The sequence below is a fragment of the Mytilus edulis genome, chromosome 12, assembly GCF_963676685.1.
Source record: "Mytilus edulis chromosome 12, xbMytEdul2.2, whole genome shotgun sequence".
NCBI lineage: Eukaryota > Metazoa > Mollusca > Bivalvia > Mytilida > Mytilidae > Mytilus > Mytilus edulis.
The window spans coordinates 25,562,544-25,634,632 of record NC_092355.1 but is presented as its reverse complement, the minus strand read 5'-3'; the positions used below and the strand labels follow the sequence as shown (position 1 = coordinate 25,634,632).

The 72,089-nt window shown below is 32.1% G+C and overlaps 4 protein-coding genes across 4 annotated transcripts; 3 read left to right on the top strand and 1 right to left on the bottom strand.

Annotated features, from left to right (window-relative positions):
- The first annotated feature begins 2,348 nt into the window (after nt 1-2,348).
- On the top strand, nt 2,349-4,047 carry LOC139497536 (E3 SUMO-protein ligase ZBED1-like). The gene is made up of 2 exons (XM_071285764.1): nt 2,349-3,037; nt 3,418-4,047. The coding sequence occupies exons 1-2, from the start codon at nt 2,861-2,863 to the stop codon at nt 4,045-4,047; spliced, it is 807 nt and encodes a 268-aa protein (XP_071141865.1). The 5' UTR covers nt 2,349-2,860.
- Nucleotides 4,048-41,843: 37,796 nt separating this feature from the next.
- Nucleotides 41,844-46,087, bottom strand: LOC139498118 (uncharacterized). The gene is made up of 2 exons (XM_071286455.1): nt 45,698-46,087; nt 41,844-42,828 (listed from the first exon to the last, which is right to left on the bottom strand). Exons 1-2 carry the CDS (start codon nt 45,986-45,988, stop codon nt 42,241-42,243), a joined length of 879 nt encoding a protein of 292 aa, XP_071142556.1. The 5' UTR covers nt 45,989-46,087; the 3' UTR covers nt 41,844-42,240.
- Nucleotides 46,088-49,613: 3,526 nt separating this feature from the next.
- On the top strand, nt 49,614-54,555 carry LOC139498117 (uncharacterized). Its single transcript, XM_071286454.1, has 3 exons — nt 49,614-49,775; nt 52,020-52,104; nt 53,156-54,555. Exons 2-3 carry the CDS (start codon nt 52,028-52,030, stop codon nt 54,423-54,425), a joined length of 1,347 nt encoding a protein of 448 aa, XP_071142555.1. The 5' UTR covers nt 49,614-49,775; nt 52,020-52,027; the 3' UTR covers nt 54,426-54,555.
- Nucleotides 54,556-58,262: 3,707 nt separating this feature from the next.
- Nucleotides 58,263-71,553, top strand: LOC139498116 (calmodulin-like). The gene is made up of 5 exons (XM_071286453.1): nt 58,263-58,691; nt 64,437-64,464; nt 64,802-64,945; nt 66,013-66,267; nt 69,813-71,553. The coding sequence occupies exons 1-5, from the start codon at nt 58,689-58,691 to the stop codon at nt 69,899-69,901; spliced, it is 519 nt and encodes a 172-aa protein (XP_071142554.1). The 5' UTR covers nt 58,263-58,688; the 3' UTR covers nt 69,902-71,553.
- Nucleotides 71,554-72,089: the final 536 nt, after the last annotated feature.

Below are 72,089 nucleotides of genomic sequence, written 5' to 3'. Positions count from 1 at the left end.
CGACTTTATAAGATGACAGTACGAATACTAAAAATCAAGACTTAAAATAAGGCGTTTAGGTACAGTTTCCAATTTGTTAGCCGGTATGACGTAAACAGAGAACCAAATAATTCAACTTTATTTATAAATTATATAGGACAATGCTATTGATTAAAAATTACTCCATTCCAGGCCCTCTTGTTTTTCAAAGATTTCATATTACCAATAATTGATAAATTCCATGTCGACAGAAAACTGTACATCCATATTATAATCAGCACGACTTTATCAGATGACAATACCAATACTAAAATTCCAGGCTAAAATAAGGCTTACACATAGTTATATACTTTAATTCATCCGCAATATCACGGTTGTGTTCTTGTATATACATATATAAACAAGTTTAAATTGAAAACAACGTTCGAACATATGATTGCGTTAGATAAAAATCGCAATTTGTATACGTGTGCATGCAAAACAAATTTCTTGGTAGAGGGGACTAAATCATAACAAACAACATTTTAAACGACCAAAAACGTGAAAAATTATATTTTGAAAAAATGCATTTAACTAACATATATGTATAAATTATAAAACCTCCATTGAATTTGAAAGAAATTAAGAACATAATCATAAAACAGCTAAATTTCTGTTACAGTTTCTAATTTCATAACCTTTCCCCATGTATTAAAAATTCCGACCTTAAAAGTGTATCAAAATGTGTTTGTAATAATGAAATGGAGCCTAGAAACAATTGGCTTGGTTTAAAAGAGGGGCACATAAACCAATTTCCACTCTGATTCAAACAACAAATTCGCTATAATGTATATTATCAAGATGATTGAATTCTGGATTGAAAACATATTTGTTATATTTCCGACATTCCTACTGTATCCAATTGCAACAGTCCCTCTCGTCTTGCCGAATTGTTCCTTTATCTATTTGAGGTATTCTTTATAAATAATCGTATTAGGAAGAGTGAAGAAAAGCTAGAATTCAGGTATATTAACTGTATACCTCCATCTTGGATTGTAAAATATAAGTTTTCAATAGGACGATTGATGGAATCTGATTTTTTTTTTAAACTTTTGTTATCGTATTTTATTTTAGATTCTATCTCTTAGATTTTTTCTCACACAAAAACTGTTCATGAACAATCTAGAAATTCTCGTTATTTTGTAAACTTCTTGCTTAAAAAAATATCACAGTGACCCATAGTTATAATTTCAGTTTTGATAAAAGCATTTATTTTGGTAAATCAACATTTTAGCGAAGTTTCTGAAAATTCAATCTGAAGAAATGTGTGCAAATGATCCAGTTTAGCTTTCCGCTATATACATGATGTCATCTCAATTAATAATTCATAGATTTATATAATGATTATGCTAAGCGCATCTAAACCATCAAACTTGAAATAAAGGATAACGCTGTCTTACACACATCGATGGACAAAGAGCGTCAGTTTATAACAAAACTTGATGATTTCATCTTCCCAATTCCTATGTTCCACAATTCTAGAAGCACCTTAATATAGAGAGTATATTTCCCATTTACCATGGTATTCCTTAACCTGTCTTACTTACCATGAATTTGTTCCGAGTTACTGTTGATGCTTAACGGAAAGCTTTTTAATCGAGGGATCCCTTTATGTTTATTTTTACTGCATTTTATGTAAATATCACGTACATGATTTAAGAAAAAGTATGCTTAAACTAAGGTATCAAAGTAGTAAAATTGAAGTCATGACTTCGACAATTTTACGGACACCATCCCGATATGACAGTTGTGTTTCAATGATAAAAAAAGATATGTTTCGGTTGTTAAGACAAGAATTCCGTCCTTTTCCTTGAATGTGACATCCATGATTTGAAGTGTATACATGATTTTAGACCGACACCTATAGTATGTTGCGTGGTAAAGAATGTGCGTGAGTATACTACCTTCACCTTACATAAAACAACTATGTGACAACAAAATGTCACAGCAAACTGTACAAATGAGTTATATATGGCTGGATTAATAAGATAGTCATGATGCACACAAATAACTAACATAAGGACAAATGACACAAATTACTATTAAAATTGTAATGGTACTCTCAGTAACTAGAGGCTAGATAAATCAAACATTCACTAACAATTAAATATATATCTTTAAGTGTGTCTACATCCATGTAACAATCAGTACATATACAACAGATCAGACATGGGGTAATTGAAATATGTAATTGTAATTGACTGTAATTAATTACAATTTATCATGTAATTGAATGTAATGTGTAATTGAGCATTTTTTCAATTACATGTAATTGAATGTAATTAATTACATAGCCAAAATTGCCTGTAATTGACAATTACTGTTCAATTACAAGTCAATTACATTTGAAATTTTGGATCAAAAGATTAAATCTTGTGTTTTCTCAAAAAATTATTAAAAGCAATAATCTTAACAAATGTTGTAAGCTGACAAAGAAAAGCCTTCACAGTATACTTTCTGTATTAACACAACCATGGTAGATTCTTCATTTTGTATTGAATGATAAAAAAAATGTAGACACATGCCATAATTTTAAAAGAAACCACTAGGAAGTCACTGTCTTGACCTTAATTAGTAGATTTAGATAGATATTTTAAGACATTGATTTAACATAATTAACTTTATTCAAGGACTTAAATAACCAATAAATATAACCTCTGGCTATTTGTTTTATTACAAACTATATAATGACTGTTTTTATAACAGTTATGTTAAACAGATATAAGGCTAATTAGAGAGAGATAAATATACCCCTAGGGCCTATAGGTACATGTTTAAATTCTTGAAGGGATAATGCATATGACAAAATCTCACTTGCAAAATTTGTTCACTATATATATGAATGTTGAAAGAAAACATTTTATCAGATTTAAAAATGAGCTCCAAGAGTGTACTGGAACATTTTACTGTTCCTGATGACTTCCAAAATGGAAATACTTTCAAAGGAAAATGTATGCATTGTGGCACCCTCATTAGTGGAAGTTATAAAGTTACATCCAACTTTGTTACACATATGAAGGTAATACTATATAAGAATTTTAAAAATTAATAAATTCATAATGCTTCTTTTTCATTTCTAATCAGATTTCATTTATCTTATATCCTCTAATAGCTTACATTTAAATTTGGAAAATATTTTGTTTATTAAATTAATTAGTTGTGATTAAAACTAAAGTTTATTTTTGTTTTAAGAAGTCAGATTTCTAAATCACTTATTTAAGATAAATAATTTGAATAAGCTGGGATAAAAATGAAAATCATTTCAAAAAATAAAAAATAGTGCTCTTTTTTTGTATCATTTACAATCAAATAAATTTAAATAAATGTAAAATTTCAATAGGTAAATTAAAACAATTTAATATTTTCAAGATATTAAATAAGGCCTTTTGTAATTTTCAGAGAAAACACAGAGATTTGTACATTCTGCATTCTGAGAATAAAGAAATTCAACCAACATTGACACAATGCATAAAAAAAAGTGTAAAATATTCACCGTCTGATCCAAAACAGTTAGAAATGACAAATGCTCTTATAATGTTCATAGCTGGGGATCTTTTACCACTCTCTATTGTCGAAAGTGAAGAATTTAAAAACTTGATGGAAAAAGCTGACACTAAGTATCAAGTGCCTAGCAGAAAGCATTTATCTTCGAAACTTCTACATGAAAAATCGGTTGAAATAAAAAATAACCTTGTAAATACTCTTAAAAGAGCTGAAAGTGTGTGTTTAACCATTGATCTCTGGTCTAGTAGACAAATGAGAGGATTTTTGGGAATCACAGGCCACTTTATTTTGGACTGGGCTATGAAGTCTGTCATGATATGCTGTAAACGATTCAAAGGTAGACACACAGCAGAATCCATCAGGAGTGAATATGAAGAAGTTGTTACTTCATTTGAAATAGGTTTTAAAATTGCTGCAATAGTCAGTGACAATGCTAGTAATATGGTCAAAGCATTTTCAATTCCTGGCTTTGATGACTTTAAGGTAGATCTAACGTTTGCATATGTGTATGTGAAAGACGATTAAATTACGAAAGAACAGTTTGAATTTAAAAGTATTTACTGTACAAAAATACTATTTAATTTATCTCAATAAACTCATCACTGCACTTTACTGTTGATTTGCATAATGTCGTCATGAAATGGTATAAAATTGAAAGGGAAATAAGGAATGTGCCAAAGAGACAACAACTCCACCATAGAGCAGACAACAGCAGAAGGTCACCAACAGGTCTTCAATGCAACGAGAAATTCCCGCACCCGGAGGCGTCCTTCAGTTGGCCCCTGAACAAATATATACTATTTCAGTGATAATGAACGCCAAACTTAACTCCAAGTCATACACAAGAAACTAAAAGTTAAAATAATACAAGACTAACAAAGGCCAGAGGCTCCTGACTTGGGACAGGCGCAAAAATGAGGCGGGATTAAACATGTTTGTGAGATCTCAACCCTCCTCCTATACCTCTAGCCAATGCAGAAAAGTAAACGCATAACAATACGCACATTAAAATTCAGTTCAAGAGAAGTTCGAGTCTGATTTCAGAAGATGTAACCAAAGAAAATAAACAAAATGACAATAATACATAAATAACATCAGACTACTAGCATTTAACTGACATGCCAGTTCCAGACTTCAATTAAACTGATTGAAAAATTATGTCTTCATCATATGAATATCATGCACAATCCTCCCCGTGAGGGTTGATTTAGTAAGAGCTGGGTAAGTTGTTGATGTGCACATTCACACCGTAAACATCCCAATATGCTTGAACATGTTGAGGGAGGGTTGGAATGTTCTTTACTATTTACGAGGGTTGAACAAACACAAAACTTTTTAAACACCACCACATAGAGTTGAAATTCTAATATCCAATTTTAGGTTGTTTTTATTTTTTTTTTTTTTTTTTTTTGTTATATCTTTATACCGATAAACTCGTCAGCATGTTTGCATCGATGTTAATATTATAGAAAAGAAGATTATAGGCCTTTTTCACATTTTGCGTTTGCTCGTCTACCAGAAATATAATCTGATAATTCTTGACAGAAGTTCACTCAGGACTTGTAAGTGAATGTTAGCGTAGTTACTGGATGTTGTTAGAATGCCATATATTTGTTTCATTCTCTAGATGTATTTTCTGTCGTTGAAAAAGCATACGGTCTAGATAAATTTTGTTATGGTAGAAAAACAAACGTCAATGCCTATCTGTTTGTCTTTATGTTAATGTAACTCAAGTCAACAATATAATTTTCAAGGCATTATTTTTTTACTCTTCGGTTTTAAAACTATCCAATTCTTCCATTTTCTTCTTTCAGTTTGACACAATTAAAAAAAAAGAAGATGTGGTATGATTGCCAATGAGACAACTCTCCACAAGAAACAAAAAGACACAGAAATTAATAACCATAGGTCACTGAATGGCCTTCAAAAATGAGCAAAGCCCATATCGCATAGACAAATGTATGCTTTCATTTAACAAATTTATCATTATAGGTTCAAGATGTGTTTTATCTTTAAACGCTGATGGATTATTCTATTTTCTTTGGAATATTGACTTCATACTTAAACAAACCCTATAAACGATTATTTGTTAATTATCATTTCAAAAATACTATTATACCTTCAAACTTTTCATCTTTTATGCAATCTACTAGTTTTGATTGTCTTTGGTTAACTTTCAATTTTGATAAAAAAAAACAACAACAAAAAACAATTCATTTAATGATTCAAAATACGGTGTTTCTGTAATGTTTGACTACTCTATACTAATATCGTAATAATTTGAATCTACTTTATTCTAATAAAGTAATAATCTGAATCTGTTCAAATCGTGTTGGTAGAATTGTAGGGATGTGTATTTTATAAAATGTCAGTACTCAAGGTAGACATCAACAAGATTTACTTTGTTTGCAGAAGAGGGACGAAAGATACCAAAGGGACAGTCAAACTCATAAATCTAAAACAAACTAACAACGCCATGGCTAAAAATGAAAAAGACAAACAGAAAAACAATAGTACACATGACACAACATAGAAAACTAAAGAATAAAGAACACGAACCCCACCAAAAACTAGGGGTGATCTCGGGTGCTCCGGAAGGGTAAGCAGATCCTGCTCCACAGGTGGCACCCATCGTGTTGCTTATGTGATTACAAATCCGGTAAATAGTCTTAATTCGGTAGGTCGCATTCATGAAAGGGAAGGGGATTGTAGTTACGACGTAAGGAACATATCCGATATTATTTGTGAAACGGTTATTCCATAACGGTCAACCAACTCGTGATGGCGTCCGTAAAATTTACGAAGGGATGATTTCAACTTCACCATTTGGAACTCTTGGTTTAATAGCTTCCTTGTGAGCAGTAACCCTCTATCAAGAAAATCATGATAGGAAATGCAAGCACGGGAATATCGTATCAATTGGGAGATATATACCCCGTATGCAGGTGCTGCTGGAATGTTGCTACTTAGAAATGGAAAGTTCACAATTGGAAAGCTGAAATCATCTCTTTAGTCGTAAAGTTTTGTTTTCAACCGACCCTCATTGTCAATTTCTAGATGTAAGTCAAGATATGAAGCCGACTTAACTGTATCTGTAGTATCCTTTATCTCCAATTCGATGGGATAGATGCGTTCCACATAGTCATCAAATTTTGAATTGTTTAGTAAAAGAACGTCATCTATATAGCAGAAAGTAGAGTTAAAGGATATTGCTAACTTCTTATCTTTCTTCCTAAGAAGTTCCTGCATGGGTATTTTTATTACGTTTCAAATTGCTTATTGTCAGATGGCGTTTCATAATCCAGAGTTGTATTGTTAAGAGGATACACATTTCTTTTCTCCAGATACACTTCTTATCTGATGTTACGAACATTAAACATTTTATTGAAATAACTGCTGTCAAACATTCGTTTAAGTCTTATGTATACTTTATCAAACAGCGTATATAGAAATGAATTCTTCAGAGTTTGTTTGAACATCACAGAATACGGAGGTGAAATACAATGACAATATTAATATATTCACATGATATTAAGCTCAGAACTTGAAATAAATAGTTTCCTGTTTGGACATTTGTTTTATTGCTATATTAAGAATGACTTTAGTTGTAAATCTTTCAGTATTACACACACCTTTTGGTGGTCTTGTAGTAGTGTGTTCGTCCCGCTTGCTGGAGGTCGTTTGTTCGAACCCCTACTGGGTCAAACTATAGAATTAAAATGCATTAGATGCTTCTCCGCTTAGCACCGAACAATTTTGAGTAAGAACAAAGACTGGTCGGCTCCGAGTCAGAATAATGTGTCCAAGTAAGCTGCTATGTCTTCCTGATAACTGTTACCTTGTTAACTAGGACGTTAACAAACTGGGTCATCTTGTCAACTGTAGTGCGGAGCGGGATGCACAAGTACATACACATGTCCGATCATGGGTCGTTAATTCCGATGGTCGCTCATTAAAAGTGCCAAGTGATGAAAAAATCAGGGGGAATTGGACTGCCCTTGTAACAATCCTTTAAGGGGCCCGTAGGTGACCCTCTGCAAGTTACACTTTTTATTCCTATCCAATATACCTTTATTATTTCCAACGGCTTTCCAAAATTCCTCGATTTTCATCTCGAATGGCTTCTAGTTACAGTAATTTAACAGTAACAGTTGAAGACACCCAATATGAAAAAAGATGAAAAGGAAACCTATAAAATGATTACTTAGTGTAGTAATCATTGATATAAAATATAACAACTCTTTTATATTAGCTCAAAGGGGCCCGAAGGGCCCCATGTGAGATTATGCCATCACTTTGCGCCCGTCGTCTGTCGTCGTCAGTCGTCGTCTTAAACTATTTCAAAAATCTTCTCCTCTGAAACTACTGGGCAAAATACCTTCAAACTTCTACTGAATATTGCTTTGGGTATTTAGTTTATAATGTGTATCCGAAGTTTTGATCCGTGGACAGCATGGCCCCCATGGCTAAAAATATAACACAGGGGTCAAATGTAGTTTTAGGCTTATATCTCAAAAACTAACGCTTTTGGAGCAAATCTGACTGGGATAAAATTGTTTCATTGGCCAAGATATTTCAGCCTTTAAATTTTCAGACAAATCGAACAATCCATTGTTTGGTTACTGCCACTTAATTGGTAGTTTTTAGGAAATTTTTAAGTTTTTGGTTATTATCTTGAATATTAATATAGATAGATATAAACTGCAAATATCAATAATGTTCAGCAAAGTCAGATCTACATAGAAAGTTAATAACCAAAAATGTCAATTGACCCCTTAAGGAGTTATAGCCATCTAAAGACAATTTTACAAAATTTGTTCATCAAGTTTGCTAACATTTAAAAATCTTCTCCTCTGAAACTACTGGGCCAAATACCTTCAAACGTACAATGAATGTTCCTTAGGGTATTTAGTTCATAAATTGTATCCGAAGTAATGATCCATCGACAAACATGGCCGCCATGGCTAATAATAGAACATAGGGGTCAAATGCAGTTTTTTGCTTACATCTCAAAACCTAAAGCTTTTAGAGCAAATCTCACATGGACTAAAATTGTTCAATTGGTCAAGATCTATCAGCCATGAAGTTTTCTGACGAACCGAACAACACATTGTTAGGTTGCTGCCACTTAATTGGTAGTTTTTAGGAAATTTTGCAGTTTTTGGTTATTATCTTGAAATTATTATTATAGATAGATATAAACTGTAAATAACAATAATGTTCAGCAAAGTCAGATCTACAAAAAAAAGAAATGACCAAAATTGTTAATTGACTCTTTTAGGAGTTATTGCCATTTAAAGACAATTTTACAAAATTTGTTCATCAAATTTGCTAACATTTTAAAATCTTCTCCTCTGAAACTACTGGGCCAAATACATTCAAACTTAACCTGAATGTTCCTTAAGGATCTAGTTTATAAATTGTATCCGAAGTTATGATCCATCGACAAACATGGCCGCCATGGCTGAAAATTGAACAGAGGGGTTAAATGCATTTTTTTGGCTTATATCTCAAAAACTAAAACTTTTACAGCAAATCTGATGTGGGGTAAAATTGTTCAATTGGTCAAAATATATCAGCCCTTTCATACGAATCGAACAACCTATTGTTGGGTGGCTGTCACTAAATTGGTTATTTTAAGGAAATTTTGCAGTTTTTGGATATTATCTTGAATATCATTATAGATAGATATTAACTGTAAACAGCAAAAATGTTCATCAAAGTAAGATCTACCAAACCGTTTCAATGACCAAAATTGTCAATTGACCCCAGGCCTTATGGATATAATGCACATTAAGGACAATTTTGCATAAGTTGTTTATGTTTTTTAACTTTGAAAATCTTCTCAAATGAATCTAGTATACAGTTTTTATTTTATTTCCTTGTACGTCAAGAAACATAGACATTATTGCTAAAATGGAACATATAGGTAAAATGCATTTATTTGTTTTTGAAGAAAATATGACAGATACAATGAACATTTAAATGGCACTCATTAATATATATCTAAAAGCAAAAATAATCATTGATGAAAGATTTAAGCCAAAAAGTAAGAAGTGAGCGATGCAGGCTCTTGAGTGCTTCTTGTGTTTATTCATATAGCAATAAATGTATTGTTTTAATTGTAAAAAAAACTGTATTTAACATCCATCTATGTACATGGGCATTTTTAATTCCTTTGATTTCTTCTATTATATGTTTTTTGTACAAAATCACTTATTTCTATAAATTTGTATGTGTCAGATAAATCTGTTAGGATAAAGTGAGTTTAGACACAATCACTTTGTTCAAACAAACTGTGTATTTAGTGACAGAGAGGCCAGAGATATTAAGGTACAATTCTATACTATTTTCTCTTTTATCAATCATAAACTTTATTTTGATATCTTTTTTATTATAATGTGCAAAATCACAGTTTCAACGTTAGTATTGCACGCTAAATTTAGAGAATTTATAAAGATAATACTGGTAAATAGAATTACAAATATTTCGGTTTATTATTCGACTCATATTTGTAGGCCTGTGTTAAAGTGACTTATAACAACTGAAGAAAATTATTAATATCTATTTGTCATATTCAATTTAATCAATGATCAAAAACCTAGTATCTTAATAGTGAGATTTTACAACCAACTTCACATTAAGAAAAAAAAGAATATTTTGAATGTATATTACACATGATACAAATCATTTTTTTTTTTTAATTACGTTTTTTACTAGCTAATATTGCTGTGTATCTTAAAATATTTTTTTTAAATGCCAGCAACTGGTCCAAACTCTATACAGCATAAAAAAAAACAGAAAAAAAATCCTCTTGGTCAAGAGCATGTGATTTGAATTTCCGACTGCCACTATGTTTACAATGTGATAAAAATTTTACGAAGATAATTTATATAAAAACTCATCATAGATACCAGGATTAAATTTAATACTTACGACAGACGCGAGTGTCGTCTACAAAAGACTAATCAGTGACGCTCGAGTCCAAAAAACTTTAAAAGGCCAAATAAAATACGAAGTTGTAGAGCATTGAGGACCAAAATTACTACAAGTTTTGCCAAATACAGCTAAGGTAATATATTCCTGAGATAGAAACATCTTAGTATTTCGAAAATTCAAAACTTTTGTAAACAGTTAATTTATAAATATGACCAGATCAATGATAATTCATTTGATCGGATCTTCTACACATCATAAACGTCAGCTTATAGTGAAAGCGACCCTTTGCGTTTAGAGAAGGGTATGACAATATGGAATATTTACCGCTAAAGGACCCTATTGAATAAACAGGATTAAGCAGCTAGCTCAGGTTAGTGAACGAAACATGAAAAAGGAAGATTTAAAGTAACATTAAACGTGTAGAGAAAATTGAGAACAACTTCTAAAAGAAGAAGTTGTACAATGTATGTGAGCAAATAATATCCATAACATTTGTGTCTTCTTTTCACATATTAAATAGCAGTCCCGCAGTTCATTATTGTTATGCATATACAATGTTTGTAGTTATTTAAAATCATTCTAGTTTGCAATGATATACTTTTTTGGGGGATTTTTCCTAATCTGTATTGCTTATTCTAGTTTATTTTCCTTTATTAAGCAATCTGTCGTAAATGAATGAGAGAATATGTTTGTAAGATTAGATCTACATTTTAGATATTAAGATATTTAAGTATGGGCAACGTGTTTTTTAAATTGAAGTAGTTTGTTCCTATTTAAAGGTTAAGATTGGAAAAAATTTGTGACTGTTAGTACTTTTAAAAAACATCTTCAAATTTTACTGCGTAAATGCGAAAAGTTATGCATGGCTTGAGTGTTTGTTGTTTTAGTGATTAAGGAAATAACAACGTTGACTGCTGTACCACTTTTTCCCATTTTTTAAATCTATTATAGTTTTTTTTTTGTTTTGTTCACAAGTTGTTGTAAATATGATTGAATTTTATGCGATTGTCATACAAGTGAGAGGTTTCGTTTGATATAAAACCGACTAATTTCTCAGTGATCATAGATTGAAAAAAGAGGGGCGAAAGATACCAGAGGAACAGTCAAACTCATAAATCGAAAATAAACTGACAACTTGAATGTATTCATATGTATTCATATGCATTCGGCTGTTGTCTGCTCTATGGTCGGGTTGTTGTCGCTTTGACAAATTCCCCATTTCCTTTCTCAATTTTATATGGAAACGTCTTCTTGTCATTTTATTTTTTTAGTTACATGACCCCGGGGAGGGGTACTTCCTATATTTTCAGTGGTACGTGTGTGCCGCAAAAAAAGGGTCCCTTTTCCATGTCCTGTTGGTTAGAACCAGGTCGCTTTTTCATGCCCTACTGGTGATAACAGGGTCTTTTTTCAAACGAAGTATTTGTCTAGAACAGGATCGCTTATTTAACTGTGTACGAAACAGTCTAGAACCCGGGTCCTGAACAGCATATTTTCTATACGGTCTAGAACAGGATACATTTTCTGAGCGTGTCTACACCAGGGTATATTTCGCAACATTTCTGTTTATAACAGGATATGTTTTTCACTGTTTCTGGTTAGAACAGTGTATGATTTGGCAAGTGCAGTCGACACAGTTATACCCGAAAGGATAGTCAGTAACATTCCCCTCCCTGAGAACATGACTCGTTATGCGTATATATATAATTGCAAAGAGAGTAACTGTCTTGTTTTGTCTAGGGTTTTTTTTTCTCATTGAAAAAGTTAAATCATGGTTCATCAAATATTTTGTTTAAACATTTCAGTTAGTGAACCAAGGTACTTTACATTGGATTTTTTTTCAAACAGCATTGTTATTTTATTGATGTATTATATATATAACATTATCCTCGTGATTTCTTTTTATCAAACAATAAGCTATAAATAAAGGTTTTTAACTGAACTGAGACAATAGACATTTTACTGCTTTTATATAGCTCTCCAACAAAAGGAGTGCGATTTTTTTCATTTTTCATTTCTATAAAGGGACTGAATAATATTGACATACACTTTCCTTATGCAAATTTGTTTGTTCGTGAAGTTTTTAAGTGATGTTAGCTTACTCATTCGTTCGACAGAGATATTGTTCCATCAAGAAAAATCAAATATGTATTGGTTTTGCCATTTTTTAGTCAAATAAGTTTCTAAAAGGATATTCAAATAAGAAAACAGAAGCAGTCATTATAACCATTGTTCAAAGATATTCAAATAAGATTACAGAAGCAATCGTTATATCCATTTTCAAGGATATTTAAATACGAATACAGAAGCAGTAATTATAACCATTTTCAAACTGTCATATATTCATTGTTCTGATACTTCAAAAGTAGAAACTTACGATTTCAACGACTTAGTTTCTAGAAAACTGTTTCAGTGTTTCATGTGAAATGTGGAATCTACAAAGAATTGTCCTCTGTTGTTATTTATTACGTTTTTCTGATGCAATTTTACAGCAGCATGCTTTAAATGACCCTAGCTATAATGGGCACTATCATATTGCAAATACAGTGGAACAGACAATAGTTGAATCCCTGTTGGAGTGCGCGAGTCGGTGTTTATATTCTACGCGTTGTGTGTCGTACTTTTATAATACACAATCAAACGAATGTATTTTACACGCGATAGCGTTCGGAAATACTCTGCCAACTCATGCAGACACAGGATGGAATAAAATTGAGAAAGGAAATGGTGAATATGTCAAAGCGACAACCACCCGACCATAGAGCAAACAACAGCCGAAGGCAACCAATGGGTCTTCAATGTAGCGAGAATTCCCGCACCCGTAGGTGTCCTTCAGCTGGCCCCTAAAATATGCATAATAGTACAGTGATAATGGACGTCATACTAAACTCCGAATTATACACAAGAAACTAAAATTTAAAATCATACAAGACTAACAAAGGCCAGAGGCTCCTGACTTGGGACAGGCGCAAAATTGCGGCGGGGTTAAACATGTTTATGAGATCTCAACCCTCCCCCTATACCTCTAGCCAATGTAGAAAAGTAAAAGAATAACAATACGCACATTAAAATTCAGTTCAAGAGAAGTCCGAGTCTGATGTCAAAAGATGTAACAAAAGAAAATAAATAAAATGACAATAATACATAAATAACAACAGACTACTAGCAGTTAACTGACATGCCAGCTCCAGACCTCAATTAAACTGATTGAAAGATTATGTCTTCATCATATGAATATCAGGTACAATCCCTCCCGTTAGGGGTTTAGTATCATACTATCATAAAATATATGAGAAGAACATAACCCGTGTCATGCCAACAACTGTTTTTTTAGAAATAAATGTGTTTAGTTCCGATGCAAAGACCCTATCAGTGAATCAATGTTAAAGCCAAAATATGCAATCTTTAATGACCTGACAACAGTATCGTAACTATATCCCCTTTTAATAAGTCTATTTAAAGGTTTTGTTAGTTTCTGAGGAGAATACTGACATTTTTGTGCTTTATAAAGAATATTTCCATAAAATTTTGGATGTGAAATACCTGAACGTATAAGATGTCTGCATGTTGAGTTATATTTACGAATTATTTCCTTATACCGGTGATAAAATTTAGTAAATGTTTTGACCAGTTTGTGATATCGAAAACCCTGGTGTAATAATTTTTCAGTAATACATAAATTTCTCTCGCTGAAATCTAATACATTGTTACATACACGAGCGAATCGTACAAGTTGAGATATATAAACACCATAAGATGGTGACAAGGGAACGTCACCATCTAAAAATGGATAATTAACAATAGGAAATGAAAAATCATCTCTTTTATCATAAATTTTTGTATTAAGCTTCCCGTTTATGATATAGATATCAAGATCGAGGAAAGGGCAGTGGTCATTGTTATCATTAGCTTTATTTAAAGTAAGTTCTACAGGATAAATTTCTTTAGTATACATACTGAAGTCGTCATTATTTAGAGCCAATATATCATCCAAATATCTAAAAGTATTGTTAAATTTTTGTATCAAATGTTGTTTTGATGGGTCTTTGCTAATTTTAGTCATAAATTGTAACTCATAACAATACAAAAACAGGTCCGCAATAAGTGGTGCACAGTTAGTCCCCATTGGAATTCCAATAACTTGACGATATACGGAATCTCCAAAGTGAACAAAAAAAGTATTACTTAACAGAGGATCGTGAGTAGCAATTTTCTAATTTGAATTGTTTTACCTTAATTTTGTCATTTCGGGGCCTTTCAAACCTGACTATGCGGTGAGGTGTTGCTCATTGTTGAAGGCCGTACGGTGACCCATAAATGTTAATGTCTGTGTCATTTGGTCTCTTGTGGAGATTGTCTCATTGGCAATTATACCCCATCCAGAGTCTCCTGACTTGGAACATGCGCAAAAATGCCGTTGGGTTTTGTGAGATCTCAATTCTCCCTTAATTAACACATTCCAATACGCACGGTAAATCTTTAAAGTCTGATTTCGATGTCAGTATCTATTCTGTGTATAGCAAAAGACTGTTTATGCCTGTGTGTTTTGTTCTCACATCGTTGTCAATATAATTTAAATGTATGCGACTCCAATACAAGTGAGAGGTTCATCTAGCTATAAAATCAGGTCTAATCTACCATTTTATTCATATGAAGAAAATGTCTGTACTAATTCAGGAATATGGCAGTTTTTATCCATTTGATTGAGCTATAGATTTTGTCATTTGAATTTTCCGCGGAGTTCGGTAGATTTGTTATTTTACTTTTCTCACTTCCTTTGAAGTCCATATCATAGGCAAACTTAAGATTTACACAAGAGAATAAAATCTTCTTTAGTTTCTTTCTCGTTGAAGATACTCAGGTTCAAAAATTGCTTCATCAGTTAATTAGTTTTGTTTAAATAACTACAGTTGTTTTCCTATCATTTGATTTGATTGAAATTTTGATTTTACCATTTGAATCTTCCTCAGAGTTCGATATTTTTATTATTCAATTTGTTTCTTTTCCTTTGAGTTCCGTATATTTTGATTGGTTCTGATCAATCTTCATCACAAATACAAGGATATTCTTATTTTTAGGAAGTGGTCGTTGTTCAGCGGTAGAAGGATTTATTCTCTATAGAGATTTTTGTTACAAAATCTACGATGCATTGCCCACAGACTTCAACAAATTTAATGAGGTGTGTCGTAATGTCAATTCTGAGTTGTTCAAAGTCGATACTGAACAAAAGCAGAAGTATGTGGAACTTATATCAGGTAGTATACGAATTCTATACTTGTGTTTCTCCTTTAAAATATATATAACTGGGAATACTTAATATTATATCTTGAATAATAACAGTTACGAGGTCCAATTTGTTATCCGGCAAGAAGTACAACCGACAAATCAAAGAATTAAACTTTACACATACCTAATATTATAAAATAGGATAATGGTGTTGATTAAAAAGTTACATCATTTCAGGTCCTTTTGTTTTCTGCGTATTTAATATTACGAATAAATTAACAAGTTTGGGTCAAATCCGATACTAATACCAAAAGTATATGTCACGTGTAGTTAACGGTTTAAGTTCTTTTTTACTTTTCACTAACTGCAATACTACTACTGTTTTGCCGTGAGTAAGTTGGACTGGTTCAACGAGAGATATGTTGTGCACCTCCTAATTAGCATGACGTAACAATGCTGATAATAAAAATCCATGATAAAATAAGGCGGAAACACTTAAATTCAGTCACGAAACCGCGATGTCGTGGTGTTTTTAGTAGTTACTGGTGTTTTGTAAAGATAAATGGGCACAGTGAAATAACACTCATTCTTCTTTTCTATAACAGTTAGATAAACTCAATATTGTATTATTTCCTATATGTTTAGCTTCGTAAGAACAACATAATTCATGTTCCTGTCAGATAATTCATTTATTATCTCTTTCATTATTTAATTTTTTGAATATATAGCATGTTAACATACTTAAAAGTTCAATAGCATTGCAATTTGGTAATCATATATTAATCGTCAAAACACTCGATTGATAGTATTCAAAATTTCCAAGACATATATCCTGATTTTATCTCCCAAATTGTGCAATATTTGTTTGGAGAAAAACCAAAACCCCTGTTAGGTGAAATGTCATAAAATTAACGGTACACTTGCACATAACATAAGTTGTAAATTTGGGTTTTTTTCAGCAAATCTTTCAGTTACACAGCTTTGCATGCAAGGAACAGACACTATTTTACCCAATAAGTGGACTTTTGACGATGGTACACCAATGACTTATTTCAACTGGAACAAAGAAAACAATCAACCAAATGGTAACGATGGACATGTTGGTATTCAGATAGCACACAACTTTACGTGGTTTGACATTCCTGTTGTTAGGCCAGATTGGCTATGTGCATTCATATGCGAGAAATAAAAAAGCATCAATTCTGTATAGATGGCTTTTCATCTAATTTGACATTTCATTTTGATTATAAAGTATAAAACTGGAATTTGGATATTATGAATTACTTTGCATATTTATAATTCTAAAATCAATATGAAAAAGAAACGACTACTCGACGCTAATAGTGCCAGATACTGGTTACCTAATTCATAGACCACTTCGATTTATGTCTTTCACTGGAAAGGTCGTCAATTATGCGCGGTATTTCAATGTCATTTACCATAAAGAGAAGACCGCCTGTATTCATGCAATATTAAAGTTCTGCAAGCGTCGTCATCGTACCAGATAAACAGGAAATAATGTTTGCTCCGTAGCTACTCAAAGGCAGTACCCTAATGAAGACAGTGCAGATTTTCAAGTATAAGAATTTAATTTGTCGAATAATTCGTGCAATATAGCATCATTTTTGTTCAACCCCTCACTCAAACTATGAAGAAGTGACAATGCCCTTTAACACAGAAAAGAAATGATTTCAATTAAATTTTGCCGGAAATGTAACAAACTTGAAAGAGGTCTAGTATGTTAATACAATACTTTAATCCACCATTTTCTACATTTGAAAATGCCTGTACCAAGTCAGGAATATGACAGATCTTGTCCATTCGTTTTTGATACGTTTTGTTAATTCAGATACTGAACCAAAGTTCTTGACATTGGTTTTTTTTTTAAACTGCATTGTTATTTTATTGATGTATTCTATATATAACATTATCCTCGTGATTTGCTTTTTATCAAACAATAAGATACACATTAAGATTTTTAACTGAAATGAGACAATAGACATTATAATGCTTTTATATAGCTCGCCAACAAAAGGAGTGCGTTATATTTCATTTTTCATTTCTATAAGGGGATTGAATAATATTGACATTACACTTTCCTTATGCAATTTTGTTTGTTCGTGAAGTTTTTAAATGATGTTAGCTTACTCATTCGTTCGACAGAGATATTGTTTCAGCAAGAAAAATCAAATATTTATTGGTCTTGCCATTTCTAAGTCAAACAAGTTCTTAAAGGATATTGAAGGACGAATACAGAAGCATTCATTATAACCCTTTGTCAAAGATATTCAAATAAGAATATAGAACCAGTCATTATATCAATTTTCAAAGATATTCAGATAAGAATACAGAAGCAGTCATTATAACCATTTTCAAACTCATATATTCATTGTTCTGATACTTCAAAAGTAGAAACTTACGATGTCAACGACTTAGTTTCTAGAAAACTGTCAGTGTTTCATGTGAAATGTGGAATCTACAAAGAATTGTCCTCTGTTGTTATTTATTACGTTTTTCTGATGAAATTTTACAGCAGCATGCGTTAAATGACCCTAGCTTTAATGGGCACTATCATATTGCAAATACAGTGGAGCAGACAATAGTTGAATCCCTGTTGGGTTGCGCGAATCGGTGTTTGCATTCTTCGCGTTGTGTGTCGTACTTTTATAATACACAATCAAACGAATGTATTTTACACGCGATAGCGTTCGGAAATACTCGACCAACTCATGCAGACACAGGATGGAAGTATTATTTAACAGAGGATCGTGAGTAGTTATATTCTAATTTGAATTGTTTTACCTTAATTTTGTCATTTTGGGGCTTTTCAAACCTGACTATGCGGTGAGGGTGTTACTCATTGTTGAAGGCCGTATGGTGACCCATAAATGTAAATGTCTGTGTCATTTGGTCTCTTGTGGGGAGTTGCCTCATTGGCATTTTTACCCAATCAAGTCTTTTATAAGAAAGGCCAGAGTCTCCTGACTTGGAACATGCGCAAAAATGCCGTGGGGTTTTTGTGAGATCTCAATCCTCCCTTAATTAACACACTCCAATACGCACGGTAAATCTTTAAAGTCTGAGTCCGATGTCAGAATAGGTACATGATAGCAAAAGACTGTTTATGCCTGTGTGTTTTGTTATCACATCGTTGTCAGTATAATTAAAATGTATGCGACTCCAATACAAGTGAGAGGTTTATCTAGCTATAAAGTCAGGTCTAATCTACCATTTTATTCATATGAAGAAAATGTCTGTACTAATTCAGGAATATGGCAGTTTTTATCCATTTGATTGAGCTATAGATTTTGCCATTTGAATTTTCCGCGGTGTTCGGTATATTTGTTATTTTACTTTTCTCACTTCCTTTGAAGTCCATATCATAGGCAAACTTAAGATTTACACAAGAGAATAAAATCTTCTTTATTAATCGATAGTTCATCAGTCGTGTATTACTTAATGTTTTGTTTATATAAAAAATTAAGAAAAACGATCTGTCTTGTTTGGTCGGGTTTCTTTCTCATTGAAGATACTCAGGTTCAATCATTGCTTCATCAGTTATTAAGTTTTGTTTAAATAACTACAGTTGTTTTCCTGTCATTTGATTTGATTGAAATTTTGATTTTACCATTTGAATCTTCCTCAGAGTTCGATATTTTTATTATTAAATTTGTTTCTTTTCCTTTGAGTTCCGTATATTTTGGTTGGTTCTGCTCAATCTTCATCACAAATACAAGGATATTCTTATTTATAGGAAGTGGTCGTTGTTCAGCTGGAGAAGGATTTATTCTCTATAGAGAGTTAGATTTTTGTTACAAAATCTACGATGCATTGCCCACAGACTTCAACAAATTTAATGAGGTGTGTCATAATGCCAATTCTGAGTTGTTCCGAGTCGATACTGAACAAAAGCAGAAATATGTGGAACTTATATCAGGTAATATACGAATTAAGTACATGTATTTTTTCCTTTAAAATATAACTGGGAATACTTTTATATATATTGAATAATACGCGTTACGAGGTTCAATTTGTTATCCGGCAAGAAGTACAACCGACAAATCAAAGAATTAAACTTTACATATATCTAATATTATAATATAGGATAATGATGTCGATTAAAAATTACACTATTTCAAACCCTTTTGTTTTACACATATTTAATATTACCAATGAATAGATAAACAAGTGTGGTTCGAATCTGGTACTGATACTATTAGTTACATAGTGTGCTAGTGACATAATACGGTATATATGGGTACCATTACTTTATTGTAGTGAGAAAATTGGCACTGGTTCAACGACGGAGATTTTGTGTACCTAATAATTAGCATGACGTGACAATACTGATAATAAAATTTCAGTCACGGAACTGCAATGTCGCGGGTGTGTTTTAGTAGTATATGTTAAGCTTGTACAACGTAGCTCATGTTTCTATAAGATAATTCATTTATTATCTTTTTGTAATTTCTTATTTTCACCTTTCGAATAGATACAGTACTTGCAACCTTATGCGTTACTGTTTTAGAGATCAATCAGCGGTCACCGATCAGTCACCGATCAGTGAAGTTCGCGTCAAATTACGGAATCGTAGTTTCGTTTTATTAAATTAAAATGACGGCATATAAAGTCAAATACAACTGACCAACAACATCTGGTCAAACCTCAAATCAAAAAAAATAATGCATAGGATTTTTTATAACTCAATGGATAGTTTCCATTATAAAACTTATGTACATATACTTTTTTTCTGAAGAAAATTCTTTAATTTATTCATATTTAGAAGAAGTTTACTTTATTTTAATTGCTTCCAGGAAGCAATTTCCCCGACATATTTTCCGTATGCAAAGTGACCTCAGTGTGACCCATCTCGTAAAAATCCGGTGATCACAATACGCATGGATGTCCTTAAAATAAACTATTATCTGAATTTACATGTTAAACACGTGCTCAATTTCCATGCTTTGTTGTTGATTTTTTGTCGATTGTTGACTAGCAGGTGACAATCGTTTAACTTCGACTTCAAAACACGAACTTTAATTACCTGCCATATTTACACAACAACACTGACCGATTGAAAAATAAATGACGATTATACCAAATTAACACGAAAAAAATGATAAATTCGTGCACAGAAGACTAAGTTTATGATGTTTGTATGCATTGGTTCAAGAATTGGAAGAACATTATTTTTCACCGGTCACTCGTTTCTTATGACTTTAAAATATTCAGCAAAGTTTAAAGAATTTAAATGAAAAGAAATATACAGATTAAACATAAATTTGAATATTATCATAACAGAATGGTCATTTTCGCTTTTATTTATGTTATATATGTTCAAACCTGGACAGATCTAGAAAGGGTGTTTATATTGTGATTTCGATTTTTACGTAAAATAGATTGAAAAATGAATAAATGAGCAGTTCTTAAAACTGTTGGTGTATTTTTTTTTTATTTTTTTTTTTTACATTTTAAAGTTTTGTATCCTTGTAATCTTGAAATCCTTAAAAAAATAAATGTATCTCAATCGAGGCCATTAAAATAACATACAAATAAAATTGCTGCATCATCTTTCAAAAGATAAAAAATATTGGTAATTTAAACAATCCGATGAACATTATAGCATATTTTTTTTTATATATTCTTTTGCTGTAATGAAAAATAACAAATCATAAACTATAAAAAGTACAAAAATCCTATGGCGGTCTATAATTTCCATTCAAATAAACAAAAAAATGTATTCTTATTTAACAAAAAGAAAAGATTATGCATATTAATCACATTTGATACAATATAACATTTTTAATGATTGGTTGCAATTGTAATTGCATTATGTCAAATATGAGAAGAAATATTTGCATTTAAGGCAACACATACAATTTTTTTGTATCTTTTCCTCTAAAATCTAGCATATATTGTGAATAACAACAAATCCTGATGTACAGAAAGTATTGAAATCCTATGGCGGTTTATAACTTGTATCAAGTATTTTTATTCTGATTTCATCTAAATTTTAAATAACGACTTATCTTCAGGCCTTTAAGATAAAAATTACAAATAATATTGCTGCATAATCTTTCAAAAGATAAGAAATTTTGGTAATTTTAAGCAATGCCAAGAACATTATAGTATATTTTTTTCTGATATTCTTTTCCCGTAATGAAAAATAACACGTCTTAAACTATAAAAAGAACAAACATCCAATGGCGGTTAATAATTTTTTATTCAAATAAGGAAAACATGCATTTTCATTAACAAAACATATTTTTTTTTACATATTTATCCTTCAAGTATTCACTATTGATACAAAATAACTCATCAAAGGCATTTTTTGTGACTGATTGCAATTGATGTTGCATTATGTCAAATATGAGAAGAAATATTTGTATTTTAGGCAACGCGTACATAGATTTACTATCTTTTCCCTAAAATCTAGCATATTTTGTGAATAACAACTAATTCTGATGTACAAAAAGTACTGAAATCTTATGGCGGTTTATAATTTGTACTTAAATATGGCAATAATTGCAATCTAATTAAAAAAAAAACAATAATAGTTTATAATAACAGACTTTAGACTTATCTTGAGGCCTCTAAAATAACAAATTACAAAAACAAATTGTATTACTTTTTATCAAAAGCAGAAATTAAGGTAATCTAAAACAATAATTTAAACAACATTTTTAATAATCAAAAATAAAGATCAAAGCATCTTAAATGTTATACTATTTTTACTTTTATTATCTAGTGACATGAAATTGCTAAATAGAGTACTTATTTTAAACGACAACATTTTACCTCAGATAAGTGTTACATTAATCCTCTCAGTATAACATTATTCTGCACTTATGTAATTTATTTCGCTAAAAGGAGTAAGTTCGGAAAGGGCCATATTTGGCCCCAATTATAAAGTTCATAGTTATAAGACAATAACCTTTTTAAGTTGCCTTAAAGACATGTGAGAAAGTTAAACAGGACTATTTTTGTCAAATTTACATTCTAACACGTTGATTTTTACATCCCAAAAAGGTCAAGATAAGGGATTTTGGTGAAATGTGATAAAATCAGCTGGATTTCAACCAAATCAAGGACCAGGAAACATAGAGCGCAGGCGTCGACAAACTTAATTTTCAAATGAGACATGTGAAATGTCTTCGCAAACACTATTTTAAAAGATCTTTGTTGTCGACGTATGCGCTCTATGTTTCCTGTCCAATAATCTATGGAAAATTAACCATTTTCATTGATTTGTTCGTGAAAAATCAATATGAGTACAACTTGTGACGTCATAATGAAACGCAGAAACGTAAAATTTTCAACAAAATGGCTTATTTCCTATCTAGTCATTGTATTAGCTATAATTTATTGTGATATTGGTCAATAAATCCGAATTTGAAATTTACGCTCAAAAAGGGGGCCATTTTAGGACCTTACTCCTTTTAATAAAAGAATATGAAGTAATACATAATATTAGTAGTGAAAAGTTATTTATATGTTTATATATGTTTAGGTATTTCAACCTTTCGGATGAAAGACCTATTGCTTTTGTTCTGATTATAATTAGGTATTTCCACCTTTCCGTGGAAAGACCTATTGGATTTCTTCTGACTATTATTAGGTCTTTCCACTTTTCCGTGGAAAGACCTATTGGTTTTCTTCTGATTATTAGGTCTTTCCACTTTTCGTGGAAAGACCTTTTGTTTTTCTTCTGATTATTAAGTCTTTCCACTTTTCTGTGGAAAGACTTATTGTTTTTCTTCTGATTATTTGTTTTTCTTCCGCCAAATTTTGTTCTTGCGATAAATTGTTTCGCAATATGTCGCTTAGATATTTCTCATATGGTATCGTATAGTTTATGCGCTTTTAAATTTCACCCTGCTAAGGCAAACCATTTCCTTTGTAAGGGTTATCTCCCTATTCACTGTTTATCATGTGTGTACATCTCCTTCGTAACAAAAAAGATAGCGACAAAATTCCTTTTTCAAATTGTTTGTTACATCCTCAGGAATTTTTGGCTAATTTGGATAGAAGCGATTCGATGATATTTTATAGGAGTTATCTACCCCTACACAATAAATTTGTCGATATGTGTTTTCAACTCATCAACCAATAACCGTATAAGCCTGGGATATTTTTATTTGAGGCCACTATGTCCTAACTTGGAAAATGAGGTCAAGGTCAAAGGTCAAGGTCAAGTTCTCAATTGTGACTTTTGCTTGTTTTTGCATTTTCTCAAACACTTCGAAAGATACATATAAAAGAACATGTGCAAAATGTCTGCTTTATTGTAATGAAGATATGCTACATTTAGTCTTATACAATTTAAACGCATCTTATAGGACTTAGTGCCCCTGAAATGTCTTGATATGAGGTTATTTGAATATAACTTCAACTAACTTCATTATAAATCCATTTGACCTTGTACAAAGGTTAGGTGACATATGACCTTGAAGAATGACTACCGGAAGTGACCTTGAGAAAACCGGAAATAGCCTTTTTTGCAAATTGTTCATATAAAAGTACTCAGAATCAATATATTTTGTCATATAGATACAAAAACTGATTACTGAAGACTAAAAATGACTTCTAACAAACTGGAAGTGGCCAATTATCTCCCATTCTACATACAAAAGTATATAGAAACTATATATTTTTGGAATCAGTGTAAAAGAAGCTATCATATGCGATATAACTTCAACTAACTTCATTATAAAGCCATTTGACCCTGTACAAAGGTTAGGTGACTATGACCTTGAAAAATGACTACCGGAAGTGACCTTGAGAAAACCAGAAATAGCCTTTTTTGCAAATTTTTCATATAGAAGTACTCAGAATCCATATATTTTGTCATATAGATACAAAAACTGATTACTGAAGACTAAAAATGACTTCCAACAAACCGGAAGTGGTCAATTATCTCCCATTCTACATACAAAAGTATATAGAAACTATATATTTTTGGAATCAGTGTAAAAGAAGCTATCATATGAGACCGGAAGTGACATTCATTTCACCGGAAGTAGCATATTATCTCCTTTTTATCACTCATCAATAAAATTAAACCATTATTTATCGCATCAGTATGAAGAAACTATCTTATCAAAATTTTGATGTGGAAAGACTTTCAATTGTTCTCTGAACAATTAGTTTGGTTTTTTTTTCTTCTGCCGTCTGAGATGCTTTTTTGTCTTACAACATATCGAATGTTTTTTTTGGCCAATGATGCTGTACAGTAATGGGGGTTTCAAACCTCACCCTGTGTGACCGAACACTTTTTCTTATAGGAGTATCTCCCCGTGTCCCCTTTTTCTTGTTATCGCTATATCTCTGAAACCGTAAAAGATTTTAGCAAACTGTTTTCACCAAATTGTTTGTCTACTCTTGAGAATGTTTTGGTTTATTTGACTTGAGTGATTGAAAGACATCTAATGGGAGTTATTTCACTTTGAAAATTTAAGATAGGCGATTTGTTGGATAAATTCATACGTTATAAGTCGTACAGGTCTACAGTCTTTTGATATGAAGTCCTTGGTCCATTTGAAAGAAATTTAGGTCAAGGTCAAAGGTCAAGGTCATGTTCTAAATTTTTATTTTGGCTTATATTCACTTATTTTCAAAACTTATATAAATTATCGACAAATCATTTTTACTAAATTGTTAGTTGCGACATGTCGCAACACGTAAATTTCAGTCAAAAGAGTATGTAGACATTTGATGCCAGTTTGGCCCCCTTTTATATCTAATATTAGTTAAGGTAAAACAACTCATTAACAATATATAGTAGATTTCTTAAATTTTGCTTGTTATCGTTATTCAAAAGAAACTGTTAACGTTAATGATATGGTTTGTTTGCCAAATTACTGTTTATAAAAAGGCGCAACTTCAACCTATTTCAGTCAAAGTGTTTTGGTTAACCCTTATAGGAGTTCTCTCCCCTGATGTATTTAAATCAGTATTTCTCCACAACCATACAAATGATTGACCTGGGGTCTTTTGATTTGAGATCACTGAACTATCATCTTGAAATTGAGGTAAAGGTCAAAGGTCAATTTGATGTTCTAGATTTTGACCTTTGCTAAAAATTATTTTCTGTTCATAATAAAACAATTTAGTCTGCTGCATATACCTATTAATCTTATTTTTTATATCAATTTGAAGAACCAAATTACATCAATAAGGAGTGACATTTTTTAACATCGTTTTTTAAATTTCATTCTTATTATCGAGGTGGAAAGACCTTCAATTGTTCTCTGAAGAATTGGTTTTTAATTATTATTAGGTATGTCCACTTTTCCGTGGAAAGACCTATTGGATTTCTTCTGATAATTATTTTATTTTTTTTCTTCCGACTAATTTTTTTCCTTAGCTGTTTTTTTTTTGTTTTTTTTGTTTCGCAAGATGTCGCTTAGATTTTTGGAATATGATATCGAACAGTTTATACGCTTTTGAAACCAACTCTGCTTAACCGAATACATTTTCCAAATAAGAGTTATCTCCCCAAACACTGTTTTTCTTGTTATCTCTAAGGCTTCGCAACCGTATAAGAAACCGACAAATTTATTTTTCCAAATTGCTCCTTATATCCTCAGGATGTTCTGTTTTATTTTGACCGAAGCCATATCGAGATTCCATATGAGAGTTATTTCCCTTTTTGTATTCAAAATTTTGAAATGTATTTTTAACTGGAAAACCATAAGTGATAGAGGCATAGGGTCTTTTGATTTGAGGTCCTTGGTCCAAAAAATGAAAATTAGGTCAAGGTCAAAGGTCTAGGTCATATTATAAATTTTTATTTTGGCTTATTTTCACTTATTTTCAAAAGTTATATAAATTATCGACAAATCATTTTTACTAAATTGTTAGTTGCGACATGTCGTAACACGTAAATTTTAGTCGAAAGAGTATGTAGACATTTGATGCCAGTTTGGCCCCCTTTTATATCTAATATTAGTTAAGGTAAAACAACTCATTAACAATATATAGTAGAGGCCTAGAGTCTTTTGATTTGAGGTCCTTGGTTGATGACCTCGAAATTGAGCTCAAGGTCATAGGTAAATGCAACGTTTTAGATTTTGACCTTTGCTTTTACTTCATATGTATACATGATCAAGACATTGGACCTTTTAAATTAGGTTGCAAGCAATGTGATCTAGATAAAGACAACCGGAAGTACCTATATGTTGTACTTAATTAATGAAAAAAGTATATAGAACCATATATTTTTGGAATCAGTGTCAAGTAATCAAAAAAAAATTACCGGAAGTAACATATTTTAAACGCGGAAGTAATAAATGATCTCCCTTATTTATATCTTTTTATTATAGAAACCATATATTTTTGAAATATAAAGCGTTCAATAAGCTGTCATTTGAAGCTAAAATTAACATTTAAAACCAAATTTTAATATTTTCATATAAAAAAGGTCTTACCTGGTGGAAAGACCATCAATTGTTCTCTAAACAATTGGTTTTTAATTATTATTATTATTTTTTTTTTCTTCTTCCACCAACTTTTTTTTCCTTCGCTTTTATTTTGTTTCACAAGATGTCGCTTAGACAAATAGTATATGATATCGAACAGTAAATATGCTTTTGAATCTGACAGCAAGGAACTAAATTCTTTTCCATGTAAGAGTTATCTCCCTGAACACTGTTTTTCTTGGTATTACTTATATGTCGCAACCGTATAAGAAACCGACTAATTTATTTTCAAATTGCTAGATATATCCTCAGCATGATTTGATCAATTTTGACTGAAGCTATCCGAAGACTCTATATGAGAGTTATTTCCCCTTTTTTGTTTAATATAAGTGAAATGTATTTCTAACTGGAAAACCATAAATGATAGAGGCCTAGGGTCTTTTGATTTGAGGTCCTTGGTTCAAAAAATTAAAATGTGGTCAAGGTCAAAGGTCAAAGTCATGTTCAAAATTTCGATTTTGGTTTGTTATCTCTCATTTTCAGAAATCTTGTAAGATATCGACAAAATATTTTAACAAAATTGCTAGTCGCGACTTTTCCTTACACATAAATTTTAGTTGAAAGGGTACGTAAACATTCGATGCGAGTTTTCCCCCCTTTTATATCTAATATCAGCCGTATGATAATATAACTCATGAACAATATAAAGTAAAGACCTAGAGTCTTTTGTTTTGAGGTCCTTGGTTTATGACCTTGAAATTGAGGTCAAGGTCATATGCAAATTTAACGTTCTAGATTTTGACCTTTGTTTTTACCTCATATGTATTTATGTTAAAGTTATTAGACTTTTTGCATTACGTTGCAAGCCATTGACGTTGAAAAAGCTAAACGGAAGTGAACTTGTGTAACCGGAAGTAGCTAATTTTTGTAACAAATTATTGTAAAAGTATGTAAAACCATATATTTTTGGAATCAGTGTCAATGAAACAATAAGACAGTACCGGAAGTAACATATTTTCAACCGGATGTAGAAAATTATCTCCCTTATTTATATCCTTTTGTATAGAAACCTTATATTTTTGGAATCAGCATACAATAAGTTGTCATTTGACGCTGAAATTAATATTTTAAAACTAAATTTTAATATTTTCAAGTCAAAATAGATCCTTACTGGTGGAAAGATTTGCAATTGTTCTCTGAACAATTTGTTTTTAATTATTATTATTTTTTTTCTTCAGCCTAAATTTTTTCCTTCGCTTTTTTTTTTTGTTTTGCAAGATGTCACTTAGAAGAAGAGTTTTATGTGTGTTTGAATGCCAACCAACCAACCAATCAATCAATCAATCAATTAATCAGTGCATGCATGTTTCCGTCTTATGTGTTTAATATAGGGTCCAAGATCTTCTTTGTTTCTTTTTCGCTGTTTCAATTGACCCTATCCAACGTGTTTAATCAATCAACCAACCAACCAGCCAATCAATCAATCAATCAATCAGTGCATGCATGTTTCCGTCTCATGTGTTTAATATAGGGTCCAAGATCTTCTTTGTTTATTTTTCGCTGTTTTAATTGACCCTATCCAACGTGTTTAATCAACCAACCAATCAACCAACCAACAAACCAACTAACCAATCAATCAATCAATCAACCAACTAATCAATCATTGCTTAACATCATATTGAACAACATCTCGTGCGTTTAATACGGGGTCCAAGGTCTCATTTGTTTATTTCGCTTGTTTCAAGAGACCTTATCCCAAGTGTTTAAGTTATTAACCAACCAACCAACCAATCAATCAAGCAAACAATCAATCAATCAATATTTATGACAGTTTATTTATGACAGTATATTTAACACAATATGGAAGGAAAAAACTCTCAATTATTCAAGAAGAATTGAATTTTAATATTGTTCTTACATCTCTTCTGAAAATAAATCCACATGTACTCTGAAACAACAAGTCCAATCGATCTCAAAATTTGCAGTCAGCAGGGCATACATGTACTAAAAGTTCATAAAACAACGTGGTGCAGCTACCTCTCAAGAATTTTCCTAGATAAAAGAAATGGCAATGCCGTAAAAATCGCTTGCTTTGTCCGTAAATCTCAGTGAAATCCTACAACAAAATGTCCGTTACTAGATTGAAATACTAATCTATGTCACAAACTGGTGCTGATAAATGTACATTTTAAGAAAATAATCCTTAAACGTGTTTTAAAGTTACACCGGATCAATTAAATCCAAAGCATGCACTGCCCGTCAACTGTGATCAAAATGTCAATTTCCTACAATGACATAAGAAATTACATTGTGTGCATTCTGTCTCTTTACATGTTGTCTTGTTCAACGTCCCCACCTGAAAAGAAATAAAAAAAATTAGTTATTATAAACCCGCGTCACGTGATGTCTCCTCAATCTGGCACGAGAGTCGCGCGCTGGACCTGAAATAAAATAAAAACTTTCCAAACTAAACATGAATCTTCTCCGGTAACACAATAATAATAGACCCTGACAAAAACAAACAAACAAACAAACAACAGATAAACAAAAAAAAAACACACACACACACACACACACACATAACAAACAACCATGTTTCAAAGGGGGGAAAAACTGTTTACAATTGCTTTTTAAAAGCAATTGATTTATATTTTTATTGTTATTGCAACTATGTTGATTACAAATCAACGAATAAATGTGTCTCTGTAGAGGTCCGCGTTCATAGAATGTAAACATTATGGAGTTCGGCTTGCATAAGAATTTCACATATATACGTATCCGTGCGATCCGTACATAAAATTAATGTACTGTTCGATCGCTGACCGTTACTTTCACATAGTTTGTTTGACTAAACTGACGATTCTATGGGTCACCCATCACCGATCACTCAAACATCCGTCACCGATCATTCACCGATCATGCTCCGATCAGTCAAGTTCACGTCAAACAGTATTTAACGCCTAAGGTTGCATGTACTGTAGTATGTAAGACGTTACGCGCGATGTTCGTACATGAAAGCGTAGCACAACGTCGCGAATATTTCGTAACGTTCAAACCAAAAATTGGACTGAAACGTTGTTTTTAAGCCAGTGCGACATTCTTGTAAGACTCCGCAAAATCGACGGTGCTTTTTAACTGCTTATCGAAAATTGATATATTTAAGTTTTTTGAAAAATTAAGAAAAATAACATTTTAAAAAATCATAAAATTCTACCATTCAAGAGCAGTGATAAGCAAACAATTGACGTAAATTTGATTGGAGTTCGTTTTTATGTCAAAAAATGGCGGTGCGACAACATTGTAAGCCTTTGAAAAATCGCTCATAAATTACCATATATCATTTTTTAGGATAATTGTCTTTAAATTCATAAAATTAAGCAAATTAACATTGATGTAGTAAATACAAATACTAATTTTTTTTTCATTTTAGACAAATGTTTTTTGATTCACAAATATGGAATCCCATTTTTTTTTACCGTGGGACAGATTTGCCCTTGTAGTATGGAACGCGTTGTTTTTTTCTATGACGTCATCATAACGTCATAAAAAATGCATAAAAGACTGAATGAACCATTGTGTTAAATAATGGAAAAAACCGTTTTTCAAAATATTAAATAGTTTGACAAAAATCATAGTTTAGTGGTTATAATAAATGAAATATGTTACGCGGGACAACCTAAAAATCGCCGTTTTTTTAAATGAATTTTGTCGCATGCAGCGTAAAACATAGTTTCAACAAATTTTTTTTGTTTTTATTTTTAAAAATCGTTATTTTTTATATTACGTACAATAGCAATGAATATGATATCACAAGACCATATTTTTTGGACTTGCATCTTGCCAACTACACCGAATTTCCATTGAGGTACGAACATCGTACGTAACGTCTATTCGTACTTCGATGTTCAATAGCTTACAAATCGCTCTAAAAAAATCGATTGATAATATATCCTGATTTTATCTTTCCCACAAATTGTGTAATTTTTGTTCGGAAAAAAATCCAAAAGCGCTATTTAGTTGAATGTCATAAAATTTACGGAGTATTTGCACAAAAACATTTTTTTTTCAGAAAATCTTTCAGTTACACAGCTTTGTATGCAAGGAACAGACACCAATGTACATAATCAGTGGACTTTTGACGATGGTACACCAATGACGTATTTCAAATGGAACAAAGAATGGGGTGAACCAACTGGTAACAAAGGACATGTTGGTATTCAGATAGCATACAACTTTACATGGTGGGACATTCCTAGTATTATGCTAGATGTGCCATGTGCATTCATATGCGAGAAATAAATAAGTAACAATGTACTGATTCTGGATTCTTACGTTGTGTGTCTAAATAACGTGTTATAATGGGTTTTTTTGTTTTTTTTTGTCTTTATGTATATTACTTTTATATATGACATGGCTCTGTAATCATACGTCATTTTTTTTATTTTGCAATGGCAATTGTTTGTTAATATACTTGTGTGTTGCTAGAGTGATTAAGATAGTAACACTATGTGTGTTGCTTTACCCCTATATTTTATTGACATGTTTACATATTGTGTCTGTTTGTTTTGTTCACACATAGTTGTCTATATTATGGAATTTTATGCAACGTTGATTTAGATTTAAAATATATTATACATTGGTCAAGTGTTAAACTTCAATGGCTTTATACTATGGGAAGCCCCTTATTATTTTAACACAATTACACAGTCATCAAATGATTTCAATGACATTATAAATTAGAACTCTATTAAGTATTGGTGTATGGAACAATCTTTAATGAATATAGAACTACACATTTTGGTTACACGACATTATTCCGACAGCCCATTAGTCCGACAGCCCATTGGTCCGACAACCCATTAGTCCGACAACCCAATAGTCCGACAACCCATTGCTCCGACAGCCCAATACTCCGACAACCCATAAGTCCGACACTTATCAAGTCAAGTATCAGGGTAAATAAAATGTGTCTGTCATTATAATTACGTTTACGATATGTAATAACATATTTTAAGAAATGACTCCGTATATATAACATAAGGCTAAGGTAGTTCGAATACTTTCAATATCACTACTCAATTTGAAATCTGTATACAGAATATATCAGAAAAGAATATTTCATTTTCCAAATAAAGGATCTTTAATGAGCATATAAATCAATAACAACCATTGATGGTACGAGCTACTGATGATACCCCCGCAAATAAATTTCGGTAGACAGGAATTTTTTGAGTTGTGAATCTGAAAAAGCATCACACATTCTGACTTATATAAACCTTGAAACCAATTTCAGAAATCTTTGCTAAGAAAAATGTAACGAAAATTGAGTATCTAGCATTTTCAATTTTTAATGTAATGGAAGAGCACCGATTCTGAATTAACATATGCACTATCTTTCTTAAAATCAATGATGTCTAAATATTTGTTCTTCTTGAAAACAATCTTTAAATGAAAAATAAGTGTCCAGTTTCCAACAAAACACATAATGTACTAAGTTTTTTTTTTAAATTAGACAATTTGACAAAGACACAAGCGGGACAAGAATGTGACACATTGTCTTAGATTTTTTACTAGTTTGTTATTGGCATTTATACTGCACTCGTTCTTTTTGAGCAGCCAAAATGCGTTGACTGTATATTTCTATAACATATACAGTCACTGACCCGATATCACTTTTCCTTATGAATATTTAGATAGAAGTTGCCAAATATTCATGTCCGTCATATTTGTTTTTCGTAATAAGTTTTGTTGTAAATCATCATTCCTTCATCTCCACCAACCATAATAAAAGAGACATATTTTTCTAGATTTTAAAATAAGCTCAGGATATAAAATCGGTATCCCTACAAATTTATCGAGTTTCATCTCTCAGACTATGTCTAATCGATTGCTATTGGAAGTGCTGTGTACTGTCTCCGTATTTCGTGGATTCACATTGCCAAACATGATACCGTATTCATAATTGGAATTGCTCATCTTTACTGAGCAATTTGTCTATTTGTCTTCTTATTTTTTAGGAGATGGGTATGTATTGACTCTTCGTTTTTCTTATTCTGACTGACGCTCCATAAGTCCATTATTTCCTCGACAAAATTAATTTAAATAAAACTCAGATGAGTGATACAAGGAGAGAAAGTGTTGCGACCATAGAGGGCGGGTAGTGTTATCCAACTCCGATATATTTATTTATGTAGTTAATAGTGGGGTAACCTCACGCGAAAAGGGGGAACCGAGGATCTAGTGAAAGAAGGGTAAGAACTGAGCAGTTGCTATAAGCATGTGTATCAACTCCAATATACTGAGACAAATATCCCGCATGGAAAGAATAATTGTAATCAAAACGGACAAATATCATAGAGAAGAGAGTTGGTCTTTTTAGAGAAACTTTACCCATTCACATATAAAAACGCATTGCCGGCATAGTGGTCTGTCGGAGTAACAGGTTGTCGGAGTAATGGGCTGTCGGAAAAGTGGGCTGTCGGAGTAATGGGCTGTCGGAATAATGGTTGTCGGACTAATGGGATGTCACCCACATTTTCACTGACTTGCATACACATTTCAATTGTTTACTATTTATTAATTCTGAAGAATATGGTAAACAACTTCTTCTTATGACTTCCCAGTAAATGTATACGTAGACGTCACTTACCATTCTACATTTAAATGAGAATTTTTGCTTTTTTACATTTTAAACTGTCATTATTGCAATGACACAAACAGACATAAATTGTTTAAACAAATTATGATAATTTCAGATTTCACAAGATTAATTTACAGTTTTTTTATTTTCTTTGTATGTTTATATGCGTGTATGATTATTGTTAGAGTTTCATAAGCCTCTAAAGACTAGTTGATATTATACACTATTGCTGATGTACTGATTTGATATTGTGTGTTATATTTTGTAAATTGTATCAGGATGCACTTTAGATAAAATGCATCTATATCTACATCGGGCTAATCAAGGTGCATAAACAATGTTAATAGTAAAATCACAAAAATACCAAACTTTGAGGAAAATTCAAAAACGGAAAGTCCTGTATCAAATGGCAAAATCAAAAGCTAAAACACATCAAATAAATGGATAACAACTGTCATATTCAGTCATTTCTCATGTAGACAATGGTGGATTGAACCTGGTTTTATATAAGTAACTAAACTTTTCACTTGTATGACAATTACATAAAATTCCATAATCAACAACAATATGTGAAAAAAAAACAGACATACATGTAATAGGTAGATAATAAGCGTATATTCTGCTTTGAATGCATCATCCGACATAACCATCCACACATAGTCGAACTATCACAATATGAATAATAATAAACTCATCAAAAGTTGCGTACTTTAAAAGGATTAATAACCTACCAGACGATAGACTGTGCAAGCGAGTCTTTAGTGAAATGGTTCAATTAAACGAAAGTGTCTGGAAATATGTTCAAGAGATGAACACCTACACGGAAAGTATTGGGTCTAATAAATGTAACTGTCAATATGGTAGGGAAAGTTTAATTATTGATGTTACTACTAAAAGTAGCCTTGATTTGTACATGTATCAGCACTGCTATATTAAGACAGGTAGCCAGCTATACTTAGAGGACATAAGCGATTTTAATTCATCCCGTCTTAAACTGCTCGCAAGAACAAATTATTTGCCATTAAAGCAGTTTCTTTTTAGAATGCATATGTCCGAGGACAACCCATGTCCCATTTGTGATTCAGGGGAGTCAGAAGATTTATAACATTTTCTGCTCGGGTGTACATCTCTTGAACAAACCAGGTTTAAATTTTTCACCTTATTTGCCTCTTTTAATGATAGAAATGTAAGTTTTCTGGAACTGTCGCCACGTGCACAAGTATTTTTTTTAGTTGGCGATATTGGTTATGCTTTTAACGATGAAATTGGTTCATTTTATGATGTTTATGGAAGAATGTATCTCTCAGAATTATTTAGATTACGTCAAACTATGGTTGAACTAAAATAAACCTTTGAGTTAACTTACTTGTATGTACTATTATATATTGATTGATCTTAGTTTTTATGCTTTATACATGCTGCATGGTCATATTTGTCTATGAGTGTTTTAATTACATGTATATTTTAACATTCTATAAATTGTCTTTTTTTTTTTTATTATGATTATGTATTTTAGAAATCTCTATTTTTGTCTTACTAATGTGCCATGTATGTTATTGTTTCAAAGACATTCTATAATGAAACCATTAACTAAAATGTATATAACTGTAAATAATATAGTATAGACGCACCATCACTTCTACCCTGATGACTAGTGCCCCCGATGTAAAGGGGTAGTTTTCTAAATAAAATATATATATATATATATAGATACCAGGATTAAAATTTTATATTTACGCCAGACGCGCGTTTCGTCTACATAAGACTCATCAGTGGCGTTCGAATCAAAAAATGTTTAAAAGGCTAAATAAAGTACGAAGTTGAAGAGCATTGAGGAACAAAAATTATTAAAATGTTTACCAAATACAGCTAAGGTAATCTATTCCGGAGATGAACGGTCGTTTTTCAAATATCTCATGTTTACTTTACAACTTTTATCAAGATTTATGTTTAGTCATTGTGTAGTTACCATTATAATAAATGTATATTAAAGTAATATTTGTTAGTTGTTTCATTATTTTACTCAACTACATAATATATTTGAATTTCCTAAACTAAGACCATAGTCTGTAATTGTAGTATTTTTTTTTTAATGTTTGCTGTTATATATGCTAATTTATCTCTTCAATGTTTTGGACGTGTTTCAAATGGAAGTTTTTAACGACCTTGACTGGCTATACAACCCTGGTGATCATTTCGATATTGACGTTATTTACACCTGATTTTTTAATTTGTCGGAGATTGCATGTTGTAACTCTTGATTTTATTCTCAATTCTTCGTTCTATTGATGTCCCCTGCATACTCTTTTATCTCATGTTTTTCATATATATATCGCTCGTGTGCATATGAAACAAATAGAATTTAACTGAATATAGAAACATGAAGATTTATTTTAAGTCATTGAAATACAATTTATTTCAGACAAAATATCATTTAATGGTTCAACATACTATTTTAAGTAGACAAGAAAGGATACAGGGTATCCATTCATGATACAACATTGGTACATGGATAGCGGAAATATAAAAATCAAAGGAAACTTTGAAAGTTTATGCTTTTTCCGTTATATTCATTTAAGTTTTCGCTAAAACTATATCTTTTCTATATATATAGTGTTTCCATGCTTGGAATTTGTATCTCATAAATGTAAGAAGACTTCGAAGACTTCACAACAAGATTACTTTTGTTTTACACCATTTTTATTCTTCTGGGAAATTGTTCGGTTTTAGGTATTGTTAATTGTTCAATAGTGTATCACAATCCGAGTTGTATGTTTATGAGGATACCCAGTTTTTTTCTTCAATGTACGCTTCTTGTCTAATGTTATAAAAATTGAGTATTTCATTAAAATTACTGTTTGACAAACATTTTGACACTTGAATTAAAACAGCAGTAATGTAATATTTTCATGACATTTACCTTAGAACTTTCTTTAAAAACTTTTCTATTTGTACGATTAGATTTGCAATAGAGTTTCTTAAATTTTATTTCATTACAACAAGCTGAGTACAGCTTGTGTCAGACGTAGATGAGTTGCACAAAATAAGAGAAACGGCATCATTTCCATTGGAATGACGAATTATACTCGTACATATGGAATAGTGGAATATTACAAGTTCACAACGGTTCCTCTCATATATAAGATATTGGATTCAACAAACCATAAGAGGTTTGAAAAGGGATGAAAGGAATCAAGTGAACTAATTAATACGAACTATTACTTGGTTCTCAGATATTAACCATCTGGCTTCTTCAAATAACCATTTGACCACATAACATTCTAATAGATTCGTATTTGTGTTAAACGATCGCTAAATCTCATGTTCAGTTTGAAGCTGTTTAGATATTTCATGCGCATTTTTAGTTCCGAAAATAAAATACCAAACGCTTCATGCTATATACCAAGCACAGCCTATCTAAAGGTTCAAATAAGAACAAGTCCCAAAGTTGCGTGATCTGTTTATTTGTGGCCATTTCACCATCTATTTCACAATCTCCAGTAATCGTTACTACATTTGTACTTCGGTTCCTACCACACCAAATGAGTAAACGAAATAATATCTATTTTGAACCTACCGAATATATCATATTCAAAACCCATAATATTCGAACACCTCTAAAACCGAAAAAAAAATATTTATAGTAAAACCATTGTGACAGGCGGAGCTTTTTTTTTCCTTGTTTTTCTGTTTTCGCTTTTTTTAATATGTATTATGCGGATTGTTTTTTTTTTTTTTTTTTTGTTTTTTTTGTTGTTTTTTTTTTACTTTGTTTTTTTTTTAAACACAATGACCTCTCAATCAGCAACGCTTATGCGTTCGATCCACATAGCGATCATGCCCTAACTATGACCTCCAATTGAGTGACGATGAGACCAAGAGTGGCCGCGCTATCTTATACATTCGAGGTACCGAAAGGGTAAACTTGGAATAGTGGAATATTACAAGTTCACAACGGTTCCTCTCATATATAAGATATTGGATTCAACAAACCAACGATGTATAAAGGGGTCTCATTGAAATGATTTGACATGACTGACTGGCTAAATACAAAACCTTATGCAATGTTCCAACCTCTTTATTGAAACAACTATTACCATAAAACATATCCAATACTTATAAAAAAGAAACTTTCCCATGTTGGAAGAAGACTTTATTACCCTTCTTTTGTTCAACACAATCATAACTAATTGAAACTGAAACTTTTCAATTTGCTCAAACCAGTATATTGATTTGAAACTTTATCAAAAGAAGAACTTCCTTTCCCTAAATTTTCCGCAGCCTGCGACAAAATTGAGGCCGGTCCTTTAGGACTTATCAGTTTCCCTACATTGGCATAATGATCAACCATGTTTTTTGTGCCCCACCCTACGTGTTGATTTATCCCTTCATCATTAACACCTAGCATACGCAATGTAATTGCACATCCTCTCCTACTGCTATGGGAAGTTTCCCCTTCGTATAATTTCAACACATTTAAATGTAATTTGAGTCTCTCTGTCATGCAAGATGAAGTAACTGGTTCGTTAATGATTTTTCGTGACACTTTATCTCGTATACGGAAAACATACCCTTCAGCAAGAGTAATGCTTAACTCCTTAGCGTTGTTGATGTATTTTGTTAAGTTTTTAACCGGACAAATATCAGAATCCTTTGAAGGAAGAACTATGAAATTTCTCGGATTATCCAAATTAGCGACTTTTCCGGCCGTTTGAGACACAAAAATGCCCTCTGAGTCGGGTATTTGAAAACATCTGTCTGCCGTCAATAAACCAAGGTCACCCCCTCTGCTACCAGAATGACATAAAATTGAAAAATAAGCCAGGTCTCTTGCATAAAGAAAGTTCGAAATAGGATCTTTCTCAACTGAAGCTCTATATGATAAATGTCTGCATAGCTTTCCCAACTTACTAAACATTAATGGAGGAGCTTGTTTTACAGAAATGTTAGCGTTAGCCTGCTCCTGATTAATGACCTGTAGATGTTTTTTTAACAAATGTGAGGCAGCAGGGTTACCCGTAAGAAGCATTGGATTCCACTCTCCTGATCTACCCTCGTCTCTAAACAATGCTCTGATTTTTCCCAGTAAAGAATCAACAGACTTTGATGCCAAAGTCCTTGGGCATTGGCAAGTTTGAAGGCCGTGTTTCGTGCGTAAAGGGCAGCTAATATCGTGTAACTGTGTTTTCCCACCCTTTTCTTTGAAAATGAGAAATTTCCTGATGTCCTCTGGACTTGCATTAGTAAGATTTTTCCGCGAATCTAAAAAGATGAAAAAATTTTCAATCTCTTTTTTTAAACTACATTTCTGTTTAGAATAACTAGCCGCGTCTAGCAGAGCATCTAGCTGACTTATTCTATTGTTTATTTTATTTAAAACTTCCTCCTTTTTTATCTCGTCCTGGTAATTAGTAGCTTTATTTTCCCTAGCACTACCACACGCTTTACAATACTTAAAGTCTATGTCATTTGTTACTGCACATCTTGAACACGTTATGTAGGGGCACCAAATTTTTTTCATGAGATACTCCTAAAACAAAATATATAAAATCTGATAATAAAAACCAAAATACATTGTTAAGTGTTGACTCAAATTTTTATAACGCATACATATATATATATACACACATATTTACACAAGAAAAATCACCAAACATTTTTTAGTACACCATACAAATTTTTAAGAAAAATTAATTGAAGTGCACACAATCTCTCAAATGTCTACAATTAATGTTTGAATTGTCCATGAACATCCAACAATAACGCTTGCATAAACTTTCTATCTTTTCATTAATGATAGCCGATCTTGCGTTTATAGCTTCATCTTTACACCTGATTATTGATGATAATACAATAGATACGTGCCTATCATTCGTACGTGTGCACTGAAGTATATGTGCTAAATGTTCTAATTGTTCAGTTGTAATTAATAACTGGCTGAACTCGCTTTCAAACAGAAAGGATTTGCTTACATTATTGACACCTACATGAATAAACAAAAGTCTAGGCGGATGCATTCTAGTTAGTCTCTCAATTTGGGGTGTTATTTCACACACAAGAGCACCTCCTTGTGAAAACACATTTACCATTGGGTTTTTAAAATCTTTTCGCCACTGTAAAAATCTTATCATTGAATCACCAATACATAACAAGTGAAATTTAGAAGAAATAAGTGGTTCATTAAGAAATAATAATTTTCCATAATTAAAACACAGAGATTGCTTTGAACTTATGCGAACTGCCCACAGATTTCCAGATAACCCTATACCATCTGGATCATAACCTTTCTTTGTAGGATATTTCAAAACACCCTTTTGTCCCTTGTTACCAACAATAAAAGCATCGTGTATCAATTCATAAAATGTTGGGACCCATGTGGCTATTACTCCATCCGCACGTAATATCACGGTACAATTTAACACATTCTCCCTGATGAAAGATAACACCGGTAATAATAATGCAAAAGGAGGAAATACGTAACAGTTTTCACTTTTATCCACGGCTTGGGCAAATAAATTTACACCTGACGACAACGGAGAAACAGTTGGAGTGAAATGTTTTAGAATTCTACCATTTCTGTCTATCATGCTATTAGAATCTAAAGCCATCAAGTCGATCGTGTGTCCTGTATTGTCACCAAAATACTCTTGTATTGTACTCCATATATCGCTATTTAATTTCGCATCCGATTTACTAAGTTTTCTCGATGGCTCATCTGCTAAATTCAATTTAGATGGTACAAAATGTAAATTTAACATTACGTCTAAATCCAAAGTCAATTGAAAAATTTCTTTAAGAGTGGAATTGAGCATCATAGATTTGGAGCCTTCGTTATTCCAAGCACCTATCAAGGCCTGATTGTCTACGTTTGCGTCCACCCGACTACCCTTTATGTCTTCCCGTATAGATCTTAAAACATATAACAAAGCTTTAGCCTCTAGTACCATAATAGGAAGCGATAACATTTCATGTGCCCACGAATCGCCCACTTTGTGCTCTGTATCATTTATTTTAAAATATCCACCCCATTTGAACATAGAAGCATCTGTATAAATGTTTACAACTAAATGTCTTTCTTTTTTCCATTCCAACTTTCCTGTCCATGAATCCAAAAACCGCCAATTATTAAGTTCGTCCTTTAAATCTTTTGTCATTGGGATGCTTGTTTGATTGCGGATTCCTAATGAAATTGCATTATTCATCTCCCGAGTGTAAAGTTTTGCTGCCGGAACAGCTAACATAAAAGAAATACAACGACCCACTATTTTTTGTAAATCTAGCACCGTAATAGCACTTTTCCTTAAACAATCCTCGCGTAAATTGATAAATTTTTGTTTTTTGGACTCAGTTATTCTGAAACATCTAGCTACGGAATCAACAACAAATCCCAAAAATACAACTGATTGGGACGGAATAAACACGGTCTTGTCTAAATTAATGCAATACCCTAATCTAGTTATAACTTCACAAACAATGTAATTTGCCAATAAAGCGGAACTGACACCTGCTTTTAAACCAGGTTTTCTTACTTCCTCGACAAGACGATCATCTATATACAAATGTACAGGAATCAAAAACTTTCTCCTAATATATGATGTTGCTTGCAGATTTAATGTGTGATAAATGTAGCTAGAAAGTTTAAAACCAAACGGTAATGTTTTGAAAATGAAATAAAATCCACCCCACTGAAACCCCACTAGTCCACGGGAATCCTCGGATAACATAACATTATCAAAACCTGATTTATCATCTATTGAGGTAAAATATGCATTTTCTCTTACGGCTCGAGGTACATTTTTGAGAGTGTCTAAACTAAACGATATATCTTTGATCCAATTGTTCAAATACATTAGATTAATGCATAATCTAGGTTTTGTTGGCTCGACGGTTAAAGGTGCTACAATGTGGGGTGGTTTAGCTAAACCTACTTTTCCTAAGCATTCAATTGAACCATTTCTAAGTCTATCCACAACGGTTTCTGTTATGAACGTAGAAAACTTTTTGCATTTATTTGAATTATTGAATGTTCTGCTAGGTGGGAACTTATCATCATACTGGTGTCCCCAGAAATCTCCTTTAAAATGTACCATGTAATTATTAATATTTACACCATGAACTAGTCAATCTAAAATTTCATCTGAAGAATACGAACAAGCTAATATTTTCTCCCATTGCTTTAACCTTGTATGAATTTGTCCAGCAACAAAATTTTTTGGATTCAAAAAATTCAAATTTTGTATATCTGGAGATACATCATCCATGGCTTTTGAATAAACCTCCTCTGCTGAAACTACCTCCCTACTATTATCAACAATTTTGTTTTCAAAATTAACAAACGTCGGGCGTCTAACTGTTACTGAAGTAGGATCTGTTCCCAAATTTATTTTTAATTCCCATGGTTTTAACCGAAATGCATCCTGAAATGAAATAAGTATAAATTTAACTAACGGAATGGAAGATGTATTTTACTTGTTTTAAAATTATGTAAATAATTTAATTTGAACTTGAAGAATTTTGGTTAGCTGGACAATCCCTAACATAATGACCCGGCTTGTTACATTTAAAACATAGATTGTGACTATTACCACGCCCCCTACCGCGACGGGGTGGACCTGTAAAGCGAGGAGACATTCCGTAAGAATGACCTTGTGCTTGACCAAAAGTATTTCCCATAAAACCTTGCCCATGCATGTACAAATTATGAGATTGCATATTATAATTGTCATCATCAGCGAAACCAAATGTCTTAAGTAACTTCTGTTCTTTGTCAAGTATCGCTTCCTCCTCTTTGTTGCAGACAAGTTTCAGTACTAATGCTGCAGCAAAATTTGGTCTACTTTTGTGTATATGAAATCTACTTAGTATTAAGTTTATTTTGTCCTTTAAGTCATGATTTTGCTTTCTCGCCAAATTGTCTAGTAATATCAATCTTTCATGTAAAACATCAATATCCACCTTTCCTTTTGCAGCCTCATCTTTAACGTCTCTCTTAGCCCTCTCAAATTCCGATAACTCGTCCTCAGCTTGTTTCTTCTCTAACTTTTTCTCAAGCTCTGCTATTTTCTCTTCTAATGTCTTCATCTATACAATTGAAGCAAAATACTATATCTTAATTTCAAGCATTTATCTAGATTATTGTCTTATAAAACACACTCCAAATCACATGTAAGTCATAGCAAATATTGTCCTTAAATATTGTATTGAATATTTCATACATTCTGGCTACAACACCTAACGGATTTCTCCCTACTACTTCTTCTACACATGCTCTATTTATACACTAATTTACACGTATAAATCACATACATTTATATGAAAAATAGTTTTGCAAATATCTTAATTAGATCCGTTTTCTTCATACATCTCTTTTTCTCATAAACCAAAATTAATATAAACATGACGATTATAATACAATACGTTCACGACCATTCATTATTACTTGTCTTTGAAAAAAAAAAAAAAAAAAAAAAAAAAAAAAAAAAAAACCAAATACCACATTTGAATAAAATCTTTTACATTAATCGTTTAATGACATCAATTTATCTAAACCTTAAAACTGTACATGCCTGTTAATTAGTATTAAGGCAATGCATTAAGTTAATGAAACATGTATACGTACATTAGTGTATGTACTATCATGTAAAATTATTATTATTTATATATATAAATATGCAAGATATCTGTTTATATTTTATACATATTTGTTTTATTTTATTTATTTTTTTTTAATTTCTTTTTCGTTTTTAATAATTAAACGTAAGTACTATTCTTGTCAAACTTCACGTGGAACAAATTCACAGAAGCCACCTTCCCAAGCAAATTAACCTCTGATGTAACCCATGCCAAAGGCTTCATCTTATTAGTTTTATCACACTCATGTTGCTGAAATCTGTTCTTAAATAAATATTAATATCTTTGAAGACGCCTAGCTGTCAAGTGTCTATGTTTGACCGCCTGTTATAAAAATACACCCCGCTGATGTGGACTTCTATTCTGTTCAGATTGTTGATTCAAAACTAATCATCAAACAACATCCAATTAATGTCTAACCCATAAAAGTTTACTTTGTACACAATAAGTTATGTTCTCTCTTTAATAAACAACATGGTCAATTAGCAAATCTTGTGTATCAATAAATAACATGTGCGATTCCGCCGAATAATGTTACATTTTTTCTCTCTTTCTTTTAAGATCAAATATTAAATTATATGTAAAATATATTTGAATAAATTAAATATGCTTTTCTATCGACTGTTATAAATTTATATTTCTTAAATTTATGCACTCTGAAATTATTAATATATTTTTTTTAATTTTTTTTTTTTTTAACGCCCTTCGACCTTGATATATCGCTATACCCAAATAGTAACGGTCCCCTTTAAACTTATTACAAAACCGTGTACAAGGTCATATTTAATGTAAGTAAAGGAACAATTATAATGTGTCATTTATGTGCATGCTTTATATTAAACAGCCAATTAATCAATTTGACGCCGATTCTAATTTGTAGAGTTTGATTTTAAAAAAAAAAAAAAAAAAAAAAAAAAAAAAAAAAAAAAAAAAAAAAAAAAAAAAAAAAAAAAAAAAAAAAAAAAAATACGTTCTACGGTTTCCCTTATCCCTCGTAGGTGTTCTTTCCTTCTCATTTTCTCTTAAATACCACACTATAACACGTAAAACAACTCTTCTGGTTATTTAACATTCTAACTCAAAATTGTACTTAACAAATGATTAACCTACTTGCTTCGAGCTCAAGAATACATCTTTTAAAATACCACCTTTCAAAAGAAGTTCAAGCTTCTTTTAAGTATCCCTCTTTTATGTTTATGTGCAGTAAGTTATTTTTAAAAATTATAAATTTCTAACTTTTTCCGATATTAGTATGCAAACTCCATTTAGCCACTAATATTGATAATCGTATCTATATGTCTTCAATGACCTCATAAATAGTAAAAATCATATTCTTTGTTCACGTTCGAGCACGATGCTAAAACAAATATGCTTTGTAATTTCTTTTTAGACATACTTTAATATACATAATAATACCAACAAGTAAATTCTTCCTTGTCACGTTCAAACACAAAATCGCAACCCCCCATAAAAAACGTTTTTCTCCTAAGCATTTTTCTCTTTTTTCCTTTTATCACATAACCCCATCATGTTAATTCTAACCGCTTAATGCGTACACGTTCAAGAAACAATCTTGAACAAATAGCTAACATCATCTTCATCCTTCTCTTCTTTACTTTATTTTATTCACATCCGAGCATCATGCCCAAACACATTTTAAATGAAATACTATTTTTGTTCTCTCTCTATTCACGTTCGAGCATAAAACCCGAACAATAATAATTTGATACATCAAAATTAAAATATCCAAAACTATTCTTTTTTTTTTTTACACGTTCAAAATAACTTGAACAATTTTTATTTTACTTTTTCTCACGACCGAGCGTAATACTCGCCGCAACATTATTATTATTTTTTTTTCTTTCTATGTACCCCTTTTCACGTTCGAGCATCTTGCCCGAACAATATTCAAATAATTGAGTTTCAACATTTATATACACATGATAATATCATTAGACATTCTTTGTCTCACGTTCAAGTAGAACACCCGACAAAACATGTTTGTTTACTTGCATTCTTCCGTTGTCACTTTTCTAAACAAATATTCTTAACTTTAAGATATCTGTGCCCGTTCAATATGAAATAAAATATCTAACTAAATATATAACAATAAAGTTTCATTAACACGTGCGTACTAATTTGCATTTTGAACTTAGTATTTAAACATTATTCATAAACGTATATACTGTCATACGATGACCTTTATGACGTGTTCATTTCTGTATAATTATCTATTACACTCATCGTTTTCTCAACTTTTCTCATAACCCTTTGTTATATCATTCATACTCTTTGTGACAAATAAACTTAGAAAACTTACCCCTGACGACTTGTTTTCTGTAGTTTTATTTTTCTTCTTTGGAGGTTCTTCAACCTTATCCTCTTTCAATGCGTATTCTTGCTCTAATGCAAAACTAACAACTTTGCATAAGTTCTCTCTCGTGTCATCCACGTCTAGGAGCACTAAAATGTCATTTAATTGTATCTTAAGTTTGGTGGCTACTTGTAATAGATCTTCCCTGCTAAAAGTACTTAAACACTTTCCATCGAATTGCTGAAGCTTTGGATCAATGTCTGATCTGTATCTTTTGATTATCTTAAGGAGATCCATTATACGACTGCACGCTAGTATGACCTCCAATTGAGTGACGATGAGACCAAGAGTGGCCGCGCTATCTTATACATTCGAGGTACCGAAAGGGTAAACTTGGAATAGTCGATGACTGAAAGCTGATATCGTTCTATTAGAAATATCGGTTATACTTTAATGAGACAGCTACTATATACGACCCATAAATGAACTTCATATTAGTTCGTGCATATAAATAAAGCAACAATACATAGGCAGATCCAGGGGGGATTGGCCCCACTTTCGTGGAAAAAATGGTTGGTTATAAAGGGAATCACTGAAGCATGACTTGAGCGGGTCCCCCTCTGAGGTCAGTCAGTCACCCCCCCCCCCCTTTTATGAATAGTTCTGGAGAAGATTTTAAACGTTTTGGGTTGGGTTTTTTTGCATACTTGAGCAAATATATACCAGTATGTTTATAACCTAACAATAATTGTGTGTGGTTCCATGAATCTTTTGTTCAGATGCTAATATACTTAAACGGGTTTATAAAAATAAGAAGTTTCTGGTATGATTGCAAATGACACAACTCTCTGCATGAGATGTAAGCTTCTCTATACAACTATTTACAGGCTCCTGATTTAAGAAAGACTTTCAGAATGTGGCGAAGTAAAACATGTTTGCAAGAACACTACCTTATCCCTAACCTGGGACAGTGATGTACATGTTTGTAACAGCACAACATTAGAAAAGAAAATACTAAAAAATCAATTGAAAAGTTAACATTGATCAGCCCGAACTCAAGATGCTTGGACATCAAGGAGAACATAACTAGTATACTAGTATGAATAACTGCAATGTCTATATTTACAATATAAATTTTGAAACTTATTGAAATATTTTCTAGAGAATTATTCGAAAAGACTTAACATAAACGAGCTCTGTTTGAAGTTGGACAGGATATTATTTGGCTTTAATTTTTAAAATAGAATAATAAATAATTAACACCACACATAACTGTTTTAACCAGGTTTTTATTATAAAAAGTGGTTAATTTAGAAAATGTTAGTATTGTCGCCTAGGGCAGAATTAGTAGTACCGTTTTCCCTATATATACTTAGAGTTGGATAGCGCCTTTTCCGTGATGGAGTTATCTACGGTTCCGTTGTAGCTAAAACTAATGGTGCATGGCATAATTGCTTGGATATTGTATATATGTGCTCTTCATCTCTACCTCAATCTATAGTATGTTACTTTTAATTATAAAATATGAAAACAACAGGTTATAATTTCATGTGTAACTGTTACCTGCTAAGAGGTCTGGCGATAGCTGTTTTTTTTTTTTTTTTTTTTTGTCTAATGAATGAGGAGCATCACAACCTTTAACTTGTTATCTTATAAATTCACATTTAAACGATATTATAAGTCAGGGAAGCATTAGTAACGGAACAAAAGAGGCTACATAATTTGATAGGTTATAGAGCTCCTTTCCGATACATGTAATATAGTCTAAGAGCTCCTTTTCGAGATATTTAATTGTTTTAAAATGTCGGGGATCAGGCTGATCTGGACTTTTACCTTATTTTATTTTTGTTTCAAATCAAAAGAAAAGTCATCTAGAATCTGCTTGAATGGTAAACGACATTTTATTAGCTATTGAAATCTTTTATGAAAAGAAAAAAGGGTGTTTTGGGATAAACGACATTTTATGAGCTATTGACGTCTTTTATGGAAAGAAAAACGGGTGTAATGGGGCAAATTAATTAACCCTGTATCGCGACAAAACCAAAACAGTCAAAACATATGACAAAAAATTAAGAAAAAGAAATGTCATTTATAAACCAGATGAGTCTATAGTCTCTGTATTATCTGGCACTAAAGGAGCAACCATTTCACTTTAAGGGGATATTGTTTTTTACGCTATCAATCAAAATTTTTTAAAAAAATCTCAAAATTTAACACTATAAGGTATTGGAAAAATCTGAATTCAAAATATATTTTCGTCATCTGCTTCGTCACACCATTTTTTTTTTTTTGTCATTTGCTTGATTACAGTATTTTTTTCTGTAATCAGTTTGACCATGTAATATTTTTTGCGACAATTTGCGGATTACTGAATATTTTTGGGACAATGTTCGGATTACTTAATATTTGTTGCGACAAATTGCGGATTGCTAAATATGTTTTAGAAAAAAGCATAGCCTCCCTTCAAGTTAAATTATTGTTCCCTTGGTTCACGTGTAACAGTCGTTCCCTAGACACTGAATATATATAAACTGTCTCGTGAGTGACCTTCAGATTGATATTATAAATTATGGTTAACCAATATGCACATTAATTCAAAACAATTCGATATTAAAAACTGTGGATGGAAATAATATACAGTCATGAAGACCTCATCACAAAGATTATGATGTGGCTATACGTTTTATATAATTAATGGAAGTAACATGTTGTAGAGGCTTCTTGAGGGGAATTTATAAAATTTCCACTGAAATCCTTTATTGTGACAAAAGTCTAGAAATGATGTAAAAATGTATAGGATATATATCATGAGACTTCTTTGGCTCAAATTTGTGGAGAGTTGTCTCATTGGCAATCATACCACATCTTCTTGTTTGATATACACTAGAGTTAAGAAGATGAATCTGCATTAGTTTAAAATGTAATATATATAGCAATGTTTACAATTAATTCAATCCAACGATAACTTTACCTCCTGATCAAAGAAAAAATTTAATCAAATACTATCTCCTCCCAAAAATGTAGCTAATTGATTTTTTTAATTAAGATTAAACAGTGGGGTTCTAATCTTTGTTTTGTTTAAACGGCAACTCATCGGGGACAACTCATCACTAAAAAAGAAAAAAAATATATTCTCGTCACGAGAGAGGTCTGTTGTGCAAGTCTTTTGTCGACAGATGGTTTAAAATTAATATTGCAAATGAGCAATTGTGTTATTGGTAACCCAAACTTATAATTCTGGCGAAATCTTAAAACGTATTGTCTCCCAGATTTAATAGAATTAATGTTCTCCGTTAATCATTTTTTACAAAATAAGTTGAATTAATTTGGTATTATTGTTTCGAATTTGTATCCGATGCATAATGTAGTTAAAATTGTACCACTTAATGACATTTAGATTGATTAAGTGTTGGTTCTAAATCTAGAATGTGGAGAGGTAAAACTCGTTTGCTGGCTCCAAATTCTTGTTAGTTATAAGAACTTTATAAGATTCAAAGCAATTGACATTTGGAATGAAAAGTCATTTCTACTGATTTTTGAGTTTGTAGAGTAGAATGTTATTCGGGATTTTAGAGGACTCCCTTTGGTCCTCTTTTTTATTATGTATGTATAGACGTGTTGTGGAAATAGTCTGTAGTTTTTTTTAAACATTGCTATATGAAGCGTTGTTTTTTGTTCCGTCTTTCTTCCAAAGCCAGAAGGTGTTTCCCTGGCTCATGAACTTATGCCGCTGTGTATCTTCTTTCTACCTTTTTGTCCATTATTTTATCCAGTCATTGACAAAATAAATTTTGCCAATATTCTTTTTTTTTTCCGTACAAAACAGAATGAAAAAGAACCGTTGCAGCATCCTGTGTTGAACCTCATGTTGTCGTTTATCATCATCCCATGAACTTGTTTGTGAGCTGCAAAGTAAATAATCAATTAGCATTAGACTGAATTAATAATAAAAACGTTTTTAATTCTTCACACCTGTAAGGACCACAATAGTTACACGTTTACAAAAACGCAACAAAGAAATTACTTAATTTGTCAGTAGGATATTTGATCTGTCCATTTTCTGTATTTCTTTACGTTAAAACAGGTAAGTGACTTTTTCCATTGTTTCACCTGAACATTCATTTTTAGAAACATACTAAGTTACTTTTTAAAAATTAATAATCGTACAACACTGTCAAACACATTGTCTGACGTTGCGATTTAAGCACATGTCCTAACGTACAATACTTCTAATAGAGTCAACCTTTCTGGAGGTTCTTGGAAAACTTTTAAGCAGCTGTCTGTGTGCTTATCAGTGTACTTATCCATGCTTAAGTCGTTTGTGTATCGTTAATGCCTCCATGCGAATAATTCTAGCTATATTTTTGATAGCTTTTTGATCATCGAACAAAATTGTATCTGTTTGTGTGTATATCCATGCAAATGCTTTTATGTATTGTTCACGCGAAATTTAGTACTCATTTGTAAGATTATTACCAACATTATCGCGCATGGCGTAGTAGTATTCAAAGAACAAGCGTTAATGCTTCCATGCGAATGAGTCTAGCGTTTGGTTTGATGGTCTTTTGATTATGAACAAAATTGTATCATTCACGAAGAAATAATCTTCAATGAAGAGATTCATAAGACCTACCTTACTAAATTTAAAGCCGTCTACATGTAACGGTTCGCATTTTCAAAAGACGATTAGTTGGTAGGAAAACTTGCGTCTAAATAATTGGAAATATTTTGTTTGGAACATATTTGTTGGAGTAGAAACAGGAAGAAGGGCAACTGTTACATAGCGGATATAAATGCATGTTTTACGACAACATAAGTCGAATATTGTTTGTTTTGTGAAATTTTAACTCGACTTTTAAATGGGATATTTTTTTGGGGGGAGGGGTCTGGTTTTTTTTTTTTATAAATTCACAACCGTCGGCATTTATCTCAAAGCACGCAAACTGTAATTGTCATTGCGCACATTTTAACTCAGACGCGGGAATATTTTGAAATACCGCTGTACAAAATTGTACACTATGTAAATTTTAATAGTTGTGCATGTTTTATGGTATAATTCTATAGATGTAGCATAAAGTATTTACTGTAAAATGTATGTTTATATTTTATCGTATGTTTTTCTTTGTTGTGATGTTATGCTATTGTTTCAGAAAAAGGGAGAAGGTTTGGATCCATTAAAACGTTTAATCCCGCTGCAAATGTTTGCACCTGTCCTAAGTCAGGAATCTGATGTACAGTAGTTGTCGTTTGTTTATGTAATATATACGTGTTTCTCGTTTCTCGTTTTGTTTATATAGATTAGACCGTTGGTTTTCCCGTTTGAATGGTTTTACACTAGTAATTTTGGGGCCCTTTATAGCTTGTTGTTCGGTGTGAGCTAAGGCTCCGTGTTGAAGGCCGTACTTTAACCTATAATGGTTTACTTTTTAAATTGTTATTTGTATGGAGAGTTGTCTCATTGGCACTCACACCACATCTTCCTATATCTAATTAGTATAGATAATATGTGTACAGTGTCGGTCAATGAGACAGATACCTCATAACACAAAACTGACATTTATTGGTCAACATTTGTCTTGAGCACTATTTCAAAACGACTATTTCTGACCCCATAATCGACTTTCAATGAGACTATTTTCCTGCTAAATGGTCATGTCAGCTGAAACTTCTTCAGCCGCATAAGAAGGTTAGAATGAGGGGTCCTTCATTTCAGTCTTCTTTAATTTTTGAGTCAGCCATTTTTCTCTACTCTGTATAAATTTTGCCAATTATTCTCTAGTCTTTATATTTTGGGCCATTATTTTCTCTTCTGTAAACCCCATCCAGACCCTTTTATAAGGCCATGTCGGTTTTATGCTGACACAGCAAGTTTGCATGCCCATGTGTATCTAAGCAATAGGATACTAGATTATACGAATAAAAGAAATTGCCACATTAATAAAACAAAACGAACTATACATGCTGTATTGTATAATCATTATGCTATTTCAATGCAACGAAATTTATAAAAAAAAATGCGCTCATAACTTTGCTTGCATGGGTTATCCTGGCAGAACTTCCGGGAATGGGATTGGAGATACAAAAGGGAAATAATAATACATTAAAGAGAACAAAAAAGACCACACTCCAAAAAAAATAAACGCAACCATGAAAAGACTTCAAAAGATTGGAAAACGAATCTACCACTGTAAATGCAGATGCCCCGGAAAGATAACAAGTTCTTGCACAGGTGACACTCGAAGTGTTACTCCTGTTTTGAAAAAAAAAAAACACTAAACTTGTGTTGTATTTTTGTAACATAAAGACTGATAAATATTCTATTTTTCAGATAGTAAAATGTGGAACGCGGTATTTGAAATCTTACTGGTGACATTTTCTGTTACTATGGTAACTGGGATGTCTGATTTTCTCAGGTATTTGACATTTATTAATCACCACGTCATAGATACAGAATAAATTACTTGTCTAGCCATTAATTTAAGACTTATCGATCTTCGATACATTTATAAGTTTTAAGTCTCGACAAAACAAAAGATTACTCAAATCTTCAAATAAATTTGTCAATGGCTATCAAAATGGTAAATTTGTCTATGGCCATCAAAATGGTAATACATTTTCAAAAAAAAACTATCACGTCCCTAAAAAGGGCTTAGACGTAATCTTTAAAAGCCATGGCTGGTGTAATCTTAGATAGCCAAATGTTGTACTGATTCATATAAAAAAAACGTCCGTTCCGAACAAATCTTAACTTGAGGAGTTTAATTTATTCATACGGGCACTGTGCTGCTAAACAATTGTTTTAACATTAACTATAAAACAGAACAGGACAAAGAATACGTGCACACATACAGGTCATGTGCACTCACAGCTAAAAATATTACACGAATACAGGATCAAAAAGTTATCGCAGATGTTGCAATAAGTCACGTGCTATGAAATGTGCGTAGTAATTGTGATTTGTATGTCTCTTTAATCAATAACAATCACATTAGCATTATGAATTATGAATACAAAATGCAAATAGATATATCAGCAAGTCGTATGAGAATGTGATTTATATTTCTCGTTTACCAAAAATAATCACATCAGAATTGTGAAGTTAAAATGCAAATAAATATATCGCAAGTCGAATATTCCTTGATTTAAAAATCCATTTCTCAAACTGCAAATGTTTACATATGAACAGCCTGACAAGAAAATTATTTTAAAAAAAAATGCATTATGGGATTGATTCAATAGTATTAGAATTCACTGTGTTGAACATCATAGCTATGCAATGTAAATTTTATAGAAATCATACAGTACATTAAACTCTTTTTTTCTGATTTAACTAAAATATAATAATCTGTAAATAATAGAATACAATAAAAAGAAAGGGGGATACAAATGGCATGTTACTAGTTTTTAAAAAGCCCCTCATTTTTTTATTAAGAATAATGAATTTAATAAACAAAACTATTTCAGGGTAATTTACAGAAAAAGTCTCCCTGCGGATTTAAAGGCCGGTTTTAAAATGGATTTTCCATACAAGATATACGTATACAATCTCCCGCCAGCATTAAACGAGAACATTGTAAAAGAGATTACGAAGACGAACCATGTAACAAAAGGAATGATGACGGCTTCAGGACTCGGCCGAGAGATCGCCAAAATGGGGAAATACGAAGACATGTCAATACGAGATACCTTTCAGTTTAGTTTAGAAGTTATCATGCATCAAAAAATGTTAAATAGTCCCTACAGAACTTTAGACCCAGATGCAGCTGATTTTTTCTATGTACCCGCATACACCGCATTACGGTGTATTGTGAAAGATAAAGATTGCCAGAGCTGTTTATTTAACCGGTTCTTAAGCGCTCTAGTCTCTTTCTTACAACAACAACCTTATTTTAAAGAAAAAAGACCTCACTTTTCAGCCATTGGAAAGATACACAGAGAATTAGCTGATTTTGAATGTCCATATCTTTTATATCCTGTCATGAAAGAATTAACTTTCTTTGCAATTGAAAAAGAAGCGGCACTTGAACCGGGAGCAGGAGGAAATTTGTTGGTACACCAAGCTGCACAATCGTTGATCGTCCTGCCGTATCCGTCATACATTCATTTTACTGCAAATACTGCTAGTGTCATGGGTTATGGTTCTCAAAGAACTGTTTTTGCTCTGCTTCCGGTTGTGCACCCAGAAGAATCTACATTGAGTACAAAACTTTCCGCTCAGTTCAACGGAAGCACATCTTACTCTTATGGAAAATATTTCCGCAATTACAAACACGGACAATACGATATGATTCATGTTAATACTGACGCAAGAGACAACGAGATTATGATTCGTAAAACTATTTCTTGGATGACTCACTCCACTTTCTGTCTGCATCCGCCAGGGGAATCCAGCACCAGACGATCATTCTACGACTCCATTCTATGCGGATGTATCCCAGTTATATTTATAGACAAGGCCATTCCATATGCATTTCCCTCTAGCTTGGACTACAGCAAATTTTCAGTCGGTATAAAGCAAATTGATATTTTACAAGGAAAGAACATTGGAGATATTTTAAGATCAATTAATCCAAGCGTTGTTAAGCAACTGCAAAGAAATCTAGATATTATTTCTCAGCGAATGCAATATTCTGTTCCAAAAGCTAATGTCCCTGACGCAATTGACATTGCGCTTCTGGAATTGGCTAAAACAATTGAAGACACAAAAAATGAAAAAGATGAAAAGAAGAAATAATGTAACAAGTACTAAGTTTAGTATCTAGTAGTAGTATAACAAATTTTTCATTTTCATTTATTGATTTAGCAATAAATGTACCATTATCATTGTAAAAGAAACTGTTATTACATAAACTTTTTTAAATATCTTTGACTTTTTTTATTATGCGTGATTATACAAAATCATTCACTTGGTTAAAGTGTCTCTGTACCAAATGATATAGAAATGGTGTCGGGGTCAAAGTGGGTTTGTTCAAAATAACTTTGTCATGACCAACCTGCACCATATGTGAGGTATACTATTGACACTCTTACAAAACAGAAAGATACTGATTCTGACATACATGCACAGTGTGCATAAAATATAAAACTTAAAACAATCATGAGACTTGTTGGCAGTCTTAGACAGCTAAAATAGTTTGTACAAAGTCACTGTGTCATGGTTAGTGTACTTTTTTTTACTGATTGGGGTCAAATGAAAACAATTGTATTATTTATTTTTTTGCACACAGTTTTACTTGAGCTGTTATTCCTAGTTTTGCTTTCCATGACGGGACATCAATACCATGCAATCAAGTTTTTAAATATAACAGTGGACAAAAGGCACATGAGACAAACGCTCTCAAATGGATAGACGAGCATCATACATAAACTACGGTTATTTTGATATCTCTCATGGATAAGAGCAGATTAAACAAGTGAACACATGTCGTTCTCTACAATCCTTGTTAAAATATTAGAGATTTTGTTTCTTTATTCACAGAAAGGAGTCCGTTCTCCAGGCGACTGTCGAAACATTGATATACATAACAAGAATTTGCCCATAGTACACTCGTGCTATCATTTTCTATGGTCAGTGGAGAGTGAAATAGTAAGGGGTCAACATTCTAATTTGGCATCATAATTAGAAATATTATGTAATAAAGTTTCAAGTTGATAAAAACTTCGACATATTCAAAACCTACCTTAAAGGGAAAATTCACGATTTTTTACTTATGGTTTAAATATGTTCATTATGACATAATATATATATTCACAAAGTTTTATCGCTATATGTGCAGTAATAAAGGAGAAATTCAATAATTAATGAAAAAATATCAACTACTTCCTGTAGGTCGTGACGTTTTCTCCTGATTTTTGCATGCCGGGATTTAAAATACAATCATTAAAAGTCTTGGTTTTTAATCATATTTTAACGTAATCGTAAGCGCGCCGATGACTTATGCTTTATCTAATAACCATCCGATAATAAGAAGATAAAACGCACAGACGTTCAATTGTACTCATTCGTGAGATAAATTATCTATGTTAAACGTATATATTCGAATTATTTTTGTAGACAACACAAAAAGTTATAAATTTATTTTTAATAAATGCATTTTCGGCCTGATAAGGTGAACAAATTAAAGTAAAATAATCTGTAAAGACAATATGTTGGTGTACTATTATTGACCTTTTACTATCTCTGCTATGACTAGGTTTATACGATGTGTGTATTCACGGTTCTGTGGCAATACTAGTAGATGGCTTGTTGAAAGGTAAATTGTTATTTGCACTTAGGTATTTAACCACGCCTCTAGGGCACACCTTGCCAGGTGTGACTGTCTATTCGGATCAGTGGGAGCATTTAATACACACATTAAAAATACATATTCAAGTTGGTGACAAATAAAAATTGGTCGCCGTGGAATTATTTAATTATATTTGGTGCTATTATTTATTTGAATTCAAATAAGTTAATTTACTAAGAAATACACAATTTTCGGTTAAAGACGGGAAACTTAATTCATATGTCAGAATGAAATGATATACAAGTCTTGTCCTTGATTAATGTCTCATAAAAAAGGGGGACTTAGAAATTAGAAATAGCTTCACTAAATCATTTTTATTTGTCTTTATTAGGCGAAAAAATGTACGAGAACACTTACATTTAGACTTTTGAAAGCCATGTATTAATTAATATATGAAACTATCTGAAGATAACTCTACCGAAGCGGAATATAATATGTACGAATAAAGAAAAAATACTTTTGTATTGGAATGGAATCGAAAAATTACGAATAGATATTCTTTTCAAGTGTGAAAAACGTCAACCAAATTTATTCATAATCGGGAACGTCCTTATTAAAATCTGAGACTACTATAATAATCGTCGTCTCCCAACGTATATATATACTTAAATAACTATTTGACCAACGATGTTTAAAATTAAAAGACAACGAATTTAATATTATCTTTCCCTATTTTTGAATGTTTTTATAAGTCTGTTCAACTTGCAAGAATACCCCTAAAGCGGACAAATATCCGACAAGCAGTTTATTCTTTAAATTGCTGTCATTGAATATCAAGAAAGAAAATAAATCCCGAAATTGATACTCAATAGTTTTCCTAGAAAATATTCACATCCCTTGGGGATTATTAGTGTACGTCCAGTTGCATATATTTTACATGAATGTTGGAACAATTGTGATGATGACGAATTTCGTTCTTATTCGAGAACAATCTAATTGATATATAAATCTGTGAGTTTACTATGTTCTTAACTTCGATGAACCAAAGCAAGTTATAAATTGACCTGTATTTAAATCAAATTGTTTCTTTTTTTTCTTCTTCTTCTTTTGGTATACAATAGTCTATCGAATTCGTTGATTACATACTGTTGGCATACGTGGACTAGTCTATTTACAAAACTTTTACCACAATTTACACAAAATGTATGTTTCTTTCTTATGTTCAATGTATACATGTATACATATTTTAAATTGCGCTACTGACTATAGTTCCGTAACTTTCTACCCAGGCGTATGTATACACGAATCGTCGACAAGTGCGCACATTTTTTTAAATCAATAATTCTGGTATGTTCCAATCTGTCCTAAACTATTGACAACGAGTATATATTACATTTTCCCAAATTAACCCTTGGAAAAATATGTAAATAGATTTGTATTTCTTCAATTTTTTTTTTTTTGTATTATTTTTTTTTTGTAAATAATATTCTTTACAACAGAAATGTTATTTATAAACAAGCGTATGAGTTCAGTAATGACTAGTATATTATATCACTTTCGGACACGCAAGACAAAAATGTATATTATACATGCACCTGATAGTTCAAAATGGAAAGTTATAAGTAACGGTCGTGTACACTGATCAATACCTACAGAAGTGAAACGATGCATGAACTTGCAAGCCCGCTGGACAGGAAATCGATTGAATACCTGGACGTGTCACCTTACACCCCTTCCAATACCTTTGGGAGTAATACCTTTAGCCATGCTGGTGATCAGATGAGGGAAGATCCGAATTTATTTAAATAAAGTTTATTACTTGAAAGAATTATGAACGAATTAGATTTTCGAAAACAATTTCCACGGAACACTTATTTATGATTTGAACTTTGACTTTTTAACTAATTACAATATTATCAGTTTAAAATTAACAGACTATATGGTTATTTAAAAATAAGACCATTTTCCGTATCAAGTTAGTCAGTCAGATAAAACAACGTACGATTGACAAGATATCGACACGCAATTACGACTACATCGTTTACTGTAGTTTTGTTCCTTTGTGGTTTATAGACATATCGGGATTTTTCATCGGAGAAGGTGACAAGATGGCGGAGAGCAGAGAACTGATACTCAAAATTTAAAATCGATGGTGATCTCTTATTTAGCGGAATAAAACTTTAATATCTATAAATTTGAGCATTTTTATACAGAATGGACATAATATCAATTTTTGATTTTTTTGCGAAGTTTCCCTTTAAACAAAAACGTTAACCTTAAGAGATAAGAGGGACAGACGGACGGACGGACGAACTCACGGACGAACAGACGCATAGACTTAAAACATAATGCCCCAAGGTGGGGCATAAATCTGTTGAAAATGTATTTTGAAATATCAGGTTTTACATGTAAAAAGGTCAAAATACGTATCGGGGTCAAAATACGTGTCGGTGTATTTAATATATTCATCAATGAAATAGTTTTGTTTTCATTGATTGTAAAATCAGTGTCATTTGTTTCATTCAATTAATAAGATTATCATAGCTATATCCGTAACTATATTCACACACAAAGAATTTATTATCCAATCAGAAATAATCTTACAACGGGTCAAGGTAGAAACATGTAAACAAAAACATACCTCAGCTTACCTGTGCAATATTTCACGGTCATTGTTCTTCGCTGTTATTGATATTTTTACTATTGATAACCCAATATTATTTTGCAATTTGTGGATATTTGGAAAGAGTCAGTTAGAGGATATCTAGAAAATGGTAAGTAAAGATGTAGATTATTCTTTTTTACCTGTTCTCGCATTAGTTACCTGTTGTCACAGTGAACTAGTGGAATGTCGAATTATATACGGCACCGAAATGACTTTATTCATCATCTTTTAAAAAATCCACATTGATAAGTTATTTTTATGTTTAATTAAAATAAAAAAATGTGTGTTTACTGAAAGTGTACCTAAATTATAATATGATCTCGTATTATGGATATAACTTAAACTATATAATAGTATTATAAGGTAAAACTACAAACTGAAAGTATTTATAGAAAATCAATATTTGAACGATTTCCATAATTTGTTTGTATTTGTACTGAAAAATAATAGACCTACTTCTTTCTTCAATACACTGTGTATGTGTAATATCGTAAGAGGCATGATTTGAACTATCGGACATATACGAATTAAAGGGAAGACATGGACATCGTGGAAAAAAGGGGGGTCATCAATCCTCAATCTTAAGGCCTGTTGGCACAGATTGTATCAATGTGCAGATTTTCTCTTTTGTGCGTTTTGCTCAGAGTATTTTCTTGTTTCAAGTTAAAAGGGTATGCGCTGGTAAGGATTGGGATTGAGGAACAGCAGTATCAAATCGGCCAGTTCTGTTAATGTAAATTGTTCCACTGTTTCTAGTTTGGCTTTCGTCTCTTCGGTGTTCTCGTCGTCTAGTCTGGTTAACATAGTAGCTACCACGAATGAGAATTGTGATAACTGTTAGTGTATGATCAGATTATTAAATGTATGTCAACAGGAAATTAAGGCACTTATAGGTTGAACGACATTGAATCTTTATCTGGAGTGGTTTTCGAAAAAAGCTTGGGAAACCAAATATAGAATTAGTTACAATTGGGAGCAGAAAAACTTTAAAGTCGATCAACAGATTCGCCCGAGTTTGTTCCAAGGTTCCAGGGAAAAAAATATGAAAGCTTTTTATTTCACAATGAGAGTTTTTAACCATGTTAACCTTCATGTTAATTTTTACGTCGAAAATTTGTACTTATCTGGAACGTTCAAGCTCTGATTTAGTTTTGCAAAACATGCAATGATACGAATACTGTTTCACCTTTCACACCGTAGATATCTCGTATATATAGTAATTAGTTACTGTGGTTGAAACGTCAAAAGTATGTAAGTTACAGAGTCAAATGCACTCATGATGACAGGAGTTTGACAACAATCTAAAGACGTGTCTAGACATTGTTGTCTAATTGATATACAGTTACTGTCCAAGTGACAGACATATGGGTCAATAGCAACTAATGCGCCTCGAAATCAGGAACTCAAAAGTTTTGTGTAAACAAAAATATCTCTGTGTAGTGATATTGGACATGTTTCGATTTTTTACACTGAAATGTCTGAGCTTAATCATTTGTGGTGAGTAGGAAAGTAGAGGAACAGAGAATAAATGTGTAAGAACTGTGGAGTTGTTGAATGTGTTCAAAATTTTAAATTTTCAAAGAACTAATTGTGTTAAAAAGGGATTTTTTACCACGAAGAGCCGCATCACGAAAGGATGCTCGGGGTATGCTAATTTACGGGAAAAGGTAATCTCACTTCGTACCCCGAAAATTTAACCACATAGTGAAAATGTCACATTTCGAAACGAGCTATCATACATATCCAAGCTTACGATATGGACTGAGCTACAATATTTTTTTTTACCATTACCGCCTATGTAAAAACAAATAAAGATATTGACCCGTATACAAAATCTTTTTCTATGTTAATACGGGTTCTTTAGTTAGTTTGGACATAAACATTAAAAAAAAATTGGAAAAGGGGGGTATTTGATAATATGTGAACATAGCGATTTTGGACTGTCCGTATTGGCATAAATCCGGCGAAACCCTACATTACATATGCCAATGAAGGATCACTAGAAACTGAAAGAAGATTGATTGATTGATTGTTGCTGTCAGTTTTAACAATACTTTTAAGCGCCACTGTTGGGTTTTTTCGATGCGGACTTAAATAAGATCTCAAAGATCTATAACCCACTCGACATAGTAACTGTATACACATTTGTTGAAAGGTGATACATCCACTTTAGTTTAATCCTCTCTTTAAGTATTTTATCATAATATTGATATTTAAGGTTAATCAATAGCATTGTTGCATTGACTTCAGTAGTTCAATATACATAATATAATACAGATCTGATTTGAGAAATGAATACTCTGGAGCGATTACGACCACAAACAAACAATTGTACAAAATTAATGTGGAATTAATAAATAGGTTATCAATTATGTATGATCAGAATGAAGTAATGAAATAACATTGTAAAATGGCAACATTTTAATCTATTTATTTGTATGTTGTTTTTTTTTTTAACTCTCTAGTAAATTTTTACAATATGTGGTTTTTAAAGAATTTCACTACCCATGAGGGTCTTACACGGTCTGTTTTACAATATGAAACTTTGTGATGAAATATCATTATTCTGTAAACTTTAAGGTATGTATCTAATTTGGAAATATGATAATATTGCGGGTTAAAAGTATACTAGTCTATCCCTGGGAATATACGTTCGTTGTTGTTATTCGTAGTGGCGTAAAAGACTTCACCAACATATAGGAAGAAACAGAAGGAAAAAAAAGCAGTACTGTACTTAAATAAATAAATAATTTAACCTGGTTGACTCTCAGTAGTTTATGGTCAAGTTGTAAACATAAATGTAACAGGAAGAAAAATTGGTGGTTTTTACAACCGAAATACAAATGTAGACTCGGCCAAAAAGGCATGATGGAAATTGTCCTAAATCACTCGCAACTCGACTTTTGTAACTCGCAACTCGGCCTTTTCAACTTTTACACCATTTTTCGCCTTTTTGTCTGTTTCAACATTGTATATTAGAAAATTAATCTTGAAATACAAATGTATGCATAAAATAATTAAGATTTTACACTTGAACTTTGCCAAGTTACTAAATATTATTGTTTTGGGATGGAATGGTGCGTTAATACAAAAAATAAAAGTAATGAACATAAAATGTATCATATGAAGCATTTGACACCAGAACAAGCTGCTTCAACTTCCAACACTTTCCAAAAAAACAACTGAGAAACAATTGAATCAATTACCATACGGCCTAGCAAGTCGATGTATGACTTAATTCTTCAGCCGCATAGAATAAGCTTTCACCTTGAGTATGCATACCCTCAGCGCACAGAAGGGTCAAATTTTGTTTGTTTGTTTGCAATTAACCATTGAAAATTCTCTCTATATATACATATCAAATTAAATATTTTTGTCAAAAGCTTGAAAAGTTGAAATTCTATAGCAAGTATTATCATATCATGACATCGTTCTGCATGAGTAATCTTTTTTATATCTCGTAAGGTGTTGATTTAAATTTCATTGAACTCCTTGAAGCATCGAACATTATCGAAGTTATTTTGATTATTTTGTGACCTTGAAAATATTTCAAATTCATTTTAAAAGTATATTTATTAAGTCTTTTGCGTTTCGTATTGAATGTCTGTTATTTAAACCACATTGGTTCAATAGTTTGTGGAAAATTTTAGGGAGCAACCTTGAATGAATGAATGAATGAATGAATCTTTATTGCAGAAGCATAGAATGCTATGGCAAAATTAACAACATATATTACATAATATAAAATATGAATAGACAGCAGAGAACAATAGTATAATACAATGACATGACATATAAAGTTATGAGACTATATTTGATTTTGAACCTTGTTGAACCATTTAGCTTTTAAAAATAAGTTGGTATGGTAAATATTTTTTTTTTCGACGCTATTTACACAAATTATTTTGTTTTTCAAAATTTAACACTCTAAGGTATGGGGGAAATGTGGATTCTTAAAAATGTTTGTCTCCTGCTTGACCAGAATATTTTCTTTCGTCAAATTTGGGATCAGAATATCTTTTTAGGAAAATAAACATACCATACCCCCTTTGAAGTTAAATGGTCGTTCTTTAAAATTTTACCATTTACGGCCATCTACTAACTGGCAGAAAGCCCATGCGCCCGTTTTGCACTTTGGGTCGGACTGGGGACACTAAATTCGATAAGTGGTGTTGTGAGTCTATCAGTGCTATCTGTACTCTTGAAACACTTACATCAATTTTCTTAACGAAAGTCTTTTGAAAATAAAATTATACCCAAATACAATATACCGTCCGTATCCAGTTGCAATCGTATTCCCCTTCCTTCGTTCTGGTCTACCTACTTTGAAGGACATACCTATTGAATTCATTGTTTATTTACACTCCACAATATGCATGAAATATTTGCCACTGGAGGTTTAGACAAACAGCAACCATTCAATGTTTAAACTGTTAAAGCTCGTTTAGTTCATCATTCAGAATAAACATTCAGTACAGTAGCACACATTTACATTCTATTCGATACAACATTTAGTTATAACTATGCTTTTACAGGTGAAGTGAGTAAACCTGAATTAAACATCCCAAAAGTCAACTGGGTTGCAGAAATATAGTCCCCTGCATTTCTGCCGGTCGACAATTAAAGTCATGCTCAGAGAGAATGTTTGATGTTAAAACATATATTCATACACTTCCTATATCATGCATTGATTGGGATTTTTTAATAATTTTAAACACATTTTTTTTATTATCACTTGTTACATCAACCCTAAGTTGCCTCGGGAAGCAACTTAGGGCCCCCCGATTTTTATAGTCTCGTTTGTCGGGGAAATAGCAAATAAGGGGGAAAATGATGTGGTAATAGAACCCCCACATTCTCTACACGTGATAGAACTTATGCAATATTTGCCTGCCGTTTTTTGTTGTGTTGAGGTGACTGGGAAATTTCGACCCTTCACAACATACATGTAACCTCTTTCCTAGTCGAATTTCAAGCTTTGCCTCTTGAACTTACAATGTATCTTTTAATAATCTTCGTCCTGAAAATGCATGACATATTTGTCATTGGTATGACATATTTGTCATTGGTCATCGAGTAACTTATGAGACGCTACAGTATACATGTAACTATATGTAGATCTACTCATTATTTTCCTCAATTTGAATGTGAATATTTCGTTCGTTAAATGTTAAATTCCGCTTATCTACTATTGTAGCCTGGCGTGTGTGAAAATCGGATACAGAGAGGAGTTGAACTATTCGAATTAATTTGAATATTGGTCTTCTATTAAAGTTTGGAATTTTACTTGTGATCGAATTTTGATTTCTTACTAAAAGTAACTTTGTAATCGTGTGATTTAAAAATACGCAGTCATTTCACAGTCAGTAAAGTAAGGCAAAATTTAAAAGTCAGATTATGGTGTCAAGGCTATATGCACAAATTCTTGCATTCAATAGCACTGGATTGGTGTGCAGAATAGAAAATAATGGGCCAAATCTACAGAAAAATTGACCTATCAAATAAAGAATAGAGAAAAATAGGTCAAAAAATAAAGAATAGAGAAAAATAGGTCAACAAATAAAGAATAGAGAAAAATAGGCCAAAAAATAAAGAATAGAGAAAATGGGGTGTTAAAATATAAATAATTGAGAATTTTAGGGAAAAAATATTTTAAAAAAATGACGCAAATGTTGAATAATATATAAAAACCAAGGACCCCTATAATTGTAGGTATTGGACATGTAATGGAATATCGAATCCATATCCGAAAATAGTTCGTTTAGAAAGTTTTCCAAAAGAAAATTGATGCTGGAAAGCATATTAAATAGTTAATACTAAATACTGATTGTCCTTTTATATATTATTGTTTCAGACACAATCATGCAACGAAGATTTAGAAGGTATTTATATATATATATACTACATGTATAATACTACACTAAAGTATATTTTTTCATGTAATTCTGTAAATAATTTACCAATAAGAAATATATTGAAAGAACACCTCATATAGTTTAATTGTTTTGTGTTTATTTAGCCAAATAATTGCATGTAAAGAACACTTTGAGAAAATTTGCATACAGGAAATTTTATCCCAAATTTAACATATTAACGGGAGATATTAGATTGAATCTAAAGGGCGGGGTTTCCTTTTCTGAGTTCTAGTTGTCGTGTCACGATACTCAGTACGTATTTAAGAGTTAAGTAAATATTATACCTTCGATAATTTGATTTCAGCTTTGCGGGAAACGTTTGACATCTTTGACAAGAACAAAAATGGCAGCATTTGTGCAACAGAACTTGGTACACTGTTGAGAGCAGTTGGTGAGAATCCAACACAAAGAGAAATCGAGTACTTCATTAAGTCATGTGATAAAAACAGTAGGTTTATTTAACACTTAATAATTTCTAGATTGTAAGCGGCAATTCTATATACAGTGAAACCTGATAAAACCGAACCCTGAATAAACCGAAAACCTGTCTAATCCAAACTTGTTCTGAAGACCAATCATATCACATTTTATGCATTGTGAACCTGATCAAACCGAATACCTGCCAAAACCGAACAAAATCTCAAGTCCCGAAAGGGTTCGGTTTAGTCAGGTTTCACTGTATGTGCGTTTGGAAAATCGGTGGTTCTTTCTGGCTACTCCGGGTACCTCCTCATGAAAAGCCAGGACAAGAGTGGTGAAATTGCGGTTACAATCAACTAACTATACTGTTCAATAAGTTTTCTTTCAGTATCGACCGTCATGACAAAGAAATTAGCAACTATATGTCACCGTACGGCATTAAACAATGAGCATAGTCAGCAAAAAAAGGCCCCAATTGACATATACGAGAAAACTAATGGCCTAATTTATGAACAAAAGAATGGACGAAAAACAAATATGTAACACAGCAACAAACGACAACCACTGAATTACAGAGTCCTGAATTTGGAAAAGCACATACAGAATGTGGTGGGGTTAGACTAGTTATTGCTTACACTGTTGACCATTATTATGTTGTCATATATCGACTATATGTTTACAATATCGACCATATTTTTACAATATCGACCATATGCTTACGATATCGACCATATGCTTACAGTATCGACCATATGCTTACAGTATCGACCATATGCTTACACTAAGGGGGAAATGCTTACAATTAGAACCAGGATGCTTACTATAAGTGAGGAAACAAATCCTCAGAATACGGACTCACATGCTTAGACTATGGACCCAAATGCATACAATAATTAAGGATCCAAATCCTTACAATAAGGACTCTACTGCTAAGAATTTGGACCTAAATGTTTACAATGAGTTCAGTCATATATACATATACACTAAAAGTTATTTTCTCAGATATATATAGATGCTTTTCATGCATGGGAGTACAACTATTTAAAAAAAGTATACTTATTTATTATAGCTACCTTTTAAATTTTTATATTTCAGAAAATAATGTAATAGAATTTGAAGACTTTGTGGCGTTAATGGAAATAATAAGACGAGATGCGACACGGAAAGAGGATCAAGAAGAAACTTTAAAGAGAGCATTTAAAATATTTGACAAAGATGGAAATGGGACGATAGATGTCAAAGAACTTGAGAGGGTCACTACACAATTAGGGGAGGTACTCAGCGAAGAGGAGTTAGCGCAGATGTTTAAGATAGCAGATGCTAACAAAGATGGCAAAATTGATTACAAGGGTATGTTTAAATATTTTCTAATTCATGCACAATAGATTTAAGAAGATGTGGTATGAGTGTCAATGAGACAACTCTCCATCCATGTCACAATTTATCAAAATAAACCATTATAGGTCAAAGTTCAGTCTTCAACATGGATCCTTGACTCACACCGAACAGCAATCTATAAAGGGCCTCAAAAATGACTAGTGTAAAACCATCCAAACGGGAAACCTATGGCCTAATCCATATAGGAAAAAGAGAAAAAAGAAACACGTATGAACCACAACAACAAACGACAACTACAGAACAACAGATCACAATAAAATTAAGAATGGAGATGGGGAATGTGTCAAACAACCCGACCATAGAGAAGACAACAGCAGAAGGTCACCAACAGGTCTTCAATGCAGCGAGAAATTCCCGCACCCGGAGGCGTCCTTCAACTGGCCCCTAAACAAATATATATACTAGTTCAGTGATAATGAACGCCATACTAAACTCCAAATTGTACACAAGAAACTAAAAATAAAAATAATACAAGACTAACAAAGGCCAGAGGCTCCTGACTTGGGACAGGCGCAAAAATGAGGCGGGGTTAAACATGTTTATGAGATCTCAACCCTCCCCTATACCTCTAGCCAATGCAGAAAAGTAAACACAAGTTGGTTGGTTGTGTATATACATGTATGATTGATTAAATGGGGAATAATGAAATTTTAAGGCGTTTCTTGTTTCGTTTTTTATAATTCGTCCGGGAAGGGGACACAAATTGGTTCTAGTTTACCCTTATCCGTTTTTGATTGTTTCTTTTATTGGGTGGGATGGCTGTGTGTTGTATGTAATGAGTTTTTGTGTTGTAGAATTTTCTATGATGTTTGGTTTGTTTTCTGTTGACATGCTGCTGTGCTGTCTGACTTTTCTTTATTTTTCGGTTCTTGATATATCGATATTAGTATCCTCCAATTCCTCTTACTTTATGAAGTATATTCTACTACTAGCAAATCGTTATTGCTTCTTTTCAGTTTCTTTTCAGACATTAGATACATTTTGTAGATCAAACTCATTCGTTTAGTGTAGGGTACTTGTTTTTGTTTAAATGTCTTTTTGATCGAATTTGGCCTTTTAAATTGAATTTTACAGTGTGTCTTTTGATGTTGTAATGTTGCAATACTGCCAGGTTAGGATGAAGGTTGGCACCTGTTTAAACAATTAAAAACATTAAAACCCGCTGCATTTTATGAACTTGTACTGAATTAGGAGCCTGTTGTTCAGTGGTTACTGTTTGTTGGTGTGCTTCATAGGTGTTTATCGTTTATCGCTTTTTTTTTATAAATTAAACCGTTGTTTTTTTAATGCTGGTTTGTTTTACTCTATAGTCATTAAGGGACCCGTTATAGCTTGATGTTCTGTGTGAGTCTAGTCTCCGTGGTGAATGCTGTAATATGACCTATAGTTGTGAACTTTTACACATTGTAACTAGGTTGGAGAGTTGTCTAATTGTCTTCATATTTATATTATCTTGTCCTAGAATGTTTTGTCTAATTGTCTTCATATTTATATTATCTTGTCCTAGAATGTTTTGTCTAATTGTCTTCATATTTATATTATCTTGTCCTAGAATGTTTTTGGTGTACATGAACATAGACATTTTGAAATGGTTCATTGTGCATGGGGAACACAACAGTTGCCACTGTTGAACAGGATCTCCTTACCCGTCCGGTCCATCTGAGGATGATGAAGGTTGGCACCTGTTTAAACAATTAAAAATATTAAAACCCGCTGCATTTAAGGAACTTGTACTAAATTGTGAGCCTGTTGTTTAGTGGTTGTTATTTATTTCTCGGTTTTTCTATTAGACCGTTGGTTTTCCTGTTCATTTGTTTTACACTTGTCATTTTTGGGACACTTTATAGCTCTTTGTTCGATTGGAGTCAAAGTGTTGTATGCTGTACTATTACCTACAATACTAAACTTTGTATGCACTGTAACTTGGATGGAGAGTTGTCTCATTGGCACTCATACCTCATCTTCCTATATTTGTATGCACTGTAACTTGGATGGAGAGTTGTCTCATTGGCACTCATACCTCATCTTCCTATATTTGTATGCACTGTAACTTGGATGGAGAGTTGTCTCATTGGCACTCATACTTCATCTTCCTATATCTATTTGTATGCACTGTAACTTGGATGGAGAGTTGTCTCATTGGCACTCATACCTCATCTTCCTATATTTGTATGCACTGTAACTTGGATGGAGAGTTGTCTCATTGGCACTCATACCTCATCTTCCTATATTTGTATGCACTGTAACTTGGATGGAGAGTTGTCTCATTGGCACTCATACTTCATCTTCTTATTTACATTATCTTGTCCTAGAATGTTTCGGATGCACATGTACATAGAAATTCTGAAATGGTTCATTGTGCATGTTAAAATCACCTTAGTTGAAGAAACCAATAATTGCCCATTACGTCCTACACCATTTAATAAACTATGTACTTTCTAGAGGTATGAATGGTTCTTTAATTGCATTGAGATGACTATCCATTTATAACAACACAATCTAATCGATTTTCGTTACCATGATGGCATTATAATCGTTTGTTTTAAGTTTATAATATTACATTGAAATGAATCACCATTAACATCATGAATAATTGATTTTATCAAGTGTCAATCTATCTTATTAACACGTTCAATGAAGTAGAAAAAGCAACAACATCTAATGTTTGAAAAAGGACGGAACTTTACAAATGTATTTGCAAAAACAGTAATTATATATAAGAAGATGCGGTATGAGTGCCAATGACACAACTCTCCATAAAAATGTATTTGCAAAAACAGTAATCAGGCGCGGATCCAGAGGGGGGGTTCCGGGAGTTGGAACCCCCCCTTTTTTTGGGCCGATCAATGCATTTGAATGGGAGCATATAGCTGGACCCCCCCCCCCCCCCTTTACTCTGGGTTGGGACCCCCCCCCCCTTTTTTTAAAATGGCTGGACCCGTCCCTGGTAATTATATATAATATGTGGTATGAGTGCCAATGACACAACTCTCCATACAAATGTATTTGCAAAAACAGTAATTATATACAAGAAGATGTGGTATGAGTGCAAATGACACAACTCTCCATCCAATTCACAATTTGTAAACGTAAACCATTATAGGTCAAAGTACGGTCTGAATAATTTGAACCGGTTGAACCTAAATATTAAGCCATATTCAGAGTAATGCGTCGTATCTATAGCCGTAATAATTGTACAAGATTGAAATTATGAGCATTTCATAAACAAAAGAGAGGAACGGCATAATAAATTACATCCCAGCTCCTTTGTTCTACCAAAGCATGCTTTCCTTTGTTTAGTAACATTTTGGCGGGAATGCTTAATCTACAATAAAACTTCGAGAGTCGAAGAAAAACTGACAGAGATGACAAAAAAAAGATTAAAATACAAACAACAGTTTACAAATAGAAAATAGAAAACAAACGACTGAGCGTCCATAATAAATTCCATTTTTTAGATTTTTCATAATTCATATGTCCATTATTTTTTCTTTCAGAATTCACCAAATATATTACGAAGCCAATTAGTAAACAGCCAATGGGTCATTCGAAGAAAAATCATAACACAAATAAAAACAAGACATAAGAGTTGTATGTTCCATTTACAGACTTTAATTATAGACTATTTTATAGAATATTAATGATAGACATTTTTCAGGATCAGACAATAATGTACATGTACTATGATGACGTTCGTGAAATAATGTAGTAATCTGCACTTTTGGAATGTTAAGAAATATGGGTATTTTTTTTTTATATAAGAAATGAACATACTGCTGTAAAATTATGATTGGTGGATTTACATTATCATGAACTATTTGTTACATAGCTGTTTCTTTCAACTTATGTCGTTGAAATGTTTTTAAAATATTGATAACAAAATGTGAGGGTCTCCAGACAGCTATATCAAGTATTTCATGAAATTAGCAAAAACATTATAAAACTTCTAGGATATTCTCACGCATTTTCAATTTTCAAATTAACATATAGTCTGTCTACTGATACTAGAAAAAAACAGCTGCTATGAAGAATGTGAAACTATTTTTCGAGAAATCACAACGAACGAGTTCACTTAGGCTTCATATTGTGTCAAAAACTGATAGTTGGAAATATCGATAATATAGACAATCCGATAAGAGATTTTTCGAATAGAATTTGTTTATTTGGCAAATAATGCTTCGTGCGTCTGAAGCGGCGCTTTCTTTGATTTGTCCCATCACTGTCTTATTTCTTAGCTATAGAGATGTTTGATTCCATAGCGCCTTTTTTCCATCTATTGGACTAAAAAGTAAAATCATCCAGGAAAATTCAAAAAGGAAAGTCCCAATTAAATGGCTCAAACACATCAAACGAATGGATAACAACTGTCATATTTCTGACTTAGTACAGGCATTTTCTTATGTAGAAACTGGTTGATTAAATCTGGTTTTATAGATAGCTAAACCTCTTACTTAAAGACAACATTAATTAATCATGATTCCATTTTGCCCTTTTCATCGACAATCCAACATTATTGTATTTAAGAATTAGTTAAACAAACTACATTGCATAAAATATAAATTTATTTAAAATAGTACATGTATCGATTACATGTTATTGTTTATCTTTACAATCAATTATGATGATGAACGACTGAAAAAATTGTGTCGAATGTGAAGAGCAATCTACTGATGTCTTATAAATTATAAATTTTGATTATAGTTCATGATTTTTATAATAGATTTTTACTACTACATGTTTTGTAACAATAAAGTTCAATGTAGACCCCAATTAACATAGTTACGAATAATATTTTATACCCCTGATAAGACTATATCATCGTTGATATTACTTGTGAATGCTTCTCAAAGCTTTTTACTTTTTTGAAAACTTCCTTTTGATATTTTTACTTGTTGAGGCAATCAGAGTCGGACGTTTTGTTTTGTTTCCCATGCGCCTTGTTATTGTTAAGATACGAACAATACAATTATTTTAGAGTAGACATTTTGTAAAGCAGTCAAAAGTTACCATGTTTCTGGAAATATGCTACAAATAAATGAACTATTAAACATAAGTTCAAGATTTTTGATACAATTTAAATCTTTACACTGATAATTTCAATACATCCCAGTGAAATATGACTTAAAAACTTGAAGAATTATTTTATTGTTATGTTGTCTCCGTCCATTTTTTATGTTGTTTATTTTTTATATTGTAAGTTGTAACTATTTCTAACATGAATAAAAAGTATATATTTTACTTGCTGTTTTTTTTTGTTTGGAAACCATAAATTAGGGCTTGCTAACAACACAATATTATAATAAAGACAAACATATATATGAAATGGCAAATAAATCAAACACGCTACATTTTATTGCTGTTCTTAACTTAACATTTCAAAAATTGGAGAGTTCACTTCTTTGGACAAAGACGAACGCTAGTGACGGCTGAAATGAAAGCTTGTACTTTTAGACAATACATTTGTCTTTATAGTGGTGTATTCTATTTTTTAATAGAAATCAGTGCTAGGTATACGATTAAAGTCAAAAAGAATAAAATCAATTTACGGTCTTCCACAGTAGATACATGTCTTTACACTATATCAACTGATTGGTGTTTGTTTAACGCCACTTTTGACATTATTGCGCTATTTCGTGGTGGTCAGTTATAATTATTGGTTGAAGAAGCCAGAGACAACCACCGACAATCGATAAAGTCAATTAATGTCCGTTTTGGATTTGAACTCATAACCTGCGTGTTAACAATCTACATTATATAAACAATGATAAAGTATG

Coding starts and splice junctions, on each gene's coding strand:
- LOC139498116 (XM_071286453.1), top strand. Junction 64,946..66,012: donor TAAGTCATGTGATAAAAACA/GTAGGTTTATTT, acceptor TTTATATTTCAG/AAAATAATGTAATAGAATTT. Junction 66,268..69,812: donor TGGCAAAATTGATTACAAGG/GTATGTTTAAAT, acceptor TTTTTCTTTCAG/AATTCACCAAATATATTACG.
- LOC139498118 (XM_071286455.1), bottom strand. CDS start 45,988: ATGGATCTCCTTAAGATAATCAAAAGATACAGATCAGACATTGATCCA. Junction 42,829..45,697: donor CAGAAAACAAGTCGTCAGGG/GTAAGTTTTCTA, acceptor TCAATTGTATAG/ATGAAGACATTAGAAGAGAA.
- LOC139498117 (XM_071286454.1), top strand. CDS start 52,028: ATGTGGAACGCGGTATTTGAAATCTTACTGGTGACATTTTCTGTTACT. Junction 52,105..53,155: donor GGGATGTCTGATTTTCTCAG/GTATTTGACATT, acceptor AAACTATTTCAG/GGTAATTTACAGAAAAAGTC.
- LOC139497536 (XM_071285764.1), top strand. CDS start 2,861: ATGTTGAAAGAAAACATTTTATCAGATTTAAAAATGAGCTCCAAGAGT. Junction 3,038..3,417: donor ACTTTGTTACACATATGAAG/GTAATACTATAT, acceptor TGTAATTTTCAG/AGAAAACACAGAGATTTGTA.